The sequence below is a fragment of the Prionailurus viverrinus genome, chromosome D2, assembly GCF_022837055.1.
Source record: "Prionailurus viverrinus isolate Anna chromosome D2, UM_Priviv_1.0, whole genome shotgun sequence".
In the NCBI taxonomy this organism is placed as follows: Eukaryota; Metazoa; Chordata; class Mammalia; order Carnivora; family Felidae; genus Prionailurus; species Prionailurus viverrinus.
The window spans coordinates 79,698,060-79,770,148 of record NC_062571.1 but is presented as its reverse complement, the minus strand read 5'-3'; the positions used below and the strand labels follow the sequence as shown (position 1 = coordinate 79,770,148).

Sequence of the window (72,089 nt, the reverse complement as noted above, 5' to 3'; positions counted from 1 at the left end):
CCAAGCACCAATACCATTCTCACATGAAATGGCCATCCATTTTATTCTCACAAATACTAGGATCTGTATTTTACAGATAAGGAAACTGAGGCTCAGAAAGGTAGAGCCTTGCCCAGTGTCAAGGCTGCTGGGTGGAAGGCCAGGACTGGAACTTGGGTCTGGCTGACTCTAAGTCTGGGGCTCTCTCCACCACACCCATCCAGGATGCTCCTGGTCATGTCTGCCCAGGTGGTGGCTAGCAGCTGAGGTCATCGGACAGAAAACACTATCTCTGAGCCGTACTCACCCCACCCAGCCATCTCAACAGCTTCCCTGAACCAGGGAGAGTTTATTCCTCCAATGCCCAGATCCTCTTTCAACCTCGAAATGGCCCCACAGCATGAGCCCATGGAAAATTTAGAGCCTAGGAAAACACATCTGACTTGGACAGGATTCTTGGTTATGAGTTATGTGGGGGAAGGAGGAGGGCTTTGGAGCAGGAAAGGCCAGGGTTGACTCTTACCCGGCTGCGTAATCAGGAGCAGGGCCCCCGCCTTCTCTGACCCCCCAGATTCCTCCTCTGTAAAGTAGGAAATGACGAGAGATATAAATAGCAATAATTCCTCCCTGATCACTGTGCAGTGAAATGAGGTCATAGATATGAAACGGCTCTGTGAACAGTCAAACTCGGCCCCAGAGTCTCATCACCTCGTTCCACGTGGGGTCCGGAGTCCCACCCTGGTGCAGTCACTGCAATCCCATTCATAGGCCCATCCCAAGGCCAGGTTCACCCGCAGAGGAGTGCAAGCTCTCCCAACAATGGCACCACAGTCAACATGAGCTTAGTGTATGACCTTGCCGAGCCACATGCCCTCCATCTCTCTCTGTCCTCCCCTTTGCTGCTGGAAAGATGGGTGCAAAATGCAAACAGATGCGTCTCTCTCTCTCTCTCTCTCTCTCACACACACACACACACACACACACACACACTTTCCAAAACTTTAGTGCCCTCACACTGTTCTCAGGACCAAAACAAACTCTCAGCACTGCCCACCAGGCCCCAGGAGCATGTGCTCCTGCAGTCAGACACAACACACCCTGCTTCTTCCATGCATCGCCCCTTTGCCTAGTTACCCCCTCATTTTCCTGCAAATCTCGACTCAGGATGCCTTTGTGTCTTCACGGTAAGCCTTCCCCAAATATATGTGACACTAGGGACTTCGATTTCCCTGTTCCTGGTAGAGGAGTCATTTTAAGTCACTGCGATTCTCTCCTGTCTACCTACTTATGTTCTAGATAAGAAATTCCATACAGGCAGGAGACATGTCTATTTGGCTACCACGATGTAACCCTAGGGCTTAAGACAGTGACAGGCATGCAGGAAGTTCTCGAAATAAATGTCAAATCGGTTGGTGTATGGTTGGAAACCAATGTCCTTTCCCTGCCCTCTTTACCTGGATGCCTGGGCCTTTTAATTCAATTGAAAAATATTGATGAACCTAAACCCACCTCACATACCATACGCAAAATTAATCTGAAAAGAACCACAGACCTGAATGTACGAGCTGAAACTAAGATAAGTCTACAAGGAAGCATAAGAGAAAAATCTTCATGATCTCAAGGTAGGCGACTATTTATTAGGACATGGAAAGGATTAACTCTAAAGAATAAAATCATAAGTTGGACTTTCTCAAGACCAAAAACTTCTTCTCTTCAAAAGAAACCATTGTTTTTAATCAAATACCTTTAAGATTTTATTTTTAAGTAACATCTACATCAAATGTGAGGCTCAAACTTATAACCTCAAGATCGAGAGCCAGCCAGGTACCCCTAAAAGAAACCAATTTAGAAATGAAAAGATATCGAGGCACCTGGGTGGCTCAGTTGGTTAAGCGTCCAACTCTTGATTTCAGTTCAAGTCGTGATCTCACAGTTGGTGGGTTCGAGCCCCACATCAGGCTCTGCACTGACAGCACAGAGCCTGCTTGGGATCTATTTCTCTTCCTCTCTCTTTGTCCCTCCCCCACCAACACTCTCTCTCAAAATAAATAAATAAACATTTAAAAATAAATAAATAAAATAAAAATGAAAAGATAGGGTCACCTGCATGGCTCAGTCAGGCTTCCCACTCTTGATTTCAGCTCAGGTCATGATTTCACAGTTTATGGGGTCAAGCCCTGTGTCAGGCTCCACGCTGATAGCACAGACCCTGTATGGGATCCTCTCTCTCCCTCTTTCCCTGCCCCTCCCCCCCCCCCACCGCTTGCACATGCATGTGCCCACTCTCTCTAAATAAATAAACTAATTTTTTAAAAATAAAAATGAAAATGAAAAGATAAGCCACAGGTTGAGAGAAAATATTTTGATGCATAAATCTAACAAAGGTATTGTATCCAGAATACATAAAGAACTCTTATAACTCAGTAACAAGACAAATCAACCAGTAAATAAAATGGGCAAAAATCTTGAACAGGCACTTTGCAAAAGAAGATACATGAATGGCCAATAGGCACATGAAGAGATGTGCAAAACCATTAGTTGTCAGCAACATGCAAATTAAAACCACATAAGACACCACTTTTCACCACTAGATTGACTAAAACAAAAAACCTATAATATCAAGTGTTGACAAAGATGTGAAGCAACGGGAACATTCATCCACAGTTGGTGTGGCTCTAAAAATTTCAAAGTGACAGGGGCGCCTGGGTGGCTCCGTGGGTTAGGTGTCCGGCTTTGGCTCAGGTCACGATGTCACAGTTTGTGAGTTCGAGCCCTGCATCGGGCTCTGGGATGACAGCTCGGAGTCTGGAGCCTGCTTCAGATTCTGTGTCTCCCTCTCTCTCTGCCCTTCCCCCGCTCACGCTGTCTCTCTCTCTCTCTGTCTCAAAAATAAATAAACATTATAAAAATTTTTTAATTTCAAAATGACACAATCACTTTAGAAAACCAGTTGGCAGCATTTTTTACAGTTAATCCTACACTTATGTCCCAGGCGTTTACCCAAGAGGAAGTAAAATATACGTCCACACGAAGACTTGTGTAAGAACATTTGTAGCTACTTTATTCATAAAAACAAAAACCGGAAATAACCAAAAGAACAATAATCAACAAAAGAACTGATTAACTGTAGTATATCTATATGATGGAAACTATTCCACAATAAAACTATCTGAAGTGCTGAGCAAAAACGTAAATAAATCTCCAAAACATTCTACTGCACGAAAGAAGTTGGACACGAAAGAGTACAAAATACAGTAAAACCTTGGATGGCAAGTAACTTGTTCTGCGTGTGTTCTGCAAGACGAGCAAACATTTCTAAATACATTTTAACTGGATAAATGAGCGACATCTTGCAATACGAGTAGTACGTGACCCTGACTGTCACATGATCACAACTAAGGCAATGGTTCTTGAAATTTGCTTTGACAGACAAGTGCTTTGGATCACAAGCGTGTCTCCAGAATGAATTATGCTCACAAGCCAAGGTTTCGCTGTGTATGATTTCATTTGTATGACATTCACTGAAGAAGAGGCAAAACTAATCTCTGCTAATAGAAATCAGCTCAGTGGTTGAGTGGGACAGGAAGTGGGTGATGGAAATATTCACCAAGAGACTGGTTACATGACTGTATGTGTTCCTCCAAACCCATCAAAGTTTACATTTAAGATCTGGGCTCTTACTCTCTGTAGATTATGCCTCAATAAAGCCTTCACTCTGCCACAAGCCCTGCTCTGAGTCCTGGGGAAAGGAGGCGAGAGCGCTGGCCACTCTTTCACCTTCCACTGGCCAAACTTTCCCCAGACGAGAAAATGGACATTTTTTAAGGAACTGATGCATGCACGGGTTGTGTTTTTTATTTTTTATTTTTTTTATTTTTTTTATTTTTTTTTTTTCAACGTTTATTTATTTTTGGGACAGAGAGAGACAGAGCATGAACGGGGGAGGGGCAGAGAGAGAGGCAGACACAGAATCGGAAACAGGCTCCAGGCTCTGAGCCATCAGCCCAGAGCCCGACGCGGGGCTCGAACTCACGGACCGCGAGATCGTGACCTGGTTGAAGTCGGACGCTTAACCGACTGCGCCACCCAGGCGCCCCGGGTTGTGTTTTTTAAAGAGTACATGACTAAGCTGTCTCCTGCCTCCTGTCTCCTCCCCTCCTATCCATTTTCCACGAGAAAACTGGATGATCTTTTGAAATCACCACCCTACACATGTCCCTACCTGCCTAAAAAAATCTCCTCAACCCTCACTCCCATAAGAACTAGGTTTATGTGGCTGTATTAGTTTCCTGGGACTGTGGTAACAAATTACTACAAACTGGATGGCTTACCACAGAAATTTCTTCTGTCACAGTTCTGGAAGGCAGAAGTCCCAAATCGAGGTGTCAGCAGAGCCAGGCTCTCTCTGAAGGCTCTACGGAAGGACCCTCCCTTGCCTCTTCCAGCTTCCGGTGGTTCCGTGTTCCTTGGCTTTTGGTTGCATTGCTCTGATCTTGGCTTGTCTTCACACAGCCCCTCGTCTTCTCCATGTGTCTCTTTCATAGACAGGCACCATTGCATTTGAGGCTCATGCGGAGAATTCAGAATGATGGCCTCTTGATTCTTAACTTAATTACATCTACAAAGACCTATCTTCCTACTCAGGTCACGTTCACAGGTTCCAAGGATTAGGACACGGCCATGTCTTTGGGGGACGCAGAGGGCACCATTCAACACTACGCTGGCCCACAGCCACTGTTTTAGCACCCCGACTTTCTTTTAGTTTATACTGAAATGTAAGACGTGTCCTACAGGAGCACATTGCAAGTCTTCAACATTTTCACCGAGAGAGTGCACCCGGCACCCAGCACCCAGATTGAGACATAGAACTTTACCAGCCCCCAGAAGCCCCCTTGTGCCCCCTTCCCAAAGGGATGTCCCCTCCTGACTTCTAAGAGCACAGACTAGTTTTTGCCCACTCTTGTCTTTTATAGAAATAAAATGGTACCCTATGCTATCTTTGGAGTCGGGCTTCATCTTGCAATTCATCCCCAGTGCTGCATGTGGCTGTAGACTATGCATTCCCGTTGCATACAGTATTCCACCATCGGGAAAACCACAACATATTTATCCATTCTCCAGGAAATGGGCATTGGGGGGCAGTCTGGTCTGGGGGTATTTTGAAGAAGGCTGCTTTGAACACCCACCCTCCTATACTCTCCTTGGTGCACGTGTGCACACAGTGCCATTCGGGGCATGACCGGGAGTGGGCTTGCTGGGCACAGAGCGTGTTCAGCTTTAGAAAATGTAGCTGAACCACGTCCCCAAGTGGTGATATCAGCTACGCTTGCACCAGCGGCCCCTGAGGATTTCTCCCACCCACACCAGCACTTGGGATTGCCCACCTTTCACATTTCAACCCTGCTGGAGGGCCTCGTAAATCTTGCTTTCTTCCTCTTGTTTTGTCATTCTTTTTAGGGTATCTTTTGATAACATTAGGTTTGCTGTGGACTGAATGTTTTTGTCCCCCCCCCCCCCGCCCCCACCCTCCCAGATTCACACGTTGAAGCCCCGGACCGGATGTGATGTATCTGGAAGCTGGGCCTTTGGGAGGTAATCAGCTCACGAGGGTGGAGCTCTCATGAGTGGGTTTAGGGCCCCTGTAAAGAGAGACACGGGAGAGAGAGCTTCACTCCCTGCCATGTGAGGACACAGTGAGAAGGCAGCTGTCTGTGAAGGGGATGCAGGCTCTCGCCAGACGCCTGACCTGCCAGCACCTTGCTTTAGACTTCCACCTTCCAGAACTGTGAGAAACAAATGTCTGTTTACGGGGCCCAGTCCGTGGTGTTTGTTATAGCAGCCAAGCTGACCGAGATCACGTCTTTGCCTTAAAATTTTCCATGGGTCAATTTCTCCCTTTTGATCGGTGATGCTTTTTTGTCCTGTTAGGGAGTCTTTGCCTGCCCCCAAGACGCCTGCCTCCTGCTCAGTCCTGTGGCTGCCCTCCATGCCCCCCCCCCCCAGTGCTCCAGGACCTCAGAACTTTTCCATGGATGCCTCAAGCTTTTCATGGCTCTGTGCCTTAGCTTTAAATGCTCACTCATGCCTTCTCTGATGGGAAAACCCCCCTTTTGGCCCTTTAAGACCAGTTGAGATGTAACCTCTCTGGGGCTGCCTTCGCTCACCCGGTCCATTCATCGTCCCGCACCAGCCACTGTCCGAGCAGCGACCTGATCCTCTCTGGGCCCTGACCCTCCAGGCTTCCCGCTCTCTGTGGTATATAATCTGTCCTTTGCACATCTGCCCCTTGTACTCCAGCCACCACTCTTCAAATGCAGTGACCAAGCCTGACTTCTCCCGTGTGTCCACGTCCCGCATAAATCCTGGAATGTCAGAGTGGTCACTGGATTTGCTGAAACGAAACACACAAATATCACGTATCGCTTTGGGTGTTATTTCATTAGAACCGTTAGGGAGTCTAGCCTCGTCGTTAAGATTTTCAGGAGCTCTGAGCCTGTTTCCCAACCTGTAAAATGGTTAATAATAGAACCTGTCCTCATGGGACTGTTGTCAGAACACCGTAAGAGAAGAGCTGTAAAATGCTCAGCCCTGTACCAAACACATAGTACGCAGTCAGTAAAAACTGTGATTATCCAACCCCCCCCCCAAAAAAAAAGCAGATCATAGACCCATGATCGGTCCCTGGATACCAAGGATGCCAAGACAGAGTTAAGCAGGAGGAAACATTTGCACATCTTCACATAAAGCGCCTTGAAGATGAGCAGAATGATCCCGCCCCCCCCGCTTCCCGCTGGTTCTGGACAAACAAAGGGGCTGGAACAACGAGGAAAGCTACAATTTTCACACCTGTATCAGGCACATCACCTATGGAGGTCCCAGGAAAGCAAATTGGGTTTATGTTGCAAATAGGAAATGATGACACTAATTATGTTACATTGTGCTGGCCCGAGATGCTTCCCTGAGCACTTCGCCTTCCATTATCTTGTTTGATCACACTATGAAAGAGAAGAGACTTCCATCTCAGGTGTGCAGAGCTGTATTCTAGATTTGAGACCACCTCTGCTCCCCATCGTGGTCTTTCTGTTTGTTTTCGGGATTGGGAGAGACTCACTCATGAGGCGTTACTTATTTCAAGTGAAACCTTCCCAGGATGCAGCGGGTCTGGGGCCCAGAGCCCCAGACTGGGAGAGCAGGGTCACTAGGAAGTCACCGTGTCCTTGTGCTCTCTGGAGCTGGGACAGGGTTGTGATGTCAGAAGGCATTCCCTCCTTCCACAGAGCTGGTTGGGTCCCACTAACAGTGGGCTCCCGTCATTCAAACTGGTTGCACCTCTCTGAGTTGCAAGGGGGGGCCTCACTATTATGAGTAGAGTCCCTGAATTATACCCGGACGAGCGACTGGGGTCTAACTGCACCTTGGACATGACACAAGTCATCCTAACCTGACACAGACCATTTCCCTGCCAAGTATATAGGATGTTCTGCCAGAGCCAGTTGGCAGTGGGGGAGTCGCCTCCTTCAAAACACCCAAACAGGATGTTCCCGCCATCCTGGGTTTCATTTTGGTGTTTGAAGGGAGTTCCCCTCTTCATTTAGAGGGAGATTTCCTTAAAAACTTTTTTTTTTCCTTCAATGTGTGTCCTTTTTTCCATTACAACTGGAGAGAAGGGTCATGAGCTTTTCCCTGATGAAGGTATAAATATTAGATTCCAGAGGTGGAATCGTTCGCCTCCTCCTTTGCAGAATCCCCTCGGGTAAATTCTCACCCAGAGCTGCAGTGACCTTACTCTCTTATGTGCTTGTTTGCAAAAAAGCTCCCGAGGAGTAGTGCAGACCTTCTCATTTCAGATGCTGCTACTCTTCTTAGGGTGAACTTGACCAACCACATCTCAAGCCTGCTCAGCGGGGCACTCTGCAGCTACCTCTCTCTCAATTTCCCGTTTTTGTGGACAATCCAGGAAATTTAGACCTTTTCCGATTTGGGAGAACAAAACATGTACCAATATATGAAGCACTTTTCTAGGGGACCACCACCTCCCCACACTTCATCTCTCAAGAAGTGCACTGTATTTTTCATTCAAGAGATTTTTGAATGATAGGCTTTCCCAATCTCTCTCTCTCTCTCTCTCTTTTCTCTCTCTCCTCTCTCTCTCTTTCTCTCTTTCTCTCTTCTCTCTCTCTCTCTCTCTCTCTCTCTCTCTCCCTTTCATTTCCAACTGTCCACATGGCCTCTGAGAACAGCTCTTCCGGAAACGTCTCCAGCAGGGCCCTCCTGGAGACTGCTTGTTCCTATTACCTTTACCATGCTAAATGGTGCTTTTTCATTTTGTTCATTTATAGGGCTACTCTTTTATCTGAGGCATGTTTATTAACTGGTAGCTGTTAATTATATAAGAAGATAATTTCATGTAAATGTTGGATTTAAAAGCAGCCTATCTAGCATGCTTACTGTTTAACAAGAAAGCTTTGGGATTTGTTTTTTGTTGTTCCTGTGTGAGTAAAGCAATTAATTGATTCAGTTGATTGAATGAAAAATGCATCGTAATTGCTTTACCCCATCAAGCAGCTACTAGAACGATTTAATGCTGGCAGAGGGACAACGGCCTCCATGATACACCATCTCTGCTTACTGTCCTAATGAGCCACAGGAGTTGGGGCCCTTGGTTAACAAAAGGACACTCAGATGGGGTCCGGGTGGTCCTTTCTCTGACAGCAGAGGGAACAGCCCCAGTGACTTGCATTATTTGGGACCAAAAGAAAAGAAAGAAGAGAAAAATCCACTTTTGTCTCAATTAATCCGGGCAGTTGCCTCCCCTCCCCTTTGGTTCTGGGTGGCTGGCTTTGTGGGGTCTAGAGCACAGGGACTAGAGTGTGTTCCAGCCTCTGGCTTTGTGTCTGCATGGAACTGTGTTCCTTTCGGGAAGACGTGAGGATCTTCCCACGGGAGAAGGATGTGGGTGGCTCCCAGGTATGCCTTCTACGAGGTTTTCAAGCAGGGGCTTAAGAAAGATTAAGGGTGAGGACGAGGATCTTGACAGACCCATCTATTCCATCCAAGGACCACATATCTGATTCGCCCCCAAGCTCCCTGTGCCCAGCATGGGCGCCTGGCTCATCACATAGGCTCTGGTCGAAATGGAGTGAACAAAACCCACCGACACAGACCCTCTGGTGCTCTCAGCGCGGATTAAGCTCAGGACAAACCACGAGTACAGCCGATCCGAGCCCTGCGTCCAGGACCATTGAAATTGAACCCCCACCCTCCATACATGGCTTCTGGCATTGAGAACCAGCCCTAATAGGTTCTCCCAATAGAAAGGAAACTCCGTATTGGGCACCTACCACAATGTGCTTGATCTGAATTGTCTCGTAGGCGTGGATTTGTATTTGACAATAAACTCACAAGGAAGATTTTATCATTGGCATTTGTGGAAGGAGAAACTGAGGCACAGAGAAATGGCCGGCTTGCCAATGAACACATTGGTGGGGAGTGATAGAGCTGAAGTGTGAGCCCAACTCTCCTGCTCCAAAGGCCAAGTCCTTTCCATATGAAGGACCAGTAGAGCATCAGACACATGGAGAGGAAAGTGCTCCTTCGTTATTCGCTCTCACTGTCTCATTAGTTCTCAATTGTTGTCTTTGTAGTTCCACGGCGCTAACTGCCTCCATCTGACCAAAGGAGCCTACGGTTTCATCTAAGATGTGCGTACCCAGCCACAAGTTGCTGATACTCCGCGTACGGCTGCAGATTTCCAGGTGGACCCCAGTGTTTGCCTTTGTCTCCTTTGCCTTTTTTGTAATGGGTGTTCAAGCCGGCTGACTCAAACCCACTCCTACGTGCAGTGAGAGAATGATATTGGGGCCACCACACTGGGACTTCTTCCACTATAATGGCCTTCGGGCCTCTGTCTTTAGGCTTAGAAAGCCTAATGAAACATTCAAATCACAGTTGTGGATGAACCCATGGACTAAACACACACACACACACACACACACACACACAACCCGTAAGGATGAACTTGAAGAAAACTGACCCCCAAATTAAAACAGAAGAGAAAACGCATGTGCTGTGCACTGTGGAGCTTCCCACATTGAGCAGTGACATGCCATCATAAAAGGCGACACCCGCTGATGGCTCACGGGCAGGAGGACCAAGACCCAGAGCCATCCCCTTGCTTTGCTATAACTTGTTCCACACCAAACGATGGCGACAACAACAATGCGCCAAAATTGACTTTGGGTAAATTAATACGGACCAGCCTTGAATTTTTTTTTTTTTCCTCAGCTGCCAACATGAATTATTTAGTGTTTCTAAAATTAGGGGGCATTTCTAACGCCTGTGGTAATGACCTTCCAGATGAACATCCATCACCGTTGAAGACATTTGGCCAACCGGGTGCCATTATAGTGACCATACGTCACCTAGGCCCAGCTCTCCTGGGCCCGCTGTGCTGCTTGTTAGGATGACATGGGCCCTGGTATAGACCCTGCTACTCCTGGCCGCGTGCATGTCCCAGCCAGTGCTTCCTGTCATTGCCAGAGACACGCACGACTCTTGTTGTGAGGCAGGGGCCTGGCAGGCAGGCCCCTCCTTGTCAAGTCCGGATGCCTCTATTTTCCACAAGAGAGAAGGTGGAAGGGGATGGAAGAGCTCTGAGCAGGGCCCCCATTTCCAGGTCAGCCAGTAACTGTGTCACTTCAATGACGGAGGCCCAGCCACCGATGACTTGAGCCACATTACGATCAGCCAATGTTAATGAATTTTAAAAGCCTTTCGCGAATAAACATTTGGGGGATGCTATGTTCTCTATTCCCCTCTTGAAGACTCACACTTCCCCTTAGCACTGTAAAGGCTCTGAGAAGTCCTGCAGTAAAGAAACTCGTTCAACAACTTACTCAATCCACCTTTTCCCACTTCCATCACTGCCAAATATTTCTCAAGAACCCTCTCGTAAGTCCCATTAAGCTGCCACCTCCCAATGACCACAACTTGGGAAATGCTAAACAGGATGGCAGCTTTGGTCCTTTCCCACACCGATGCTCTCGACTCTTTGGAGCCCTGTCATGTGTCTCTTCCGACAGCGTCCTGCGACATCGCTCAACTAAAAGGACTTGCTGTTTTGGGAGATTTGCCTCCTAGTTTTACTTAGAACTCCTTTGTTCTCAAGTGAGGGCAACCTTCCTCTGACCACCATGCAAATAGAAGGAATTTATTGAGGGACAGGAATACTGGGTTGAGGTGGCCCAAAATCCAAGGTGAGCTAAAGAATCGGTACCTCGAGGATTGGAATCTGCAACCCAGTTGTGTGGGGGTGAACAAATGGGGCCGAAAGGAGGGACCTTCTTGACTTCTGGGTACATGGCCGCCGGGAGCCCCAGCTGAGCCAGCCCCACGTAAAGAGAGAGATTCTTCTTTCCATCGTCTCTATAGCAGCCTTGGGACAGGACCCTGGAGCCCCCAGCTTGAGCCCCCACACGTCCACTACAGGATTCATCACACGTGTCAGGCGGGTACGCTACTACCACTCGCGGGTCACACACTCGCCCCCGCATCAGGAGGTCACACGCTTGCCCCCCGTGGCCGGGGGGGGGTGGGCGCAGGTGCACTGAGGCTCGAAACCCCACGGCAGCTGCACGGAGCAGAGAAGCGGTCCCCAAAGGAAAAGAGACCACTCCCACCTCCCCCAAAGCAACGGGGAGACGCCAGGCATGCACCACCAGTGACCTCCCCTCTCAAGCAGGAAACATCCAGCAATGAAGCCCTTGCGATGGCTTACCACCTCCACCTGTCTCAGCCTTTCTTCAAGCTAGATGGCAAGAGTCTTAAATTGGAACGAATGAGCCTCTGTAATGGATCCTGTCCTTAAAAGGCTACAAACATCTGTTGGTTTGCTTCCAGATATAGTACACTCCCGTGTGAAAGGGAAAACGAGAATGGGGGACCGATTAACTAGGACACCAGATCGGGAGCCACCAGTCTACCCTAAGGGGTCCTTCTTCGGACGCTTCCATTGGTGAGTGTTTCTGTCTCGGACCCAGGAGGATTTACGATCAAATTAGCCATTCAGTGACACAGCACGGGACCCTGGAAATCATCGGGGCTGTTTGTGTCAGTGCAGAAGGTGGTTCAATACTCAATTATTGCTTTTCCTGGGGTTTTGTCCATATCATGCCAAAACAGCTAGTTTAAAAGTGAAAAATCAGGCTCATCAAGCAAAAGCACCGTCTCCCGAGTGCCAGTCTGCTATGATCGAGGGTTTTCAACCAGCGCCGGGCTGCTTCGGCCTCGTGGTATGAAGAGCTACCGAGCTTGTAAAGGAAAGATGAGGATATTCGGGTGGAAAAGTCTGGACTACCATTAATGTGGTAAACGAGGGGGAAAGAATCTATGCGTGCTTAATTTCTCATTATTCCTTACAAAAGCCTTGGTGTCGCCCATCAGCCTGGTAGGTTATTTGCCTCCCACAGGGCTTGGGAGGCAATCCACCTTGCCAAGAGTGGAGTTATTAACGGGGCCAGGTGTTGCTGGAAGGCAGGGACACGCATCCACCGCACCCCTGCACAGACAGGGTGTGCGCACTGAGGGACGGCATGCTTTATGGGTATTTGCAGATGGACGTTCGTAACAACATGACACCCGCAGGGCTCGGGCACAGGGACACGGGGAGAAGTGACGTTTGGGCTGAGGCTTGAAGGATTCTGAGGATTATCCACGAGCAGGGGGCTGGGGTCAGAGGAGAGAGGAACAGCATAGGGGAGCCTGCAGGAACCTGACCATCAGTAAGGAGTCATGACCATGGGAATCCAGACTGCTCCCCACACGGGGCCTGGGCCAGCGAGGGCCTTGTCCTGGCCACCGCCGAGGGAGCGGACAGGGCAGGTACAGTTGCAAGAGTGACGCCTGTGACGAAGACGGAGGCACGCACAGCTCGGCACTGACCCTTGTCCCCCGTCCCCCGTGAGCTGACCGCCTTCTCCAATTCTTTCTGCGTCACCTTGAAGGCAGGTCTGGCCTCTTCAGACTCTTGTCCCACTCAAGGGGGAAGAGAGACACCGGACTTGCGGTGACTGTGGCCAGTTTGTGTCCATGTCCCTTTTATTCAAAAAATTAATGATCTGCTACCCTATGACCCAGCAATAGCACTGTTAGGAATTTACCCAAGGGATTCAGGAGTACTGATGCATAGGGGCACTTGTACCCCAATGTTTAGAGCAGCACTCTCAACAATAGCCAAATGATGGAAAGAGCCTAAATGTCCATCAACTGATGAATGGATAAAGACATTGTGGTTTATATACACAATGGAGTACTACATGGCAATGAGAAAGAACGAAATATGGCCCTTTGTAGCAACGTGGATGGAACTGGAGAGTGTGATGCTAAGTGAAATAAGCCATACAGGGAAAGACAGATACCACATGGTTTCACTCTTATGTGGATGCTGAGAAACTTAACAGAAGACCATGGGGGAGGGGAAGGAAAAAAAAAAAGTTAGAGAGGGAGGGAGCCAAAACATAAGAGACTCTTAAAAACTGAGAACAAACTGAGGGTTGATGGGGGATTAGAAGGGGGTAAGGTGGGTGATGGGCATTGAGGAGGGCACCTTTTGGGATGAGCACTGGGTGTTGTATGGAAACCAATCTGACAATAAATTTCATATATTGAAAAAAAAAAAGAGCGAAAGCAAATTTGTAATCACATGTGTGTTCTCAGCTTATATTTGTTTTTCTCCAAAATAAAAATCCCTCAGAGATTGATCAAAAAAAAAAAATTAATGATCTGTACTCAAGTTGGTGAGATGGGACACAGCAGTTACACTTTCAAAAACTATGTGCAGGGGCACCCAGGTGGCTCAGCGGGTTAAACGGCTCTCCCGGTTTGTGAGTTCGAGCCCCAGCTCGGGCTCTCTGCTGTCAGCACAGAGCCCGCTTCAGATCCTCTGTTCTCCTCTCGCTCTGCACAGCAACCCCCCCCCACCATTCTCAAAAATAAATAAGCATTAAAAAAAATTTCTTTAACTATGTGCATAACAAGACCTTCTATGCTTTTGATCAGGGTGGGATAATCCATCTGCCCAAACTGAACTAATATATATTTCAGCTCCCAACTTTTTTGTAAGTAACGATTTCCATTAATGCATATTCCTTTATTGCCAGGAAATGTGGGCTGGCCACCGGGGATTGAGAGACTACTGGAGATGTCTGGAATTGTTCCCATCCCCTCTTCCTCTCCCAGCTCGGTTCAGCCTCCCTGGTTCTCTGTATATCTGAGACCCGCAGGCCAGGAGCCGCTGTCTTAGGCCCGGGTGGTGCTCGGGACGGGCAGGGTGACCACGAATACCCCGCACCAGCACTCACACGTAAAGTGCCTTGCTTGCCCCTTGCCTGCCTCCTTGACCTCCTGGGAACCCCTCAGGGACGGGAACTCTCACAGAGGAGCTGGTATTCAGTAGGCGCTCAAAAAATACGTTTGTGAAGAGAATGAGCTGGGAAGCGCTCCCCGAAAGTGGGGGCCAAGCTGGACCTGTTGTTTGGGCCTCACCCCCTACATACCCGATACACCCGCACGGGCCTCACTGCATCATGGGGCTGAACCCTTGTTGCGGGGTGAAGGCTCCCAATGTCTGACTTTCAAGTAAGACCCAGGCAGGATGACTTTACGTCCCCTCTTGCTAGAAAGATGCCACATGACTCAGAGATGGTCTCTGGCTTTGTGGCCTGGTGTCCGTGCAGCAACGGCCGCTCCTCGCTGGGCAGCCAATAATAGTCCGTTAGAAATCACCACCAAGGTCAGTATCGGGTCGCGGGGAAAACCACCTTGTCCCTCCACCAAAATGGTGCCATCGCTCATGACAGTCACAGAGGGAATCTAATTTTAGAAAATGGATCTTCTAAAGCCATTAATTAGAGAGCATCAGGCACTGTAATTACCCAGGTCAGGATTTTCACAACTCAGGCCTAACTAACTATATTATTAAATAACGAGCATACAGTTGGGATGTTCTATTTTGCATGTTTAGAAGAGGCATGTGTCAGAAGCCCTAGAATGTTAGTTCCATGTTCTACCGCTCAGGCGGTAAAAGGGATATCGCTGCGTCACCGGCTGGCACTTGTTTGTTTTTGTGTCCCCAGCCCAATTACCCTTTAATTAAAAACTTCCCTAAGAAATGGAGCTGCCATGTCACTGGAGAGGTTCCCAGAGACACCAGGGGATATGACTGTGACTGTGTAGAGACAGGGTTCAGAGAGGGGCTGGCTCCCCGTGGCTCCCCGCGTAGGGCTTGTCCTGGGCAGAACAGGCCTAAGAAGGCATGGATAAGCAGCAGATGTCAAGTATATTCTGGAAGGCACAAGTGGCTCGTTTGGGAAGCTTTGGAAAAGGCCAGTTCATTCTGAAACCTGGACCCAGAATGAAAGAAGAGGATGGTTCCACAAGGATCTGGCAGAAGACAGGGGGAAAAATCGCCAGGCTTTGGCTTAATTCCTCAAATGGGCCGTAATCCTTCCTGCCTCGGTGCATCCCCACTCATTCTGGTCCCTGTCCTTGGAACGCTCTCCCCCTGTGGCCGCCTTTACCGGCTCACCCTTCGTTGGCTGCTTCTCCTTCAGATCCCACCTCAAACCTCACCTCCTCGGGGAAGCCTGCCCAGATGCCCCCTGCACCTGCCGAGTGCAGCTCCTGATCCACTCTTGTGGCATCTGTGCTCCTTGCCCTCATGACTAGGTGCAGAAAGGTGTTTGGTTGTGTGACTCGTGTTTAATCGATGGCTGCCTCCCCTGTGGCAAGCAAGCACGATGTGGGGGTGATTCATTCCATTTCCACCCCTTGCTGTGCCCCAGGGCCCGGCACATGCCTCACACACAGCGGGCACTCAATATTTGCTGAACAAATACAATAGAGACACTGAGGGAGAGGCTCAGCAGGCTAGGCTGGATGGGCCGGTTTCATTGTGACCAATGATCTCTCCTGCTCTGCCGTGCACTTTATGATATTCCTGCCCTTTCGTCAAGTAGCTGCACACCCTAAGTGGCCGAGCGTGTGACGAGCCGAGGCCAATGTAGAGAGAGGAGCGTGGGAAGGGAAGGGGAGAATGCCAGGTCCCAGTTCCCCAATCCCAGCAAGCACCGCGGGGACGACCAAAGGCAGCTTCGGTCAGAGAAGAGGCACCACCCGAGGCCTCCTACGCCCATTCGTGAGTTCGGTACACTCTCACCCAGCATACTCTGCATGGCAGGCATCATGGGTACAGCAGGAAGCCGAACCGGAAGCCCCGCCCTCATGGGACGTGCTAGCGAGGAGAGTCGGCCAAGGACCATGTAAGCAGGTAGAACGTACAGGAAGCCAGATGGTGATCGCCTCATGGAGGATAAAGAAAGATGGACAGGAGGGTTGCTGTTGCGGGCAAGTGATCAGAAAAGCCTCTCAGATCAATTGACAATTGAAGCGTTGCAGCCACGGGCAGCAGAAAGCCCAAGGGTAGTGGCTTCTTCCTCACCCAACTTACTCAGCGGCATTTAAAGAACAGAGAGTAGTGACCACCGGGCACCCAAGATCCTTCTGGAATATTTGTGGCTTGTATTCACAGCCGGTTCATTAGGCGAGGCCAAGGGGGTGGACCACTGGGATGGGCCTAGAGTTCGGAGGACACGCTCACGTGGAGTTGATCTGCTCTGGCAGCTTCGGGGTATTGCCAGCTGGATGCCCCGTGGGGCCTTTAGAAGGTGAGTAGGGGAGGGGATGGGAGGCACAGTGACCCAGTGTCTGCTTCCAGAGCTTTCCCCAAATGCGTCACTGAGGATTTTCAGAGGATGCTTCCAGTCCCAGCAAGAGTGTTGCTAAAAGGCTCTTAGGCAGAGGGGAAAGATGAACAGCAAATATTTCCGAAACATCCAGAACTACAAATGGATGACGGTCCGAACTAAGCCAGCCGTGGGCCGCACATACACGGAGGGAACTGCTGACTCACTCCCTGAGCCTCCCTCCCATCTCCATCCATCAGCCTTCCGGCTTCCTGAGCTTCCTAACTGGGAGCCCAGGAAGGAGCCTTTACTCAGTGGAACTGTATGATCTGAGCCTCGATGACTGGTCCTGCTATAACGCATCACACCAGCAGGGCCGCCAATCGGAAATGGTCACTTCTGCTGTGTTTTTGAGATCTGTGAACGTTAAATTCACCGAGTTCATGTTTGAATATGGCTCCTCCCGCCAGTCCTGATCTTACCTTTATGATAAGCCGCTGGCGGCTCTAGCCTAGAGCCTGGGGTCTCTGCTGCCCCTCCCCTCCCCGTCTCCCCGGAAGGCGGGGTGACCCGCTTTCCGACCAGGAAGCGGATGCAGACACTATAATGCAGCAGGTTCCCCTGGTTCCCAGGATCATGGCCTCCCGTGGCCCCTGCCTGGACTCCCCTTTCTGGCATCAGGGCATCCCGATGAGACACCTGCGAGCTGAGGGTCACGGGCATACCGCAAGAAGGAGGCCAAACGTCTCACTCACTAGAGCTATAGCCTCTGTGCTCAGGAACTCATCAACCTGTCAGCCTTGCCCTTGCCTGGCTCCCTGCCCCACACCCACTGCCCACTTTGTCCCGAAAACTCTTCCTGACTCTTGCACTGTGGCAGACCCAAAGCTGTGTGTGCAAAAGCATATGTCACTTGTGTTCTCATCCACATCATCTGCCAACACCTCGAACCTTCCATGGCAGCCCTCTCTGCCTTCCCACTTTCTCGATGCTCTTCCATCCTCCACACTAAACACAGCTGTTACCAAGGAGTAAAGCAAACAAACAACAACAACAGCAAACCAAGCAGTAAAAACAACCAGAGCAAAACCCCAACGTCCAAAGCAACATATTATCCATGCTTCTTTTTTTTAATGTTTATTTAAATAGAGAGAGAGAGAGCATGTGGAGCCGGGGGGAGGGGGGGGGGGAGAAGCAAAGAGAGGGAGAGAATCCCAAGCAGGCTCCATGCTGTCTGCACAGAGCCCAATGCAAGGCTCGATCTCACGAACCATGAGATCATGACCTAAGCTGAGATCAGGAGTCAGACACTTAACCGACTGAGCCACCCAGGCGCCCCTCCATGCTTCTTTTTTTTTTTTTTTTTTTTCAACGTTTATTTATTTTTGGGATAGAGAGAGACAGAGCATGAACGGGGGAGGGGCAGAGACAGAGGGAGACACAGAATCGGAAACAGGCTCCAGGCTCTGAGCCATCAGCCCAGAGCCTGACGCGGGGCTCGAACTCACAGAGCGCGAGATCGTGACCTGGCTGAAGTCGGACGCTTAACCGACTGCGCCACCCAGGCGCCCCTCCATGCTTCTTTTTAATACATCTACTTCCAAAAGATGTTAAGGTTCGCACATTCATTTCATTTCCCGTTGACTTCCTGGGACATTGTAACACGTAGGCTTCCACCCTGTAAAGCACATGTTTACATTAAATGGTATTGAGGAGAAGACCAGTTACGAGAGGTCCTCAAAGTCCATTCGCATTGCTGATTGGTTTACCATAATTTTGCAAAATTGTAATCTTTTCGAATAAAGACATTGGGTGCCCACAGAAGCCAGATTGCCACAATTACCAGCAACATGCAGACTTGTCCAGAGACTGGCAGTCTCAGCGGTGTTGACAAACTATGGCTCTAGACTTACCGCCCTTGCCTTGCGACGCCTGGAGCATGGGGTATGAGCCTGAGTGGTGATGGCAGCGGAAGGCGTGGGTAAACCTCAGATTATCTGAAGCGATCTCCGACTCACACTTCGGCCGAGCGTTAAAACACCTCTTTTCTTTTGTACCTTAGACACAGATAGAAACAAATCTTTCCAAACCAGGAGCTCAGCTGATAAAGGAAAGCCTGGATTCTCGTCACCTGTCGGTGACGGCTGGTGGGGGGGGTCACGTGCGGCAGTCTTGGCACTTAGGAAGTGCTCGACCGGTTGCGGCTGAAATGATGATGGCTGAGATAAGGACAATTCTGACGCCAACAGAAGTAATCCAGGCGCTAATCCTCAGGAGGGGAGGGGCTGTTGACACATCCACGTGGGTGACGGGGGAGAGGGTGAAGCATGGTTCCCTTGGCATTGCTCCCCTGCCCGCAACAGGCTGGCTGCGCTGGGCACAGGAAGCGCCACGGGATCCGCGCCGAAGGGCGACTAGCAGTTACACCTACTGGCCCAGCTTCTACTGAAACTTGGAAGCAGGAAGTGATGGGACTTCAGAGAGGTGCCATTTCCCACCACTGCAGCAAACGGGAAAGGGGACTCGTGTGTGCATGGGGACATATGACCTAACCCTTTGCCCTTCCAAAGAGCCTCACTCGAGACCTCCCCCCACCCTCAGCAAGGCACATTACTGTCACCAATCCCCAAGAGGTGAAGGGATTTGGCTGAAGTGACAGAGCACGTAGGAGGGCTGGGATTCAAACTCAGAGTCCTGGGTTTCTTTTGCCAGGCAGCATAGAAATAGGTTGCCTTTAAAAATAAAACTTTTTTGGGGCGCCTGGGTGGCGCAGTCGGTTAAGCGTCCGGCTTCAGCCAGGTCACGATCTCGCGGTCCGTGAGTTCAAGCCCCGCGTCAGGCTCTGGGCTGATGGCTCAGAGCCTGGAGCGTGTTTCCGATTCTGTGTCTCCCTCTCTCTCTGCCCCTCCCCCGTTCATGCTCTGTCTCTCTCTGTCCCAAAAATAAAAATAAAAAACGTTGAAAAAAAAATAATTAAAAAAAAAACTTTTTTAATGTTTATTTATTTTTGAGAGAGACAGAGAGAGAGAGAGAGAGAGACAGTGCAAACTGGGGTGGGGGGGGGGGGAGGCAGAGAAAGAGGGAGACACAGAATCTGAATCAGGCTCCAGGCTCTGTGCTGTCGGCACGGAGCCCAACATGGGCCTTGAACTCACGAGCTGTGAGACCATGACCTGAGCCAAAGTCAGACACACCCAACCGGCTGAGCCACCCAGGCGGCCCCCTTTCTTTTTAAAATTTTTTTTTTAACGTTTATTTATTTTTAAGAGAAAGAGAGACAGAGTGTGAGCAGGGGAGGGGCGGAGGGAGAAGGAGAAATAGGTTGCCTCTAAAATTGGGTTTTCTTGCTATTTGATGAATGTTTTTTTATAGAAGGAGGATCAGATTGACTCAGTTCAAGCGGTGGGAATAATGACAGAGTCATCTTGTGGCCATTCGCAAAGCAGCTGGATGCCCACCTGCCTCTGGCAGCCAGTTAGGGGTGCGTGCCCAGGAAAACCAGAGAGCGGGAGCCAGAATTCCAAGGAGCAAAGTGGAGACAGTGAAGGCTGGGGAGAGGAGAGGCCTGCCGGAGTGGAGAGCTTCAGCAACGACCCAAGTACTCGTTTGCTCAGAGGGAGTGAATGGAAAGATCTGGGAAGCCTTTTACATAAGCGGTATTCATCAGACGCCTCCCCGGGCCCAGAGGTGCAGAGGGTACTGGGGTCACCGGTGTACCACTGTTACAAACGACGGATGTGATCAGAACAAAGGTGTGGCACAGAAGAGACCCAAAGGATGGGTGTGGAAGAGATGATAGCCATAGGACCACAACTACTACTAACAAAAGTTAAATTAAAAAAAAAAAAAAACAGACCGATACTTACATCTACAAGGTGTGTGTTATGATTGTGCCCGTTTTACAGATTAGGAAAAGTCTGCCTGAGGTCCCAAAGCTGAGATCTGGGGGAGCCAGGATTGAAATCCATGCAGTTTGGCTCAAGGATCCAGCCTTACCTCTACTGTGAGCCCAATCCCAACCATGGCCTAGAAAATGTCTGAGAACATAGAGAACAGGGACCCTCTCCACAGTCTCTCTGTTCCTAATGACCCCATATCCCCAACCTAGAGGTTACTTGAAGCTCCGAGCCTTAAAGGGCCTTGAGCCTTGGGCCCAACCCTCCCTCGGATGACCTGGGAGGTCCGCCATTTCTGACAGCAACACAGGGCTTCCCCCCCGACTCTCCATCAGCCTTTCCCACCCGGAAAGGGAGAGAAGGGCCCGCCCCCCGCCCCCCGCCCCCCAGAGTGTTGTCAGCCCTGACTTAGCCTCCTCAGATCTCCCTGAGAGGCAGGCAAAGCACCCCTTCTTCCGGTTTCTCCCTTCCGGGGCCCCCCTGCCAGCTCCCCCAAGTCATGCCATCCATCTCAGCTGGGTGTCTCCAACGGAGCAGAGCACAGCTTGCCTGTAGCCGCTGATGCCCACATGTTATTCTTTGCCTTTATCTTGTTAGCATAATGTGCAGCTTCATTAACCAGCCAGATGAATCATTTAGTAATTGGAGCTAATGAATTTAATTTTCGCCTTTCTATTTTTTATACTAAAACAAAGTCATAATTTGCCGATAGGTCAAGGAAGGCTCCGAGTTGCTGTTTTGAGTCCGTGTTAGGCCAAGAGTACAAAATGGCAGACGGCAATGGAGTAAACCCTCCCACGGATCCCGCCGCTGTTTTTTTAGAGTTTCTCGGGCACTGGACCCAACTGGATCGGTTTCCCAGTTCTGCAGAGAAGGCAACCAAAGGCCGCAACGACAACTTGCTTTGCTTTTTACTATGAGATATCACCGTGACGGTAGCATAGGTGAGTATGAAGAACCAGACTAGCCAACAATGTGTAATATTACCAAGGGAACTTCCGGGATCCTGCACGAAGGGCTGCAAACAGAGAATCAATCTGGCTTAGATTTTTCCCCCAAGAACTCCTCCCGCCTCCCGCAGTCAAGTGACCTGGGGTGGTAACATACATCCCCACCCCCCCACCCTTGTCACTACCCGGTTACTGAAAAACCTGAAGCCCAGTGACGCCGCAGGACTTGAAACATCAACACCGGAAGGAAGGCTAATTAGAGGGGCTCCCGCCCGCCGCACCGCATAGCTGAAATGCACCGTTGAAGGCTCCTTGTGACTTGACTACCTGGTGCCTCATCCCTGATTAACAGAGCCTGGCTGCAAACTAAAATGCAGTTAATTTATTGTAAGTTTTATTAGGCATATAAAAGGGAAGCAGGAATGAGTAGCCTTTCGTTGCTGGAGATACATTTCATCCCTGACTCAGAGCAGATTCCTCGTAGATTAAGCTTGTTAATTTCCCTACCGCCAACATTCTTCTCTGCATTGCTCAAGCAAAAGCCACAGGTTCTTGTCTGAAATGGATGGGATGAAAGGGGCCAGCCCCCCCCCCCACCAACAACAGTTACATTAACCACTTTGTCCTTTTAATTCATCTAATTACATGCAAGGAGAAAGCTGCTGCCTTAGAGGCTCCACTTCTCCCAGAGCCCAACGCTGCTGGGCCATTGCTTTGGGGGTTTTTTTGTTGTTGTCTTATTAGGGGTGCTTTTGTTCAGAGAGATGGTTAAAGCCATTTTCAGCAGCCAGCGAGATGAAGCAGTTTCAATAAGGATACAATGTACTTGTTTAAATTACCTTTCAAAATGCCCAAAACCATTAAGGGGGAGGCGCTGCAAATAAAGTTGGATTTTTGTTATAATGTTTTACCCTAATAACAGCTTTTATTTTATTATAATCCATTAGTTGACAATATTATTCTATAGATTATTAGGCAGCAATTTTGTTATTTTATCACACTTTCGGTGCTCACTCACCGGGCCAGGATCCACAAATCTCAGTATAATGTGCTTTCAATTTTGTTAAAATCTCTATTTAACTGGTTTGGCTGCGGAACATCTTGGCAAATGTGTTTTTAATTTCGTTCTAATTAACTTGACAGTTGACAGAACTCGGCGGTGGCGTGATAGTGTCCCCTTTTTTCCAGGGTCCCTGCAGCTCCATTCCTGGGGTCCGTTTTCTTCTCGCTCTGGTCCTAACAAGCAAGATGTCTGAGGGAACACCAAGGAATGGGGTATTTCGTCTCCGTCAAAAGTGCATGTAATTTTTAAAAAACCAATTAAAAAAAAATCTGCCTTTCCTCTTTATCTGTAAAAAGAAGGTCATTGGTTCTGTGGGGTTTCAAAAACGGCTTGTTTCTATAGATGTGTGTCCTAAAAGGTGAAATGAAGGCAAAGCAAGACCAGAGGGGGGTTTTTGTTGCCCATACGGGCTCTTTCCCAGACAGGTGCTACTCTCGTGCACGTAGTGGAGAAAAACCCGAAACGCTCTGCTTTTGGGGGATCTGCCCTGGGAAGAGCAGCTTTAAGAGAACTTACCCTTGTTCTCTAAACGATTCTAAATTCTCTCTCTCTCTTCTCTGGGGAAGTTGGCTCTGGCAACCACTCTTGAGGTGTCATCTGCTTCCTTGCTTCTAGAATCCTGCAAACATCTCAGAACAGGCTTCTCCCCAACCCCGAGAGTGTCAGCAGGGTTGGTCCTAGACCACAAGGCAACTAATTTTTGTTGTTGTTGTTGTTAACTGTCCTGATGTGAAGGTAAAGCAAATCTCTGTAAAAGGAATCCAATCTTGCCGACGCCTTTCCTTAGACAAAGACATGGGCATCCAGGAGTCTGCATGGAAACCTTTGATGATTTGAAGCCAGGTTATTGAGTGAATTGGGCACCAGCATCTCCTACCAGCTATCTTCCTTATTCTCTCTCTCTCCTTACCTTGCTCGGCCGACACAAATTTTGCCCGTAACTGGAAATTCCCTGATCCCACATTTGTACTCCTCGTTATGCTTCTGTTCAATTATTAAGAATGTCAGTCCTACCAGGACCCTCGGAGATGAATCACTACAACATCCTCCTCACATTAATGACAAAAACTCATGGCCCGGGGGACGTGGGACCTGCCAAGATACCAGCCAGCAAGAAGCAGACCGAGACCACACAAAGGTCTTCTGACTCCCAGCCCATCCTCTTTCTTGAAAATTTCCTTAAAGAAGATTCTAGGGTCTCAAAAAAAAAAAAAAATATCTGAATCATCTTTTCTAGTGTTTAAACCTGAATTTTGAGTTTTCATTTTTATTCAAAACAAGAATATTGTTACACAATTGTAAACAATGGCATAAGCCATTAGACGAAAACAAAGCATTTGGTGTGTGTATTTTCAAATAGTACTATGCTGGGGCGCCTGGGTGGCTCAGTAGTTTAAGCATCCGACTTTGGCTCAGGTCATTATCTCACCGTTTGTAAGTTCGAGCCCTGCATCAGGTTCTAGGCTGACAGCTCAAAGCCTGGAACCTGCTTTGGATTCTGTGTCTCCTTGTCTCTCTGCCTCTCTCTCTCTCTCTCTCTCTCTCTCTCTCTTTCAAAAATAAATAAACATTAACAAAGTTAAAATGGCACTATGCTTCAAGCAAACAAAACATAAATGCCCAGACCAGTGACTTTGAAGCAGAAGCAATTTTCTCCCCCAGAGGACATTTGCAAGGTTGGGGGACATTTTTGGTTGTCACAACTGGGAATGTCCTACTGGCGTCCAGGGGGTTGAGGCCAGGGTTGCTGCTAAACAGCCTACAGTACACAGCGCAGCACCTGTCCCCTGCCGCCACCACCAGCAGGACAAAGAACGATCCAGCCCAAAATGTCAGTCATGCTGAAGGGGACAAGCCCTGCCCTCCACCTTACCCTCAGAGAGTTTATATCTTACTCGCGGAGAAGAGAGACCAGCTACCTTGCAAGGGACAATGGGCTGGGCCAAGTCACCGCTGCCCCAGGGTTCATGATGAAGGCAAGACTTGAACCAACGTTACACTGACATCCTTTATTCGCGTTCATCCTCCCTGGAAAGCAATCTGCTTTTTACCCACATTCCCCACCTCAGCCACATAACTTTAGTAATTGCCCTGATTCCTCTGGCCTGTTTCTTCTATTCAATGGAGTCCAATAGGGCGGTAGTGACATAAGCCACATGGAACACCTATAACACAGTAGGCAACGGATGAATCCGAGCATCGCGGCCCTGATCAGGAGGATGTCCCCAGTGCTCTGGCCAGGGTGGGGAGGGTGTAAGTCTCGTGCTCCGGCAGGTTTCTATCACAACAGCAAGAATGTGTCCACTCAGACTTTGGGAACGTCATCCAGTCGCCCCCGTATGGGAAGAAGCTCACAGACCCAGGAGAATTCGGTGGGGAGAGGCGGAGAGGGAGCATGAGAAGACAGACCAAGGAAAAGAAGATGTGCTTTGTCAGGATGGGTGTCCCGCCTCCCTGTTCCTCCTACTCCCCAACCCAAAGTGGCACCAATGGGGGACTCAGGTAAGAACCAGCTGAGGGGTGGCAGGGAGCCCGGGCATCGACTGTGCTCAAACAAGGTGGTACTTCATGCTTCCTTCCAAGCCCCGCACGGGGAACCCTGTCGTTAGATACAGAAAACCACAGACAATACCTGAAACCCTACTTCTCCCAATCAGAATCTGAACCTGCCACCATTAAAGATCTGTGGAGCTCCTGAAATGCTCAACAATACTCCAATACTCTTCCCTTTCATTTTCTTTGCATGACATCTACGTATTCACTGCAGGGTAGGGGGGTGTGAGCAGGAATAATTTCAGAGAGATGCTTCATTTAAAAAAACAAACAAACAAACAAACTCATTCTCAAATTAATACCAAAGAGAAGTAAAATGTTTTTCCAATACTTCATCCCCAAAACTGCTCTCTGGTTTGTGAACATCCGTCAATAACATACATTTCCGGGGCTCCAAATGGCCTAGATTTTAACATCCAGCTTAGTTAAACCACTAGAGTTTAACTACCGTGCTGCATCTTATGGAAACAGCACTAGAATGAAAAAGGGCATTTGAATTCTTCGCCCAAGGCAATGCGTTTCTTGTGGATGGTCACACTGGCATGGGTGGTTCTCGTCGCCGCGTGGCCTCACAAGGTACGGCCTTTCCCCACTGACGTCATTTTTTTTTAAAAAATTTTTTTTTCAACGTTTATTTATTTTTGGGACAGAGAGAGACAGACAGAGCATGAACGGGGGAGGGGCAGAGAGAGAGGGAGACACAGAATCGGAAACAGGCTCCAGGCTCTGAGCCATCAGCCCAGAGCCTGACGCGGGGCTCGAACTCACAGACCGCGACATAGTGACCTGGCTGAAGTCGGACGCTTAACCGACTGCGCCACCCAGGCACCCCCTGACGTCATTTTTGATAGCTTCTCCACCGGGCCTCCATTTTCCCAGGCCAGAATTAAGTTTTGCCGGGGACATTGTCGCAGGGCCGGCGTTTGACCGTCGAGCACCATGTGTGGCCATGAGAAAGGAAAGAAAAATCAATAGGGTTTCATTAAAACAGCAGGCAATCAGGGCCCAGCCCTGGCTTAATTACAGTTTCAGTAGCATTTGCTTTAATTGGAAAGAATAAAAGAAGTGAAGTGGAGTGCATGAAGAAATTAGCATATCTGTCACTGTTGTCACATTGGATCGTGGCCTTAAAACACTGCTGGCTCTTTCCTATCTCTGAAGCTGCACCGAACCCTGAAACAAAAATCGGCAATGGCAATTAGCAAATGCTCAGCCTCTACCTTTGTGAAACTCTAATTAAAGTCTTTTATAATCTTTGGGAGGCATTTCTTAAAACCTGCTAGATATGCTGGGTACACTTTGCAACATGCCTGTTAATTATGCCAGCGTGGTGATGCGGCCGGGAGAATCGCAGTCCTCTGGGGCTGTATATTTAAGGCGGTTCTGAGCCGGCTTCCGCGGCCCAGAAAACTTGCAGAGAGCCTCGTTCTTGCTTAGATGGTGGGTCCCAAAGGCAGCTTCTGGAGTTCTGTTTGCTTGCTGGACTTCCCAACAGTTGCAGACACAGTAAACGTCAGAGCTGTGAGATCCTTAGGCTCCAAAGAGTTCAAACCTGCCCATGCCCCCATTTTGCAGATACAGAAACTGAGGTCCAAGATTCCCAGGCTACAATAGGGTAGAGAGAGGACTTCTTATCAGGCCTGTTTTTGTTTTTGCTTTGCAAATTCTAGTCTCCTATCTACTCTCTCACAATATTTCATTGGATGAAGTTTCCCATTGAAAGAAAATATTTTCTTCCGTATCATGGAACACAGATCGTATTTTCCCATGTCCCAACCAGCGTGTTGTCTTTAAGACAAAGAGGCTCCTCCTTTGGAATGGTTAATGGGTTATAATCAGTCTGTGATTCCGAGTTTGGTTAGGATGTGGCCAAGGAAAGGCTTCCAAGATCACAGCCACTGGAGAAGGCACGGAGACTGTAGAAGCAGAGCTGGCCTTCCCACTGGCTTGGATTCTGGAAAGACATGTCAAACGCCTAACAATCTCACAAATCACACAGAGATCACAGAGGTGGCTAATAAGAGCTTCCATTTTGTGACAGCCCATTTCGTGCTGAGTGGTCCCATGGAGGTTCTGTTGTCCCCACTCTGAGGATAAGACTGAGGCACAAAGAGGTAAAGTTTATTTCTTACTGGCCAAGTAAGCCACAAGCCGGGCTTTAAACTCAAATTCATTTCCAAGGGGCTTCTCCACCAGCTACATGGCCCTCCCAAGGCAAAAGACCAATTCTGGGGTTGAAGTGAGGCCTGCAGGTCTACGAGCTCACGCTCTTGTGGCGAACGCCTGGCCCGCAGAGGCCGCACAGCCTTGCTGGTGAGGCCCCGGGCCCAGGAGGGGTCCTTCCGAAAACGTACCCAGACCAGGTGCTTCCTCCCACACCAGTAAGGGCGGGCACTGCTCTTTGGTCACAAACCCCAGAACAGCAGCTCATTGTACCAGTGAAAAGACAGTGCCGTGTGGCCGGGGCGCGGGGCCGCCTCCGAGGTCAGAGGGAAGTGGCGGGGGGACAGTAGGGAGACCTCCATGCAGAAAATTACAGGGAGGAAACAATTCTTTGTCCCTTCACAAAGTGGCCATTGGGAAGCGCGTGACTGGCTTCTCACCAGAGCGTGGCAGGGTCCTGTCCGGGGTCAGTCCTCAGAGGCACGGCAGTGTCTTCCAGAGCACTGGGCGTGAGCTGAGCCAGAAAGCACTTAAACTCCAGCTGGTGCAAGCTGCCTCTGCTCTAGCCTCCATTTCCTCATCTGTGGAATATACCTGTCCCCCTCCATGAGCTCATGGACCCCCATCCCCTCAGTGACCAGGCCTCAGACCAAGGGAGGCCCTAAAGAGGACAGGAACAAAGCCACCGCAAGCCACGGCTGACCAGTAGAGAATGCCCGTGGGCAGGGGGGCGCGGAAGCACTCAGAAATGGGGACCAGGCTGGCAGAGGCAAATGTCCCCTCTCCCCGAGGGCCCATCCAGAGCCAAGAGTGGGCACGTGGACAGTCATCCCGGCCAAAACGGTGGCTTGCAGAGTGAATGGAGCCAACGCGCTTCACGCCCCTGCTCTACGGCAGGCATTGTGCTGACTCCCTACGGGTCAACTTCCAAGTCCCCACCCCCACCCTGCGCTGTGTTAGGAGGCGGGCACCAGGGTCAGCCTCCCTCCACAGAGGAGGCTGTGGAAGGTGAAGGTGAGCGAGTCCCCCAGGTGCCATGGTTGGTAAGTGGCTGAGCTGAACGCAGGCGGGCGAGTGGGCCCGGACCCGACTCTCAATCCCAACTCCTCGGTGTCCACACCACAGCCTCTCCCCGCCCAGCCGTGTGGCTCTGGCTTTCAGCCGGTTGGTGTAGGAACCGGCTGACACCTTGATGGGAAATGTGAAAGGTCAAAGGGCCTTAAGGCGGGGGCCCCACACTGTCGGAACTGCCCGTGACGTCGCCTGCCCTTTGCCCCTGTGCTCCCCTCTATGTTGTTTCCTTTGTTTTTCCTAAGAGACCGTAGGCACGGATGCCAGGCTCTGGAAAGGCAGCAGAGCTCGGCGATTAAGCCCAGCCTTTGGATCCAGTCCACAGCCTGGATTCAAATCTGAATCCTACAGCTTCACAGGATGGCAGGCAAGTGACTTCACCCTGGTGTCCCAGGGGTTCCTCAGCAGTAAGGCGGAGACAGCAGTACTCAGTTTCCCTGGCGGTCTGCGGAATTCAGTGAGGGGGACGCGTGGGCAGGGCTCGCGATGGGGCCGCTGAGACTCAGACCCCTGTCTTTCTTAGCACGGGGTGCCCCGGGTTGCACCAACAGTGCCTGGCAGAGGGCTCCCACGGGCGACAAAAGAAACATCGCGCTCCCCATCAGGGGTGGCACGAGTGTCACAGCCCTGCCACTCCACGACCTGGGCTAGCCCCTTCCTCCCTGGGCCATCTGGACGTCAGCTTCCCGTCTTTAAAACACGGAAGCGGAGCTGATCAATGCCACGGTCCCTCCCACATCGCGACTCACTCAGGGGATGGGAGAATCACGGGCCACACGAACCCACGGTGAGGAAGGGTCCCCTCCGTGTTGGGCTGCTTGTCGCCTTGTTCACACCCTGCTCCTAAAGCACTGATGGACTCACCTCGGAGGGCTGCCTGGTGGCCTTTCCAGCCAGAGGTGGAGGGTCTTTGAGAGGAGACTCATCTTGGCGCAAGTGAAATGCAGCCGCCACCATTAACTGGGACAAACACCCCCGTGCGTGGCTCGGCCGAGGCGCACATTCACAGGGCTGGTAATTAGAGGGGAACTATCCTTCAGGCAGCTTAGCTGCAGAAAACCATTTTCATTGAAAATATACATTTTGTAATTGTAAATGGAAAGATTACCTGTAATAGCGGTAACAGACCCATTTCCTAATAAGATGAACACCATAGCTGATGAGTGAAGCATCTGTATATAGCTACATACACCATTTCTGTGCTGCAGGCTGCCAATTTGTTTCAGCAGCGAAAAGCGTGATTTAGTGTTTGTAGCATTACCATCTGTTGTCGTTATTACAGAAATTATATATAAACCAGTTAGTAAACACTTTGCCGAGTTGTCTGTTGTTTTGATAATCACCCATAATAACATCTAGCATCAATATGGTCTTTAAACCCGATTTGGGAGTTAATGGAATAAGAGGAGGCAGTCTGTATATGCACCGGGGTAATGTCATTAGGAATGTTTGTGAAGAACAAATTAAATCAGTTGTAAATTGTGCTCTCAAGTCAGCCAGAAAACCAGTCTTGTTCAGGAGAAGGGATTTATATTTTAACCTCGTGCAGAAAATGCACTTACGCAGATTAAAATAAAATAGGGACTTTGCCGATGGATGGAAATAGTAATTGCCAGCGCCTTAATGGCTTCCTGTTGGCTGTGTCATGCAGTGGGCACAGCTATTTTAAAAGTTAACCGGCACTCGGGGTCATACTTTGACTGATTCAGTCATTAAACTAGGCTAGGCATGTCACTAAATGGCTGATTATTCAAATGATGAGCCTGCTCCATGGGTCCCCGGTGTCGTCTTTCGAACATGGGGATTTTCAGGGAAAGTTCTCATAAAATCAACACGAGATAGACTCAAGTACAAGTCAATGGTAGCACTAGGCTGGGGCCTGGCCCAGGTGGGGCGGCAGAGGGACGCCGCCTGCTTTCTCAGGCAGGTGGGGGCGGGCGGACAGCCACAGCGGCTCAACTTGGTTGTTGGACGCTCCCGGGTTCCTGGGGAAGACTCTTAGTTGTGGATGCGTCCAAAGGAGGGCCATATGTAGACAAAGAAATGCCGGGGGGTCTGGGACTCCACTGGCAGACCATTATCAATGTTCTAGTTCACCAGCTTACACACCAGGAGGCAGTGGGAGGGGTGGGAGTGGGGGGGGATCACAGGTCAGCCCCCCAGAGCCTCTGCTCTTTCTGGGTCCACAGTACTTCTTCTTACTGAGCACGTTCAAGACCTTTCTCTTGTACATCCTCATAATATCCCCGGAAAACATTTTACTAATACCCCCATCTTATAGGTAAGAAGATTGAGGCTTAGCGGGAGTCAGGTTTTCCAAGTGAGATCACATAGCTGGCAAGGGGCCCATTTGGGATCAGAACACTGGTGTCAGTGAGGCTGGAATTATTTCCATGGCACTGAGCTGTTGAGCTGGTGGGACCCAAAGTGGACATTTTCCTAGGCACTTCGAAGTCCAGAATATCCCCGTATGGGGTTGGGGGCAGTGGTGGCAGGAAAGATGGCAAGACCAGCCCTAGAGTCCAGTCTGGTGACTGGGGAGCCAGTCTGACTGGCAGCTGCAGAATATGGCTTCATGGCGAGCTGGGGAAGGGACAGGAGGAAGTCCTCTGTCGAGTGCCAGCCCCAGCACAGAGACGGACAGGAGTTGGAGATAGTAGCCCAGGCCATAGGAAGGGCTCAGCCATCCAAAGGACTGGCCAGATGCCAAGGCTCTGGCCACATCTGGCTAGGAGCACAGAGCGTAATGCAGTGTTTTTTGAAGAGCAGACACCCTTGGGGTGCCTGGTGGTTCAGTTGGTGAAGCGTCCGACTTTGGCTCAGGTCCTGAACTTGAGGTTCCCGAGTTCAAGCCCCACGTCAGGCTCTGCACTGACACCTCGGAGCCTGCTTGGCATTCTCTCCCTCCCTCTCTCTCTGGCCCTCTCTCTCACTGCCTCTCTCTCTCTCTCTCTCTCTCCCTCAAAAATAGACATTTAAAAACAGAGCAGACACCCTTAAGATAACCAACCACCCTTAAGATGATTTTCAACGGTCCACATTAGAAACTCATTTTTACTCTGTAAAAAATGGTTATTAGCGCGTCCGACTTCAGCCAGGTCACGATCTCGCGGTCCGTGAGTTCGAGCCCCGCGTCAGGCTCTGGGCTGATGGCTCAGAGCCTGGAGCCTGTTTCCGATTCTGTGTCTCCCTCTCTCTCTGCCCCTCCCCCGTTCATGCTCTGTCTCTCTCTGTCCCAAAAATAAATAAACGTTGAAAAAAAAATGGTTATTAGCTAAAATACAAACAGCACATCCATACTACAGAATAAATTTGGTTCTAAAGAAAATTTCTTAAAAAGGAACCTAAGGACAAACACCGAGACTATTTTAAAAATATTACGTAGGCAGTCGTACAGATGATATATAGACATGGCAACAGCCATAAGGAGAATGATTCAGGTTTGGCCTCTGGAGTCAGGAAGACCTGGATTCAAAGTCCCGAGTGGTCTGGGGTCAGTGTTAGCCCCTCCCACTTTATTTCATGGTGTATAACACAGGGCCGATGGGGACAGTAACAGCCATCAGAATAGCCATCACACAAACAAAAGGGCCCAGTCCTTTCTTCCAAGGAGTGCCCCAGAGATGTCAGCTCCCCACTCAATGTCCTGCGTTAGGGGACATTTGCTCAACAGTTGCTGAATCCGAACACACCGAGAGGCAAAGCCCACGGGGCCACCCTCCTGTGGCCAATAAGAGAAGTGCTCACCCCAAGGGGATCAGACACGGCCCCTGGATGCTCTGGCCCAAGCCTGGGTGTTTTAGGTTTTTGTTTGTCGTAACAAATGCGATAAATAAATCACAACCAGACTCCGAGGGGAGACTCCATCACTGCCGTCTTCAAGTTCTAGACAAAGAAGCTGAGGCTACCCGCTGGCCCACAGTCGCACAGACAGCTAAGACCTTTCCAGAGCCGGAACAGCCAAGCGGTCTGACCCCAGGTGAAGCACCACCATGGAGAGGCAAACTATGACCCGAGGGCCAGATCCCGCCGGCTGTCTCTTTTGTAATGGCTGATTGGGTACGAATAGTTTTGACATATGTGAATAAATAGTTGGGGAAGAATTCGAAGGAGGATATTTTGTGACATGTAAAAATGATACGAAATTCAAATTTCCATGTCCATAAATAAAGTTTTATTGGCACCCAGCCACGCTCCCTCACTTAGGTATGGTCTCTGTCTGCTTTGGGGCTAAAACGGCAGAGCAGAGTGGCGACGGAGGCCACACGACTCGCAAAGCTTGAAATATCTCCCACCTGGCCCTTTACAGAGAAAGTGTGCCGACACCACCCTCCGGCCCCCGCCTCCCCACTGCGCTCTACCCCCTTAGCAGTGCTGCAAACTAAGTGAAGGGAGAAAGGAAGGGCTTTTGTCTCCAGAGCATCATCGCGGGACAATGAACGATGGGGGGACTAACAGGGGTGGAGGAAGAGAGCAAGAGAGGAAAGAAGAACCATCCATGTTGACGAACCGGGCAAGGTGGCTGTGGGCATGCGGCTCCTCCAACCGCGATCACGAAGGTAAAAGGAAGAAGAAGTTCTCAGCCTCAGAAATAAATCTCACTCCCCCGCAGCTGGGCTCAGGGCGATAATGACCGGGGTGGAAATCCACACCCAAGGGACACCAGGAAGGAGAATCGCTGAGACCAGGGCACCATAGAAATACTCTAGGTGCTTGAATATTTTTCATAAATTCGTGTAATTATTTTAATTAAAAATCTTTAAAATATTAATGGGGGAGGGGGATCCAAAGCAGAGTTAATTAGAGCAGCTCCACTCACCGCATGTACTTAAGACTCCGTCAGCTTTTCCATTAGGAGCTGCTGCTTTTCAGGGGGGTTATAATTCAACCGAAGAAATTGGCCACAGGCTGAAGCTTGACGTGCAAGTTTGCAGGGTGGGAATTAATTGTTTAATTGATTTGAATATTCAAGGCCTGTATGTGGAGAGGGGGAAAAAAATCGTATGTTGTCATCCCGGCGAGGGTCAGCCTGCAGACAGCTGCCTTTTTTTGTAGCTCGCCGGTTATCACGACCCCTATTAAAACCCCACCAGCCATCATTACAGTTCAAAAATATATACCTATGTGCGCTTTGCACCGAAAGGCTCTAAGTACCTTACTTAGCTCTTAAATTCATACCTAAGTTTCCCCTCGAATGAGCTTCATTAATCTGGAAAGGAGAGGCTTTTGCCTGTTCAGGTGAATGTGTTTTAAAATAAGCCTTTTCATTTTTGGTAGCTTCAATATACAACCAGCGGCAATCGCAGGCTTCCCTTCCCTTGGCTGAAATCCGATCATTAAACCAACTTCACTATTAGGGGGAATATCTGGCTGGAAAATGCATTTTATCCCTGAAGAATATGCCATATTAGTGAGAAAATTACTCTAAATGGGAACAAAGCTGACAACTGCTGCTTGCAGACTAATGGCCTAGTGTATATATTGTACCCAAAAAGTATGTCATCACCCAGCTGTTGAGCAAATCACCGGCGTGAGATTCTGGTTGGCAGAAATGGGACATTAGAGCTGTCGGAAAGGTTTTAGGGATTTGGGTGGGTGTCTCCCTCCTCCTTCTGCTTAAAACCAACAGACTCAGTATCACCAGCCTAACCCTAAATCCAGGGGAACCCGATGCCGAGAGGCCGTCGCCGTGACCTCCAGCAGGTAGCCACGGCATCCTGTTCTTCCTTCTGCTGGGATTATTCAGCAGCCATTTAACGCAGAACTGCATCCTGTGAACAGCAGAGCATTGTTCGCCTCAACCTATTTAGGGACTTGGAGGAAGCCTTGGAGCCCCACAGACAACCCGGGACGGGGCCCCGGCCCTTGTTTAAGACAGAAAAACTGTATCACGGCAGTGCACCGTAAATGCAATGAATGGCGAGGAGGAAGGACGGAGGACCAGGACCCTAAGAAGTCTACAAGATCAAAATATGAACGCTGTCGTCAGAAAAAAAAAAAAAAAATGTTTGTTTCATTTTCAATCCTGATACTATCTTCCTCAGGAGAACAGATTCGAATTTAGGGCCATGTTGCTGTTCCTATTAAAAAGGAAAGTGGTATCACTTTTAATAAAGTCCAGGAACACTCATTAGGGGAATGCATTTTCTATCTGCCTACATACAAAGTGGAAGTCATGTTGGTGACTCAGAACAGTCACACGGAGGCGCCCGGTGCTCCGCGTCTCTTGAGGGAGGGTCTGCAAAGGGTGAGGATTTCAGTCATCTGTGGCATTCAAGAAACAAAACAAATGGACAAAGGGAAAAGAGAGACAAACCAAAAAAACCCGACTCTTAACTACAGAGAACCGATGGTTACCGTAGGGAAGGTGGGGGGGGGGGGGGGGGGGGGGCGGTGACATAGATAAAGGAGATTAAGAGCACACTTATCAAGATGAGCACCGAGGAATGTATAGAATTGTTGAATCGCTACACTGTATACCTGAAACTAATATAACAATGTGTGCTAACTATACTGGAATCAAGATTATAAAAAAGCAAAAAAGAACATTCATGGCCCAGAATTGGGATTGGTCATGCCCATGAACCACAGGATAGTTTTTTTCTTAATGTTTATTTATTTTTGAGACAGAGACAGAGCGCAAGTGGGGGAGGGGCCGAGAGAGAGGGAGACCCAGAATCCAAAGCCGGCTCCAGGCTCCGAGCTGTCCGCACAGAGCCGGACGCGGGGCTCGAACCCACGAACTGTGAGATCATGACCTGAGCCGAAGTCGGACGCTTAACCTACTGAGCACCCAGGCGCCCCCTAGGATAGTTTCTTATAGCCTGAAATACCACGCTTTATCTAAAAATGCAGACAAGTGAACTGGGACCAAAGCCTGGGCGCCAAGAATTGCCACCCTGCATAGTACAGAGGAGTATAGCTACTACCCAAAGTACTCATTGTGGCCCCTCAAACAGGAGCAAATGGAACCTCCAAGAAAGTACCATTTCTGTTCTTCCTTCTACCTATATGCAGCCCTGGGTACCAGAAACAAGCATTCTGCCTAAATCTGCCCTGAAAATATAGTTATATATCAGACTCTTCAAGTTCAAACCTCACACCCTTTTCAGTCACGTAAAGGACATATCCATCCTGTTGGAAGAGCTGAACTCTCACATGTCTTAAAAAACCCTTAGGGGGAGCCTGGGTGGCGCAGTCGGTTAAGCGTCCGACTTCAGCCAGGTCACGATCTCGCGGTCCGGGAGTTCGAGCCCCGCGTCGGGCTCTGGGCTGATGGCTCAGAGCCTGGAGCCTGTTTCCGATTCTGTGTCTCCCTCTCTCTCTGCCCCTCCCCCGTTCATGCTCTGTCTCTCTCTGTCCCAAAAATACATAAACGTTGAAAAAAAAAAAAGAAAAGAAAAGAAACCCTTAGATAAGAACCATATTTGTGATCACGTGGTACTCAAGCAAACAGCAAATTTGTGGTAATTACTCAACTCCTACTTACTGAGCTACAACTATGAGCCAGACACTGTTCTAGGCATAGCAAAGGCTCAAAAAGCATTTAGAAGAGGAAGATCCTACAGGAGAAGATAATTAGTAATGCAAAGTCATATTTCATATGATGTTCAGGCTGGAAGAAAGCATGGCAGTCATGTGGCCCAATGTGCCCATTTTACAGATGAGGAATTTGATCTAAACTGAAACAGCTCGCCTGGCTTGTGGCTGAATCAGAGTCACAACTGTTTCATCCCTCATATATTTATTATAGAAAACGAATATAATTATTACTGTGGGTCATGCACTGCATTCGGTTTCCATATAGTCTTTGAAACAACCCTACAAGGTAGGGGGTATTCTTCTCCCAATTTACAGGTGAAGAAACAGGCTCAGACGGTTGTCATTTGTCCAAGAGCACAGAGCCCCCCGGATTCCAACTCAGCCCCGTCTGTTTCCAGAGCTGTATTTCTCATCCATTAGGCTCTGCAGAATAAAAGCATGTGTGTTCCATGCCCCCTATCTGCTTGGGAAATGCCAGTTCATCCTTCAAGACCACTGAACTCAGGTGCCTGGGTGACTCAGTCGGTTAAGCGTCCGACTTCGACTCAGGTCATGATCTCACAGTTCGCAGGTTCGTGGCCACGGTCGGTACACACATCTACCATACAACCAGACTTTAACACTGTCGGGATGGCTCTTCCCTAGCTCATCACTTGAGCACCTGATGCGTCTGGCTCTGACCTTGAGTGGCATTTCCAAGTGCCCCTTTGTTATCCTGACTCCAGTGAGTTCCCAGGAAGTGTCGGGGAGGGAGGGGGGAGAGCTTCACAAGCAGGAAATAGGATCCTTCCACTTAATGAAACCCAACCTGTAACAAAAGCAATTTAATGCCATAACTTTGATCTGTGGAATGATTAAAAAGACAGAATTTTAGAAAAATAAGTGATTCTTGATTTTTGAGAAAACTAAATGCTATTGTTCTCAGTAGCAATAAATCATCTCCCAAAAATTCCAGCAGATTTTGAGTAAATACTGGCATGCGTACTTTCATCAATGATGGGAACATCGAAAGCTCCTCAGAATATAAAATCCTAATACTGTCTCACCAGTTTGTTCAAATATTGAAATACAATAAAGATTTGTATAAACTACCAGAAGTATAACTGATTCCTTTTTTTTTTTTTTTTTTTTTTTTTGATAATTCAGAGCACGGTTCCAAACTTATTCCTCCAGTTCACCACTGCTAACCCCGCAAAATCCTAGACATGGAATTTTTGTTAAAGCTCTTGTTCACTGAATGCCTACTCATGCGAGCCTTGGTTTTCTTCATTTAATGAACACTGACGTGATCACCCAAAGGCCTGAGAAGAGCCTGGGTTCGAGCCAAATAACCTGTCCAGGTATACACAGCCTGACGGTGGTGGTCTCAGGATCCTAATCCAGGTCTCTCTATGCACCTTCAAATCCAGCTCTGTCTCCTTAGAATATGCTAGACTTTGGGGTGAACCCTTACGTATCCTGACATATCCTGGGATACTAATTTTTTTCTACGGGGGCGGGGGGGGGGAGTGTTGTTTTGTTTTCATAAATTTTCATCAGCTTGCTTGCCTGTCTCTTTTGCTCGTTACTTCTTGTGCTCGCTTCTCCCGTCTTTCTTCGGGTACCAAAGAATTTTCTGGCTTTTGAGACGCTGGGTGAACAGACTAAGGCCACAGCCGAGACATGAAATGTGGTAAAACCAATGGCAGCTCCGTGTGCTCATGGTGAACTTCCTAAGATTTCACTTTTCTACCAAATAACTGAGACAAACCCACCCCTCCTGACCTGGCAAGCCCACCGAGGACCCACAGTGTTGGCGTGACAAGAAACGAACTGCACACACATGAGGGAAAAGGGTCCGCCACAGCAGGAATTTTTTAAAAATGCAAATTGGAAAAACTGAAAATACAACCTTTTGCCTGTCGGATGAGCTTTTAAAATCTCACACCAGGGGCGCCTGGGTGGCGCAGTCGGTTAAGCGTCCGACTTCAGCCAGGTCACGATCTCGCGGTCCGGGAGTTCGAGCCCCTCGTCGGGCTCTGGGCTGATGGCTCAGAGCCTAGAGCCTGTTTCCGATTCTGTGTCTCCCTCTCTCTCTGCCTCTCCCCCGTTCATGCTCTGTCTCTGTCCGAAAAATAAATAAATGTTGAAAAAAAAAAATTTTAAATCTCACACCAGAAAGTACTACATGCTGAGGAGGATGCGATAAACCTTGATACTTTGCTTGTGGAAAATAAAACACGTCTTTTAGAAAACAATTTAGTGATATGTATAGGAGCCTTAAAAACGCTCACCCCTTGAATTAATAATGCTTTCGGGGTCTCTAACCCAACCAAATAATTTAAAATTTAAAAACTATTTACCACATTGTCTAGTGAGATAGTATTTATAGCAACATATGTACACGAAACATCAAATAACCTCAAACCACAAGAATACAGAATGGTTAAGTAATGTGTGATATATAAACATTAAAACCAGAATACGGTTAAATACTAGGCAACTATGAAAATAGTTACTGGGGGCACCTGGGTGGCTCAGTCAGTTGAGCCAATGGCTCTTGATTTGAGCTCAAGTCACGAACTCACAGGTACTTGAGTCCGAGCCTGTATCGGGCGCCATCAGCTCAGAGCCTGCTTGAGATTCTCCCTCTCTCTCTGCCTCTCCCCTGTTCACACTCTCTCTCTCTCGAAAGAAAGAAATAAACTTAAAAAAAAAAAAAAGTTATTGTAAAATTGTGTGATGCAATTTTAAAATGTTTTATACGCTTATTTATTTTTGACAGTGAGAGAGAGCACAAGCAGGGAAGGAGCAGAGACAGAGGGAGACACGGAATCCGAAGCAGGCTCCAGGCTCCGAGCTGTCAGCACAGAGCCCGACGCGGGGCTCGAACTCATGAACCGTGAGCTCATGACCCGAGCCGAAGTCGGACGCTCAACCCACTGAGCCACCCAGGTACCCCTGTGTGATTCAATTTTTAAATTACAGGTATTTATTATAAATACACACCTATAAGAGAAAAAAGTAAAAAGAAATACATTAAAATCCTAATAGTGACATTCCATAAGAAATTGTATTTTCACTTCTTATACTGCTATTTCCTTCTTCTACCTTTTTATATTTTTTCTAATAAAGAAATAAGTCTTTAGTACTATGTTTACAAAGCACTGATGACAACATAGCCATAGGTGGTACGTTATTATGTGGTGGGGAAGAAAACAGAAGGATAAAAAGAACATGAATTCGATTTTGGCGTTCAAAAAAAGAAAGACATCAAAATATTACAGTGGAGGGTATAATGAGTAATTCTACTTTGTTTTTCCATATTTTCAAATTTTTATACAAGTTTTCATAATTATTTTTAAAATCTTTACTGCTTGGAAAAGTGGCTTTATTGATCACTGTCGGCCATAAAACGGAAACTCAAACTGTCAGATGCCCGTCCCTGAGGAGGGCTCTGATGTGGTGCCTTCTCCCTTTGTTTAAAAACAAGACAAATCAGGGGCGCCTGAGTGGCTCAGTCCATTAAGCGCCTGGCTCTTGATTTCGGCTCAGGTCCTGGTCTCGCAGTTGGTGAGTTCGAGCCCCACGTCAGGCTCCACGCTGACAGTGCAGAGGCTGCTTGGGATTGTGTGTCTCCCTCTCTCTCTGCCCCTCCCCTACTCTCTCTCTCTCTCTCTCTCTCTCTCGCTCTCTCAAAATAAACATTTAAAAAATCTAAGAGAAACCAACCAAATGGTGTTTAGGAACGTTATCGAAGTGTTAGAGATACGCCGTCACAAACTGAGCCTTTGTCCTTGACTTAATCAGAAAATTGGAGAGCTGAATGGAAAGGGAGTAGCTTTTAGCCAGGTGCCCTGTGTCTGGGACCCTCTCAACTCCACTCTCATGCTGACACCCCTGCAGGAGACCCTGGCAGGGCCACCAGGCTGGGGTCACTGTGGCGTGTGCCCATCGGCCACCACGCTGACTGGCCCTGTGCATGAGAGCTGAGCCCACAGGGCATCAAATCCCCTCTCCTCTCTTCAGGAGACACAGGATTTCCATCCCAAAGGTTCACCTTCCCAAAGGAAGATGCCATGAAGCTGTGGTCCGTGTGACCAAGGTCTCCCGCCTGGGACAGTGTGGGCATTTCAGTGCTGGGCACGCTCTTCATGGATGGGGATTCACACAGGGAGGGAAGAAAGGTGGTAACCTTAGCAGGAAAAGACAAATGAACATACAGGGGGACAAAATAAACAACATAAAGCAAAAACATTAAGGAAAGAAAAAAATTCCCTATTTCTCAGGGCGCCTGGGTGGCTCAGTCGGTTAAGCGTCCGACTTCGGCTCAGGTCATGATCTCACGGTCCGTGAGTTCGAGCCCCGTGTCGGGCTCTGTGCTATCAGTTCAGAGCCTGGAACCTGCTTCGGATTCTGTGTCTCCCTCTCTTTCTGCCCCTTCCCCACTCGTGCTCAGTCTCTCTCTCTCTCAAAAATAAATTTAAAAAATTTAAATTAAAAAAATTACCCATTTCTCACTTTAGCAGGAAAATGAATCGTGTCTCTACTCGGCCCCAAATCCATCCTTCTCCCCACCTGGGTCCCTCGGCCAGCAAACTGAATTGCTGAACTCCGGACCTGAAGGCAACCTTATTGACTGGAGTTTATGCTGAGGAGCTATATCCAGAGGTCATTATGACATCACTGTGTCTAAGGCTGCCCAGCTTTATCTTGCTTAAAAAAATTCTTCTGATTGCAGCAGATCAAAGCCCATCTCTGAATCAAGGCTGTGGCATATCTTGAGTGGCGGAAAGTGTGAACACTGAGGCTCCACTCGACACCCCCTATCACGCGCGCGCGCACACACACACACACACACACACACACACACAGTCTGATGACCGGGAGTTGTTACCTGGGCTCTCGAAACTTCAAAATTGTCATTTACAAAGGGGGTCCCTCCCTCCAGGGACTAGCTTGAGAACTGGAGGCTCTCAGGCCACATAGAGCACGCAGCAGGAGGGCGCCTGGCAGGTGGGCAGCCCTCAACAACCACTGGCTGGTATGAAGGAATCCCAGTTCCAGAGAGCTGCATTAGGGCATCCAAGAGAAGGTGGTCACTAGCCCACAGGCTCATCGTCACACTCTTGAAGGCCTGATTTCTCAGCACCTTAGGCAAGAGGCCAGGACAAACCAGCAGCCAAATAACTTAGCACCCAAACCAGAAACAGGAGGAAGAGTGCAACAGCACTGTTAACGCAAGGCAGAGACAACCAGATTAAAACGGGACCATCCCAGACAGACAGACAGTGCGTTCACCCTGACAACAGCAGTTCCTGCGTGCCGGAGAATGTTCTGGAAATGCTGCACTTAAAATGGCTTTTAAGTTTCGCACTGAGGGATTGAGAGTTAACCACTTACCCTCCCTCTCAGAGCAAGAGCCCAGGTGACGTGGGATACAGAAGACACAGGGGTGTCTTCATGTGTTCATTGAGGTATAATTTACATATAATGAAATCACCTACGTGAAGGGTACTGTTACAAGAGTTTTGAAACGTGTGCACACCCAAATGACCAGCATGAAGATCAAAATGTGGGACATTTTCATCACTCCAAAAAGTTGCCTCATGTCACTTCGTGGTCGGTCCCCACACCCAGTCCCAGCCCTAGGCAACAACCACTGGGCTGCCTGTCACTATATTGTGAATAGGCTGTCTGCCTATTACAGAAGTTTATATAAATGGAATCATACATCACGTTCTCTTTTGTGTCTGGTTGGTTTTGCTCAGAATCATCCGTGTTGCTTGGATCCATAGGTCATTTCTTTTTACGGCTGGAAGTATTCCTTTGTGTGGCTACAGCGCAATTGGTGTGTCTATTCATCTTTGATGGATATTTGAGGCTATTATGAATAAAGCTTCCATTAATCTTCTTGTACGTGTCTTCTCGCATACAGAAATGTTGTCGTTTCTTGTGCGTAAGTACCTAAGAGTGGAATTTGGGACCATATGACAACATACGTTTAATTGGTGAAGGAACTTTCAACATGGTTTATAAGGTGACTCTTCCATTGTTTGCTCCCACCAGGAATGTGTGAGAGTTCCAGCTGCTTCCACATGCTTACCACTACTGTCATTGTCAGTCTTTTTAATTTTAGCCACTCTAGTGAATGAGTAGGGTGTCTCATGATTTCAATTTGCATTTTCCTGGTGGCTATTGATGTTGAGCTTCTTACGTACTTATTGGCCATCCATAAATCTTCCTTTGTCAAATGTCTTTTCAAATATTTAAAAAATTACGTTGTTTGTCTTCTCATTATTGAGCTAGAAGAGTTCTTTGTATATTTTAAGTACAAGGTCTTTTTCAAATATATATATTGCAAATATTTTCCGTCTGGGACTTGTCTATTCATTTTCTTAATGGTGTCTTTCAAAGAACACAAGTTTTAAATGTTAATGAGGTTCAATGTATCATTTCTTTTGTTTATAGTTTGTGTGGTTTTTTGTGGTCTACAAAGCTTTGCCTATTTCCAAATCACAAAGATCTTCTCATATTTTTTTTCCTAGAAGTTTTAGAGTTTTAGCCCTTACATTTAGGTCCATAATTCTTCTTGAGTTAATATTTGTTCTGATAGGAGTCAGGATCAAAGGTCATTTTTTTTCCCCACAAGGATATCAAGTTTTCCAACACCACTTGTTGAAAAAGCCTTTCTTTACCCCACCGAATTATTTTGGCATCCTTGTCAAATATGAGTTGTCCATAGATATGTGGGTATATTTCTGGACTCTTTATTCTGTTCCACTGAACTATATTTCTACACTTAGAAAAATAGCATAGTTTCTTGTTAACTATAGGCTTATAGTAAGTTTTAAAATGAAATAACATAAGTTCTCCAAGTTTGGGGGTTTTCCCTGATTATTTTTAGCTTGTCAATTTCAACAACAACAAAAAAGCCTAAGATATTTGACCATGATTCCACTGAATCAACAGATTTATTTATTTGGGGAAAATTGATACTGTAATTCAATTTTGAGTTTTCCTATCCATGAGTATGGTATACCTCTTCATTTATTTAGTTTTTTTTTTTTTTAATTTTTTTTAATGTTTAATTTTGAGAAAGAGAGTGCGAGCGAGGGAGAGACAGAGAGAGAGGGAGACAAGAGAATCTGAAGCAGGCTCCGGGCTCTGTGCTGACAGTACAGAGCCCGACGCGGGGCTCGAACCCACGAACCACAAGATAAGATCATGACCTGGGCAGAAGTCAGATGCTTAACCAACTGAGCCACCCAGGCGCCCCCATTTATTTAGTTTCTTTAATTTCTCAGTAATGTTCTGAGGTTGTCAGTAAATAGGTCTTATATGTATTTCATATTTGTCCATAAGTATTTAGTGTTTTTATGCCATGAAAAGGGTATTTTTATTTAATTTTTCAAATGTTCATTGTTAGTGTGTAAAAATTCTATTGATTTTTTTTAACAATGACCTGTGTCTACACTTTACTATTAGTTTTAGTAGACTTTTTTATCCATTTGTTAGGATTTTCTGCATAATAATCACATTGATGAAGATGGTTTTACTTCTTCCTTTACACTCTGATGCTTTTTATTTCTTTTTCTTGTCTTCTTGTACTAAGATCTCCAATTACAATGTTGAATAGGAGTGGTGAGAGCAAACATCCCTGTTTTTCCTAATCTTACCAGAAAAGGATCCAGTCTTTTACCATTATGTATGATATTCAGTGTAGGTTTGTCATAAATACCTTTTAACAAATTGAAGACATTTTCTTCTGTTCCTAGTTAGCTTTGAGGGTTTTTTTTTTTAATCATACATGGGTGTTGCCTTCTTTTCGAATATTTTTTCAACATATAGCGAAATAATCATATGGTTTTTCTACTTTATTCTGCCAAAATGGTGATTTACATTGATTGGTTTTTATTTTTTATTTTTGTCTCCAAGTTTTTATTTAAATTCCAGTTGGTTAACATACAGCATAATATTGGTCTCAGGTGTAGAATTTAGTGATTCATCACTTCCATACAACAGCAGTCCTCATCACAAGTGCTCTTCTTAATACCCTATCATCTATTTAATCCATCCCCCCCCCCACCTCTCTTCCAGTAACTATCAGTTTGTTCTCTACAGTTAAGAGTCTGTTTCTTGGTTTGTCTCTCTTCCCCCTGCCACTCCATGTTTGTTTTGTTTCTTAAATTCTGCACATGAGTGAAATCATATGGTATGTGTCTTTCTCTGACTGACTTATTTCTCTTAGTATGATACTCTCTAGCTCCACCCATGTCATTGCCAATGGCAAGATTTCATTTGGAGAGACCCACCCCTAGAAGACCAGCTCAAGCCCTTGGCCACACCATGTACACTGGTTGATTTTTAATTTTAAACTAGCCTTATATTCCTGATATAAACCCCATTTGATCATGATGTATTATCCTTTTTTTGTATTGCTGAATTCATTTTGCTGATATTTTGTAAGTATTTTTGCATCTATATTTATGAAATTTATTGAAATATAGTTTTGGTTTGTTTCTTTGTACTGTCTTTTTCTGGTTTTGAATTAGGGTAACACCGACCTGATGAGGGGTCAGTTTGGATAGTTGAGAGTGGTAAGGGCAGAAATAAGTTCAGGAAAAGAAGATGAGATGAGCATATTTGTGAAATGAGACAACCAACTGAATGGCCACATATGAATAAAAATTTTACTGGTTTGGGGCACCTGGGTGGCTCAGTCAGTTAAATGCCTGACTGGCTCAGGTGATGATCTCACAGTTTGTGAATTTGAGCCCCCCATCACGCTCTGTGCTAGTCTGCTTTGGATTCTGTGTCTCCCTCTCTCTCTGACCCTCTCCTGCTCATGTACTGTCTCTTAGAATAAACATTAGGAAAAAAAAAAACCTTTCCTGGTTTTAATTACAAGTTTGAGTTCAAAAATCAGATTGTTTTTCCTTAAAAACAAACAAACCAAACTACATCCAGAAAAAGAGAGGCAATAATTCCCCCCTCCTCTCAGACAGTGGAGTCTCTCCAAGGTCCAGAGTTCTGTACAACGCATTGTAAGACAAATCGAATTGAATGCCAACATACCACAATCAGGATGATAAGCTGTCTTGAAATTATGGAAGGATTCAAAATGTTTCCCACGGTGAAGGGCAAGAGAGAGGGGAAGAAGGACACACTGGCTGTCTTCAGGAAAAGGACAGACTGGCTGTCTTCAGGTTTGTGAAGGGCTGTCACAAGGGAAAGGAATTAAACTTGTTTCCTATGGCGCTAGAGGGTAGACCAAGGGACAATGGATGGATATTGGGTTTCAGCTCACCATAATGATTTGTAACAACTACAGCAACCTCAAAATTCAGTTTTAGACATAGTAAGTTTCCCTCCACTGCCTGTGATCAGGGAGAGGTTGTACAGTCACCGAGAAAAGGGTGGGCAAAGATACTGTACAGGGGATTTGAATCTGCTTTTGCTAAATCCTTCACATGGTGCCCCTGCCCTGCTCCACTGTGCCTGCCAATTGCCCCTCGAACAAAAGCTTTTCTGTGTAGCTTCTACACTGTTTTCCAAAGAAAGAAATGGCCAAAATCCTTGTGGCTGTGGTTGCCAACACCAAGGCTACTGCTTGATAAATCTGGGGTAAATTTTTTAAAAAGGAAAAATTTAATATTTTCTTAATAAAACCAAATTTCCTCAATTAAAGGATTCTCCTTTATTCCAAGAATATACCCTTACTACTTTTTTGTATTACAATGTTTTTTTTTCTTTTATGGAAAGGTGGTGATAGTGGATGATCTTGTTTTTATGTCTTCACCCAGCAAAATTAAAAATTGGCAACTCTGTCTCAAAACTTCTCTCTCTCTCTCTCTTTTTACAGTGATCGCTTTGTGAATTGCAAAAGTCTATAGCAGCCCACCCAGCCCAGTCACCATAACGACCTTGTCCTTGGATCAACCATATTTATCCAGGCTAGATTTTCTTAAAGTGTGCTCTGTGGGGCGATAGAGGAGTTAGGGCAGTTTATGTCTAGGTTTTAGCATGTCTGTGAAATACTTAAAACTGGAAATAGTTTACATAGTTTTTATCAGGACCTCATGGATGACCACTCTCTGATTTAGTCCAAGGATACTAAAGTTAGCTTTTGAAAATGGATGGTTGAGTGACTGGGCCATAAAGGACCTCTACCCTAGCCCTACAATTTCATGCCTCTGTTTTCAAGACCCCATGCACGGAAGGTTCTCTGGGCACGGATAATCGTCTAAGCTCACTTACAGGGCCCTTCACAGCCAGAAAACATTCATGAAGTCACCGAGAAGACAAAGGTATAGAAAAAATTCATGCCAGATCCCCCTAACATCACCATTTTACTTTCTACTATCCCTGAACACTCTAAACTCCAATGAAATCTCTTAAGTTTCTAAAGCAAATGAGCTCATTTCAAAATAGAAGTTCTTGAAGGCTTCACTTATTAGGTCACAATTATTCTTACTCTACACAAATATTAAAAGATGATGTCATCAGCATGCAAATATTTGAGTTGCCAACTCATGGTCTGCTTAAATTTTTCTTCTATGGAATACACTCAGACCCAGTTTGAAAATAGGCTTTCAGCCCCTGCAGTATAGACAAATACAGCCAGTCGTGGGGAAGAAGCTTTCACGATGAAAATGCGCTAGATATCCTGGCCGGTTGTACTCTGAGACTACAGAGCAGTCCAGAAGCTATACAATGTGGCTTTTGTTCAAGTGGCAATTAGCAGAAATTATAGAACAGGGCAGTGTCATTGTGCAAAGGATTCAGCCAAAGTAGACACAGACCAGTTTTCATTAGACTAGCCAAAAGCTGGAGAACCCTCTTTTAAAAAATTAAACAAGCTCTCAGCCTATTTGCTCCAGTTATAACGATGCTGAGAAGTGTGCTTCCTCTCGCTTACAGATAGTACCTGGAGGACACTCTGGGGGGGAGCTCTCTAAGTGTTGGGTCTTTGATTGACAAATGTATTCAAGGGGAAATTGCTGGTGTGATTTTATTCATTATTAGGGAAATGAAGGAGCTGAATTGTGCTGTCTTGTAGCTCCTGTGCCAGTTATAATGGTATCTCTGGTTATTTTTTTTTTAAATCAGACATTAGAATATGAGGATCCATTTTGGTTCCTATGTGGTAGGAGGGAGAGAGTCTGCAGGAGGAGATCAGAGTAATTAAAGGATAAGGAAGGGGTTTTGTGCATGGCAAGCCACAGGATCTCTGACTTGACAGGTAGCTCAAGGCTCATCTGGTCTACCAGTTGGCCTTACTTCAGCCTTTCTCATGGTCATTAAGAAAGAAGTCAGTTCCTTCTTCCGAGAAGCATCCCTTCGTGCCCTTGCAGAGAATGACTGTGCCCAACCGCCCCCAGTCTGTTTTGACATGTTTCTGGACTCCCAGACCCTTCACTGTCCCCTTCATTTTCTCCTGGATGCTCCTTTCTCTCATCCCAAGATAAGGAAACTTAACCTTGAAAAAGGAAAATCCAGAAGCCTCTGATAACCACTGTGAAGGTTTTCAAGATTCAACACTAGGAGACTGTTCTGGACTCTTCCAACTTCACAAAGGAGATTCAGCAAGACATTGTGGTAAACAATTCTCGCTGTGTCTTATAATAAGCTCTCAGTTCCATAGGACTTCAGGAGAGGTAGCTTCTTCCTAGTTGTCTCACGTGCTAGGTAGTGTTTGTGAGGCATTGCCAAAAGCCCACAAACCCAGGGGTTGAGAGCCTGGGCATAAGAGCCAGCTGTGCCCACACTTTCCTGAGTGACTTTAGGGATGGCATCCTGTGCCCCTGAGCCAGTCCCATTTCTGGGGTCCCGGAGGAGCTAGACTCCTGGGGTTCCCAATGGATCAGGACAACAGCAGAATATTGTTAACAGGGCTCAAGAACCCCTACACTATGGAGTCTTATCAAGAGATGAAATGAAAGAATAGCTATGTGCTCAGGAAAAACTTGGTGTTCAAAGGGCATTCTTGGACTGGAAATGGACCCACAGGACAAGATGTCTCTCAAGGTCCTGAAGCTCCTTGCAGCTTAAATACTCCATACAAAGGGAAGTCCTAATGTGATGAAATGATTTCTCCAGGTCTACTCTGCCTCTAGATGAGAATCTGGAGAACTCACTACATGGTTGAAACCTTCCCACTTTGGCATGATGGTTTCTTTTTTAAAAACAAAATTTTAAAAATACGTAAATAAAATTTAAAAATTAAAAGTCAAATGTAAAATCTTAACCCATAAAGGTATGTTATCATGGTGATTTTTACAAAGTGTGCCCAGGGGAAGTCCTACATATCTTATCAGATCGAGTTCCTTTTGTCTCAACTTTTAAATTCTTTTTAATTTTTTAAAAATTTTAAAAAATTTTTAATTTTTTTGCAAGCTATTTATTTTTTTAATATGAAATTTATTGTCAAATTGGTTTCCATACAACACCCAGGGCTCATCCCAACAGGTGCCCTCCTCAATGCCCATCACCCACTTTCCCCTCCCTCCCACCCCCCATCAATCCTCAGTGTATTCTTAGTTTTTAAGAGTCTCTTATGGTTTGCCTCCCTCCCTCTCTAACTTTTTTGTTTTTTCCCCTTCCCCTCCCCCATGGTCTTCTGTTAAGTTTCTCAGGATCCACATAAGAGTGAAAACATATGGTATCTGTCTTTCTCTGCCTGACTTATTTCACTTAGCATAACATTCCAGTTCCATCCGCGTTGCTACAAAAGGCCAGATTTCATTCTTTCTCATTGCCACGTAGTATTCCATTGTATATATAAACCACAACTTCTTTATCCATTCATCAGTTGATGGACATTTAGGCTCTTTCCCTAATTTGGTTATTGTTGAAGGTGCTGCTATAAACATTGGGGTACAAGTGCCCTATGCATCAGCACTCCTGTATCCCTTGGGTAAATTCCTACCAGTGCTATTGCTGGGTCATAGGGTAGATCTATTTTTATTTTTTATTTTATTCTTTTAAATATGAAATTTATTGTCAAATTGCTTTCCATACAACACCCAGGGTTCATCCCAACAGGTGCCCTCCTCAATACCCATCACCCACCCTCTCCTCCCTCCCACCTCCCTCCCTCCCATCAACCCTCAGTTTGTTCTCAGTTTTTAAGAGTCTCTTATGGTTTGGTCCCCTCTCTCTATAACCTCTTTTTTTTTTTCCTTCCCCTCCCCCATAGTCTTCTATTAAGTTTCTCAGGATCCACCTAAGAATGAAAACATATGGTATCTGTCTTTCTCTGTATGACTTATTTCACTTAGCATAACACTCTCCAGTTCCATCCACGTTGCTGCAAAAGAACCTCCACACTGTTTTCCAGAGCGGCTGTACCAGTTTGCATTCCCACCAACAGTGCAAGAGGGTTCCCGTTTCTCCACATTTTCTCCAGCATCTATGGTCTCCTGATTTGTTCATTTTAGCCACTCTGACCGGCATAAGGTCTTATCTCAGTGTGGTTTTGATTTGTATTTCCCTGATGAGGAGTGACATTGAGCATCTTTTCATGTGTCTGTTGGCCATCTGGATGTCTTCTTTAGAGAAGTGTCTATTCATGTCTTCTAACCATTTCTTCACTGGATTGTTTGTTTCTCGGATGTGGAGTTTGGTGAGTTCTTTATAGATTTTGGATACTAACCCTTTATCTGATATGTCGTTTGCAAATATCTTCTCCCATTCCGACGGTTGCCTTTAAGTTTTGTTGATTGTTTCCTTCACTGTGCAGAAGCTTTTTATTTTGATGAGGTCCCAATAGTTCATTTTTGCTTTTGTTTCCCTGGTCTCTGGAGACGTGTTGAGTAAGAAGTTGCTGCGGCCAAGATCAAAGAGATTTTTGCCTGCATTCTCCTCAAGGAGTTTGATGGCTTCCTGTCTTACATTGAGGTCTTTCATCCATTTTGAGTTTATTTTTGCATCTGGTATAAGAAAGTGGTCCAGGTTCTTTCTTCTGCATGTCGCTGTCCAGTTTTCCCAGCACCACTTGCCGAAGAGACTGTCTTTATTTCCATTGGATATTCTTTCCTGCTTTGTCAAAGATTAGTTGGCCGTATGTTTGTGGGTCCATTTCTGGGTTCACTATTCCGTTCCATTGATCTGAGTGTCTGTTTTTGTACCATGTCTCAACTTTTTTAGATGGTTTATTACAATGGCAAAGTCTTAAAACCAAACCAAATTAACTACTTACATAGCTGTGTGACCTCAAGCAAGTTACTTGAGCCTCTGAGCCTTAATTTTCCCCACCTGTAAGATGAGTGTAAGAGTCTGGGCTTCACAGAAGTGTGGTAAAAATTAAATGAGATACCCCTTGTGAAGTGTTTAACAGGCCTTCCTCCCATATCAGGCATGATTGCTTTGGCATAAATTTGATCATTTTTACTAAACCAAATTTTACACTTTGGGTCTTCAGCTTACATGGCAATGGAGTCTTCTGGAAGAGGTTCGAACCTGATAGAGGAATCCAACCTCATTCTCATAGTTCAAAGTGAGGAATTACACTCTCACAATGGCACAACTATGCCCCCAGGAAAAACTTCCAACTCACTCTCACAATGGCACAACTATGCCCCCAGGAAAAACTTCCAACTCAGAACTCTCCTGTCAAACTTTCAAGCACCGCTTTTTATCCTCTAGTGAGACACCTTTCCCCTCATCTCGTCTCAGCTGGGAGCTCATTCTGGGTGAAGTCCTACCTCCTTCATCATCTGTTCCGTGGAGCCTGGCCCCTAGCAGCTGTAGAAGTAAATCAGTCTTGCCTTCCCTGGTCACCCAAGGTCAACTCCCCTTAAGGAGAAAAAGGGAAACAGGGATTATGTGACATGGGTTGGAGATTGTACCCACTTTAGGCCAGGCTCTTCCCTTCGTCAGCCCCTGATTATCTTCATGTACCTGAGAGCATATCTAGTAAGAACATCCCAGGCAAGGGAATCAACTCGTGCAAAGGCCCTGCCTCGAAGAGGAAGGTGATGCCTTCCATCACTAGAGAGTCTAAGGGTCCAACGTGAGATCTGAACTCAAGGTTCTGGTCTCATGCTCTCTCTTCTTGAGTTTTACTGCCTCCTCAGAATGGAAAAGTTGGCTTGTTTTGCACCACCCAAGTCCTCAGGAATGAGGCAACCCATCCCTGAAGTGATGCACTGTTTCAAAACATTAAGCATGCATGCAAATAAATGCAAATGCATTACACATTACAAAGAGCCAAGATACGCACAGCAGGGAAGTCTTCCTAGCATGGCGTATCTCTGTTGTGATTCACAAGGATGGTTATATTTAATTACAGCTTTCTACCTTAAATCAGAGAGTCCACTGCCTGGAAGTGTTTGCCGGGACTACTTCAAGAAATTCAATCTATGTGTGAAACACAAATAGGCTTTCACCTCCTGGAGCCGGTAATCGAGGCTAATGCTCTTGACTTCACAGCTCTTCATTTCTATGGACCTGGGAATAAAAGTGTCAACATTCGAAATACCATTTGAATTTTTTGCCTTTTCGTGTCCAGGTGAAAGATACATTTGGGAGGAGGTTTCCGAGCCAGAGTCTTGGGTTCTAACACCAGCTGTGCTGCCGGCAGGCAGGAGACCTAGAAAGCCACTTAACCTCTCTCTCTCTCTCTCTCTCTCTCTCTCTCTCTCTCTGAGCTTCTTCGTCTCTAAAATAAGGATAATAGACATTTTATTTCTCTTCTCCAGCCTTGGAAGATGAAGCCTTCTTCCTCCTGCCTGGTCCCCCAGTCCAACTCCCCTCTGCACAAGAAGAGAGAAAGAAATAAGGCTAATGCTGCGTGGATCACGGTGCGGTGGTGGCCATAGTGGGGACCAAAGACAAAGCGTGCAGAGTCGGTCTAGAACGGCACCCGGAGACAAAGGAAGCATTGGGCACAAGAAAGTCTTTGCTGTCACCAGCTCTGTGGCTGTTAATCATGCGTGTGGCCCCTGGCCTCAGCCTTGCTTTGCCTCCGCAGGTTTGTACACCAGGATGCATTTGCATAGCTGCCCGCGAGCTGCAGCATCAGTCCCAGGCATTCTCCAGCTGGAGAAAATTCTTGCCTTTGGTGCAGAGTCGTGGTAATGATTCAGACACTACTCTACCCTAAACAGATTGCAAATGGTCCCTCAATGGAAAAGAGGATACACCATAAAATGTAATGTTTCCTTAAGGGTTTGGGGATTTTCTTTCTTATAGTCAATCATGTTTTTAAGCATTTAGGAAACAAATAGAACGCATCTTTTTTTTTTTTTTTTAATCATGACCAAGTAAGTTCCCCTCCAGATGGAAAACTTCTAGGTTTTTAAATTAAGACCATCATATCTGCCTATTTTTCAATGTTTCATTGGGTTTTAGGGCTGCAAAGGGCCTTGTGAACCACCCCCACGTAATATCTTGACTCAGATCCAAAGAGCAGGACTCCGAAGGAGGACCTGACCTATTTAAGGTCACACAGCAGGTCAGGGACAAAGGTGAGATGATCCACAGGTTTCCAGATCCACAACCTACCCTGCCTCATTTCTTACTGTGCTGCCAGGAAAAGTGCCATGGAATTGAGAATGAAATTAGGTTTCTTTCTGAATGCTAGGTTACCACCTATAATTGGTGAGCTGGAGTTTTAGTATATTTGCAATGGTCTGACTCAGTGGGTGACCTATGTGTCAGGTTGAAATTCATTCAGGGAGAGGTGCTGGTGAATCCCAAAGCCCTCTGTCCCCTGAAACAGGAGTCCCAAGACGCCGGCATGACCCCAATCCGAGCAGAGAGACCAAACATTTGAAGCAATGTAGAGCGTTGTCTGATGCAGAAAGTCGGGCGTGGACTATACTTACACTAAAAAAATATTTGTTGCTTACTGGAAATTCAAATTTAACTGGGCATCCTATATTTTATCTGGTAAATCCAACCAAATGGACAGGGTTTAAAGACACAATATTCAAATATCAGTCTCAATGGAAAGCCACAAAGCTCCAGCCACAGGTATCATCTCCTAACCAAACTGTTCCTCATGTAGGCAACTCCATGTAATGTGTTTCCGGGTGATTCTTGACAGAAACTAAATTAATTAATTAATTAGTTAATTAAATTATTTAATTAAGGCTACAGAGTCTCCAAAGTGACAGAAAGAGTCCAGCTAATATAAAACATAAGAATCCATTAAGGAACTTAAATTTCAGATTTCTCTCTCAAGACCACGGACAATCATTTCTAGATCATGTACCACATGTAAAACAATCTCTCCAGGCACCCACGTGGCTCAGTCAGTTGAGTGTCCGAGTCTTAATTTTGGCTGGCATCTTGATCTCAGGGTCATGGGATCAAGCCCCACATCAGGTTCTGTGCTGAGCATGAAGCCTGCTTAAGATTCTCTCTCCCTCTCTCTCTGCTCCTACCTCACTCACGCATGCTCTCTTGCTCTCTAAAAAAATTAAAAAAATAAAAATCTCTGCTCTTCCTTTTCTCTCTTCAGCCTCACGAAGGACATGTCTACACTTGCTCTCCATATTTCTTCATTTCCCATTCAATCCTCAAAATGCTGCAATCTCATTTCTACCCTTATCATACAACTGAAACCCTTCTTTCTAAGGTATACAATGACGTGTATAACAGGTCACAGTAGATACTCATCAGCTGTAGTATTCATGGTCGATAAAGTCACCGTGAACATTGAATTAACAAATACTAAACCACTGCCCCATGGGAAATAGAGTTGCGTCCCTAATAGCCTCTGGGCACATTTTCTCTCTTTCTTTTTTTAATGTTTATTCGTTTAGAGAGAAAGAGAGAGAGCACATGCTTGCGTGCATGTTAGTGGTGGAGGGGCAGAGAGGGAGAGAGAAAATCCCAAGCAATCTCCACACTCAGCATGGAGCCCAACACAGGGCTCGATCTCACAATCCTGGGATCATGACCTGATCATGAAATCAAGAGTCAGACACTTAACTGACTGAGCTACCCAGGCGCCCCTGGGCACAGTTTCAAAAATCAGTAAATAGACAACTTTATTTTATGTGTGTTTCTGTTTAAAGACATTTTATTTATTTATTTTTTAATGTTTAGTTTTGAGAGAGAGAGCGTAAGCGGGGGGGGGGGGGGGGGGACGGGCAGAGAGAGAGAGGGACAGAGGATCCGAAGCCAGCTCCACACTGACAGCAGAGAGCCCGACACGGGACTTGAACCCACAAACCACAAGACCACAACCCAGGCCAAAGTCAGACGCTCAACCAACTGAGCCACTAAGGCGCCCCCAAAAGACATATTATTTAATATACATTGTTTATTCATTAACTCCAAACTCACGGCCAACAGCACTGTAACTGACGCCTGAATGAAACTTACCTAATGTAAGGCACATGACAGCCTTCTTACTCTTGGGGGTGCTACACAGCACTTCCCTACATCTGGGTGCTGTTTTAAGATCACCAACAAAAAGCACCAAAATGTGAAAAACATGGTGGCACTAAAGAGACTACAAAGGACACATGTTACAAACGACCATCCCCTCTGCCAAGCCCAGCGGCCGTCGTGCGAGTAGCACCAGCATTCCACATCCCCAACACCAGCTTCTCCAGCCACAGAGCTCCCAGTCCACCCCAGCAGATCCCAGAACCCAGGCCACTGGCCCTGTGACTTCCCCTACATCACCCCTGTTAGCCAAAACAAAGGAAAGACATGGATGAAGCTCAAGGAAAGAGACACAGGCAATCACGAGTAAGAATGTCAGTGCCTGGGGCGCTTGGGTGGCTCCATCGGTTGAGCGTCCGACTTTGGCTCAGGTCATGATCTCACAGCTCGTGAGATCGAGCCCTGTGTCGGGCTCTGTGCTGACCGCTCAGAGCCTGGAGCCTGCTTGGGATTCTGTGTGTGTGTCTCTCTCTCTGTCCCTAACCCTTGTGGTTGGTATGGACAAAGGAAAACTTACATACTCTGTCCAAGGTCACACGTGATAGTTGAGTATCAGACCGGATTCCACGTTATGGTCGTCTGATTCCTAAGCCTTTCTCCAGATCAGAGCTTGGCCAGCTGTGACAGGTGGCCCAAACCCACGCCCGCTCATCTGTGTATTGTCTATGACTGCTTCTGAGCTACAACGGCAGAGCTGAGTAGATGCAACGGAGAATGTACGGCCTGCAAAATTTAAAATATTTACCGTCTGGCTCTTTGCAGAAAAAGCTTGCCAATCCCTGCTTTGGATCACTGTGGGACACTGCCTCTTGGCGATGAAAGCATACGGAAAGGACACTGGGGGGAATTCAACACGCCACAACTAATCCCCAGGTAGGTATCAGTCTCCGCGTTTACAAATGAGGAATCTGAACAACCGTCGTGGTCATGTAAGTACCTGCCAAGGTCCTTACCTTACCTGCCATTTCTGAGTGACAGAGCCAGGATTTGCAATCACCTGGAATTGCTCCAGAGCTAACCCTCAGGCCACCAAGACCTAGAGATGAGACCAGCGTGGGTTGGGGGCCTCAAGACTGCCACTTCTCCTCTATCTTAATGCATTCAAGACAGATCTACAACGCAGGGCAGAGAGACAAATCTCTGCCTTGTACATTAATTGTTCATAAAAGAACACCACAATTCACAAATGCTGATTTTGATTAAAATAATCAAGATGATTTCCTACTTCCAAAATACTGACAAAATAGCTTTTTTATCTATGTAGACAAAAAACTAACCGAGGATTATTTAAATCAAGATTATGTACAACACGCATCCCAATTACTACACGATTACCTAGCTAAAAAGTGGATATTAGTGAATGCTGTCTTCTGCTGGCAGTCAAATCCAAATTAATAGCATTCTAGGCTGATCTGGATCACAGATAAAATTAAATTAATGTGACTCCAAGCCAGCCCTATTTATAAGCAAAGCCCAACTACAAAAGGAAAAGAAACATTTTAAGATGCAAAAATATGCCTCTGAACACAAGCCAAACATGGGTTTTTAATTAAAGCACCAAGATTTTTTTTTTTTTTTTTTCCTACCGATTGTTCCTTTTGGATATTAGTTAGCTGTGTCAGGGCCAGCCTGGAAACTGGGGCCGGGATTCTGAGGAAAGCTGAAGGTCAAAAAGCAATAGGGATTGATTTTCCTGGAGTTCAACCAGAAGAGCCAGAGGAGATGGGAGTTTGAGCTCCCACCTTCCAAAGACCCCCCCTGTGAACCATGATGAAAGAACTCCAAGGGGAAGAGAGAAAGAATGGGAGACTTTTATTTGGGGGCAAGTGACCTGACTTCTAGGCTTGTCTTCTTTCTCCAGGACCCACCACATCCTGGAGTGAGCAGGAGACAGAAATGATGTCCTGGCCCTACAGTCCTCTGATGCAGAAAGACTCACGGCTCACAGGCCCTCGGAGCACTCTGCACTCTACAGCTTGTAAGGACACTGGCATGGACTTCTTGTCACCAGGCTAATGGTTGACAGGAGGCGGGGATGTAGGTGGCAGCAGGACCACAGGTGGCAGTGGGACCATGCTCTGTGGTCGCCCTGGAGGTTCCAGTCCGTGACTTGGCACAGTGGCATCCCTTGGTTGACAGGGTTACGACCTGGAGCGCCACCTAAGATGACAGAGCAGGACCCAGCACTGCATTTGTTGACAACCAGATTTGCGCCCTGGTCTCGGTTTCCACCTCTGTAAAATGGAAACGCCTGTCTCACAACATGGTGGCCTGGGGGACAGGGTCCAGCAGGGCGCAGTCTCTAGATCCACGGTAGTTCAACACCAAACACATTCTCAGAATGTCGGTATTGGAAGAGCCTTTTGAAGCCCACCCCCCACCTCTGTTCTGGTCAAGGAAACCGGCTCAGGAACTCACCCAAAGCCACCCTGAAACCTTGGGCAGAATGAGAACAGAACCCAGAACGGCCGACTCCCAGCCACTGCTCATTTCAGCCCGTCTTACCTCCTTCACCTCCCTCTCCTCGACGCCCATCGATTCCTGCCGTCACTCCATGTCTAGACGGGCCTGTAGGGCTTCTTGATCCATTATAATTATGGCTGCCCTGCGGGCCACACGAACCCCTGTTCCGCCTTCAAGAGCTTAACAAATATTTACTGAGCACCCTTGGGCCCCCAGAGATTTGCACTGGAAAAGACGAAAAACAAAACCAGAACTAATTCAACCAAGAAAACAACTCCCAACCTGACTGTGACCACTGTGCATGAAGAGACACATCATGAGCCCCATTTTTTTAAATTTTCTTAATGTTTTTGTTTCAGAGAGAGAGAGAGAGAGAGTGCGCGCGCACAAGCGGGGGAGGGGCAAAGAGAGAGGGAGACAAAGAATCTGAAGCAGCTCCAGGTTCCGAGTTATCAGCACAGAGCCCGACGTGGGGCTTGAACCTACAAACCGCGAGATCATGACCTGAGCCAGTGTCAAAGGCTTAACCGACTGACCCACCCAGGCGCCCGAGCCCCATTTTTAGATGAAGAAAGTGAGATTTAGAGAGAGTCCATCTCCCTCTGGCTTCTCTCTGGCTGTGTCACTCGCCACTGCTGTGTCTCTGGACGGCAAAACCCACCCACACCCTCTCTCCAGGGGCAGGAAGCGTTCTTATCTCTGTTTCTTGGTATCCCAGACTGCCCGGCATGGTGGCAGGATACACAGGGGAAGCCCTACTTGGCTCCTAGCGCCCCAAGGCCCTGTGGCCCCGAGCAGCGAAGGCGCTTCATTACCCACCGGTTCACACGCACTCCCAGGACAGGTCTGCAAACCTCTCTTGAGGACCACACTGAGCTATCAGTTCTTTAAGAATGTCTGGTAAGTTTCTTGACCCAGGTCTTGGGGAAGAATAATTCCAGGGCATTGCTTTCAGGATCCTTGGGAAGAGATCCTTCCTGAGGACCCCTCAGCCCAGCCCTAGGCATCTCCCCAGCCTGCGTCAAGCCTGCTTCATTCTTCCTTGAGCATCTGTAATTCCTAAACTGAGCCCTGAAGGCGGCAAAGAGATCTCTGTCTTCCCAGCTCTGCAGCCTGTGTCTACCCCCTTGGATGGGCCTTCTCCCTGACCCAGAGAGACTGAGGGCAGCTAGCATATGTGGAGCACATCTGGCAGCTGGTACGTTCTTCTCTGCAAGGCACTGCTATACGGCAGTGCCCCCGGCCCGAAACGGAAACGTTCTTTTCAGCTCTCGTTCCTGACATCTCTTTGGCAGGCGGAGCTGGCTTCATTGTGTGCAAGGGATCACGCCTTCCGCGTGATCTGGAAAAAAGCCATAACCTCTGAGGCTCAGTTTCTGCATCTGTAAGATGGAGACAATAATCCCACCCCACACGCCCCCCAGGACTGTTAGGGGGGTTGCAAGCAATTGTATGCATAAAGCAGCTCTAGGATGCGGTCATGATGATGCTGACGGTGGTGATGGTGACGATGACAATGGTGATGGTTTTGATACCATGTGCAATTATGGTTATGTCCAGATAGATACAAGGCCTAGGAAGGGGAGAGTCACAGGACTGATCCCTTGGACTAGGCATAGACCCCTGTGTTCCTGGGAGGAGGTCCTTGGAAAGCAAAGAAGGGGACTCTTGAAGCAGGAGCCATGAGCATTGAGTTACTTCATTTAAACTGGAAAAGTAACAAAACCTTGTTCTGAAGTCCCTGCCGGTACGGCAAGGCCTTTAACATGGCCACATCCCTCTCCACACCACAGGATTAGGCAAGGACCCAATATGTGCAGAATAAACGGACATTGTTTGTATCAATGGCAGAGCAAACCCTCAGTCTGCTCTGGAAGACATGCGAGGGTCAAGGTTGGCCTCTAGGGTTGAGGGTGAACCTCGTGGGATTATGAGGTTACAAGGAACTGCCCCTCAAGGTTTGCAATGCTCCCTGGACAATATCTGGGCCAATCTCAGGTCTGCCTTTTTTTTTTAATTTTTAAAATATTTATTTATTTTGGAGACAGACAGAGAGAGAGAGAGTGTGTGAGCAGGGGATGGTCAGAGAGAGAGACACACACACAGAATCCGAAACAGGCTCCAGGCTCCGAGCTGTCAGGACAGAGCCTGGCGCGGGGCTTGAACTCATGGACCACAAGATCATGACCTGAGCCAAAGTTGCACAATTAACTGACTGAACCACCCAGGCACCCCTCAGGTCTGACTTTTCCGTTCTAAGCAGAGATTCATGCAAGGTTCTGACTCAGAGGCATGTGCTCTCACGGGTCTTCTGAATGGTCTCTAACCTGAAGCCTTGGGTCATGCGTGCCGGGCTATGGAGGGCCAAGCCCATTCTCTGGTTGGAACTCAGCAGTCCGTATTTTTCAAGAGTTCTCCCTTACACCCTACGCCACCCCACCACACACTCACTAAAGATTGGAGAACACCATTCTGAACTATCAGCTGATGCCTAATCTAAGTATACTCCATACTCGGGCTGCCCTGAATCTCATCTGCTCTTTTATCATTCCGTAAAGTTGTCGACTTCCAAACATTTCCATGTGGTGTGGTTCCACTGCTTCCAGAAACACCGATTGCTTCTCCCACGAGGAAGCCTTCCTTGATAACCACCCCTATCCCTATCAATCCCTTTCCATGTGATTTCAAAGGGGCCTAAAAATTGATCAACTTAGATCGTAATTGCCTGTGGGGTTATAGATCCCCCTTCTAAAATGAGAGTCCCATGGGGAATGAAATCACTATTTTAGGTCCAAACACCTTGTATCACATCTGGTTTGTAGTAAGCAATCTATATGGACTGAGTACATGAGGAAATTTATCTTAATATTCCCCTAACAGCCAACACAGACCTTAAGGGCCCTCAGGCACTCCTCACTGCTTACAAAACATTGCCTGAACTCAACACTGGCTCCTAGCTTGACTGAGTGGTCCTGGCTGAGAATACACAGCCCTTTTCTCCACCCTGAGGACTTCTTCTGCTTCTTTTTTTTTTAAGTTTACTTATTTATTTTGAGAGAAAGAGAGAGAGAGAGAGAGAGAGAGAGAACAGGGGAAGGGCAGAGACAGAGGGAGAGACAGAGAATCCCAAGCAGGCTCCTCGTTGTCAGTGCACAGCCCCCCTCGGGCTTGATTTCATGAACTGTGAGATCATGACCTGAGCCAAAATCAAGAGTCAGACACTTAACTGACTGAGCCATCCAGGCGTCCCCACCCTGAGGTTATCTTAACCAAAGATAAACAGCATGTTCCTCTAAAAATAAACAGAAAGCCAGGAGACTTCTTGAAGTTACCTCCTGAACCTTGGTTGACTAAAGAATACAAGAGTTGAGATATTCTACAGGTAGGTGCTGACACTCATGAAAATTCTGGCCGATGTTCTTTTCCCCCCTAAGCCACATGGCTGTGGCAGCTCTACCTTCTAGGGCTACAGGTCTCTCCCAGGGACAGAGGTTATGCATGGCTACCCAAGGATGTGGGTGGGCATCTTTGGTGTTCTTCTTGGTGGATCTTTTGTCTAAAATGAGAGAACAGTGGGTGAGAAGGATCTCTTCCATTCCGGTCACCACAAGACAGCCCTCCAAGGCATGGCCTCACACCTCTACTCTTTCTAGACTGTAGACAGACTAAAGGTCTGGTCTTCCAATGTCCAGAGCAAGAGATTTTAATTTGCTAAGTGTAGCTTTCAAAGCACACAGTAAATTCTTTCTTTCAGTGCTTGGAAGAGTCAAAAGAGAAAAGCTCTTTGGTTTTGACAACCTCATTCCTTTAACTGGCAATCCTATTTTCAAACTTCCTAGCCAATCTATCTGGTATCAGATTCTCTCCACACCCATCAAAAAAAAAAAAAAAATGAACCTTAATGTTATATGATTTTTTTAAGGCATGAACAAAAGACAAACTGAATATAGAAATATATATTTATATACTAAACTAAAAAAGCTGTAAAACAAATAGAAATCCCTGAATGCCAAGCTAGCATGCAATCTTTTTCCAGTCTGACACCCAAAGACCAGGTTGGCCTTTGTGATTGATTAGGGGGGAGTTTGTAGTTGCTTTCGATTTGAGGGTTTTGCTTTTGCTCGCTTGCTTGCTTATTTGGGGGTTTCGTTTGTTTGCTCACTTGATTTTTGGTTTGCTTCTTTGTTGTTTTGCTTTTCATTTTTGCAATCATCTTTCTGGAAAAAAGTCTTCTTCTGCCATCTCCTGTGGCAGGATCAGGGGTGGCTTCTACGTCTTTTAGGGGAAAACATAACCAAAATGTAGCAATGAATGATTTAGACAAAGAAGGACCGTTCCCGCTTTTCAAGAATCTGTGGCTGGCCTAAACTTTTCAACAAGACATTACTGATTGAGGACTGAAGTCAATGTGCCCAAACTTCTCAGCCACTGGCCAAGCACATGAAAACGGGAGACATTTCACAGGTTTTCATGAGCCCTGCCTCTCACAACTGCCATCCACCAACAACTTTAAGAACAAACTTAACTTTTCTAAACAAAAATAATTTCATCATTTTGTGTGGCATTAACACCCTGCTACTTCGATATGTTGTCTATATTTTTCTTGTTGACATCCAACCAATTCAGAGCTAAAAATCCATCCTCCGGTTTTTCTGTGGGTCGTAAATCATAAAAAGGTTATATTTTATGAAAGCTGAAGCTGAGAAGTAAACAGCATATTTATATCCAAAGAGTTTCATCCATTAAGCAGCTGTGACAGGGCCCTGTGGGCCAGAATCTAGTTTTCTTACTTAAAAAGCTTAGTTCTTTTGTAGACTCCTGCAGGGACCTATAACAGTTGGAATTGGGTTTTTTATGCCTTTGAGGCCTCCGAATGAATGTTACACTTTTCCATTATTTTCTTTTTTCTTTTGAGAAAACTAGGCTACCTGCTTATTGCCTAAAACCCACACCCCATGACTGTACTGTCGTAAAATCTGTCTTCTGCCCTCTCCTCCCACATCGTACTGACATCCCCAAACTTTTTGTTTAGGGTCTGTGTCCAGCGAGGTTATGCTGCATTTATTGAGATGGGGGAGGGCTCCCTGTGATGATCTGGGCTGACGGATGGCACTCCTGAATAAAACTTCGGCCCAGGGGTCACCTGACAGCCTTGACCTCCCCTACCTTACAAAAAATAAAAATAAAAGAGCTTAAATCTTAATCTCTCCCTTGTTCTAGCTTGAGAATGCCTGAAAGTCTCCTGACTATTTCACAAGATGGTACATGGCGGAAATAAAAAGGCATAAGTTCGAATCTTGCATTTCACACTACTGCCCACTATTACAAGGTGAGTGTGCCTGCCCCTTGGGCTATTAAAAGATGACGCCCCCGCCCTGTCTGCAAATGGTGTCGCTTGTGGCCATGAATCTGGATCCAGGTCTACGCAGACACGGATGTAGATTTCACAGCGCTATTACATCAGGCAAGTAAGTATAGGTTCAGAGTCCGCCAAATGATCACCCTGAAACTGGCCCAATAATCACTAACAATTAAGAAAATGAAGTATCTGAGCCTCAGTCCCCTTTTTACCCACTTCGAACATATATTTGTTCTTTTGATGTCCTGTGTGAATAGGGGTGCTTTATCTGACTGCTGATGGGCTAAACAATGCTTCTGAGTCGTAATATAGAACTCAATTTGCTGGGCCTATCATCTGAAAGGGCCTGGACAATTTATCGAACACTGCAGATGAAAGAAAGAGAGGGGGGAAAAAATGTTAAAACTGACCACTTCTAAAATGAAGAAAATAGGGCAGCAAAGGGTATTGTAATATACTTTAATCTTCCTTAATGTAGAAAAATATGAAATGCCATTAAATCTTCCTTTGAAATGAATGTGGTCGCACGGCTTGAGCACCCAAATCTAGTTAATGAATCTATTGTTAAGGCAAATAAACAGGAAGGAAGCCGTGAAGGAGCGATCTGTGCATTACACGACTCGTTCAGAAGATGAAAGGCAGAAAAATTAAAGTTAAATTCACATAAATATTAGAGCAAAGGAAAATAGTTGCAGATGTAAAACAGGGGAGCCCGCACCTCCCTTTGGTTGGTGTTGGGAACAAGCAGACACTTCCCGCTCAAGAGCCAAGTCGGGGAAGATGAAAGTGTTTCAAGGGCCCCGATAATTAACATTTTAAAAGGTTTTTCTTAATAAAAAATGGTCTGACAATAATAGAATTTAATCATCTTATTTGAAAAATTAAACTGATTGCAAGCGTCCGTTTGTGTGCAAGTGGCGTTTACAGAATTTGGATGACCTTATCCAATCAGATCTCCACTTTAATCACTTTTAATGGAGCCGATATACAAAAAGAAAGCTGGATGCAATAGAGATTCAAAGGCCAGTGATTTGGGGGAGATTAGCAGTCCTCCACAAAGGCCCACGGCGACCTGCGCAACCTTTTCCTTTGTTGCCGCCGGAATGTTACCAATGGAACTCAAGCCATGTGGCCGAGGCTGCTGGGGAGATGGGCTTTTTCAGGGAGTCTCACGGGTGTCCCCACGCACCACCCATGTGGAAAAATGGCCCCGTGGGCATAGCATCATCTCTGTGAAATAAGAATACTCCCGTCAAACTAACATAGCGCAGGGAATTCATCTTGGCTAAACTTAACCTAAAAAGGATGCGAGGGCGTAATACCTATGAACTTTTAAAGCATCCTAAATGATCATTTATTCCAAGATCAGAGTATATGAAGTCCTGTCTACAGGCATTGTTTAATGTGATCTTCACATCAGAGCCCCTTTTTTGCAGGAATCAGGTACCCACTGTCTCCTTTCTCTGCTTTGGACATTGAGGGGGGAAAACAGAGACACCCCCTACCACCTGGCACTATATGTTTACGTAAACAGTGGAGATCAACTTATATCCCAGAGTCCCAACTCCATATTCTCAGACAGAACACAAGGCCCAGCTTGGCTCTAAGGTCCCCTGTGATCGGATCCGTGGCCAAGGAACAGATCACAGCATAAATAGGGCTGCAAGGACATATGGGAGATGGGGAGGGGCAATTCTCAGAGAAGCAGAGAACGGGCCTGGAAGACACCCCAAGACACCTTTTGCACAGACGCAGGACACAAAAATTAAGAGCATGAACGGGGAGGCCAGATTGCCTTAGTTGTGTGACCTTGGGCACAAGGTCCTGTGTGTCTCTGTTTCCTCACCTGTAAACTGGGGTAAAATTGCCTATCTCATAGGGAGGGTCAGTGCAAGAACTACATGAATTAATACAGGAGACACTCTGAGAACCACGTCTGACATGTAGTACTGGAAAGTATCCCCTAAACTGGTGACTATTATCACCACTGTGGTTGTTTGCCCCATGTTTTTCCAGGCGAGAAAATTGAACTTCAGAAAGGTTAAGTGCCTGGCTCACCATTGTAAGAAGTGGCCTCTGACCTCAACCTCCTTCAAGCTACTACTGGTCTGCTCATCCTCCAGCAGGCTTGGACTGACGTGGGCACGTCCCCTAGCAGTCTAATGTCTCACGCTATTCATTTGTGCGTCAACCAATGTTCTCTGGTGCCATCACAGCCATACCTTACCTTGCTTAGTGGAGCGGAGGCAGAAGGGAGGCCGTGGGATGGCGTCCCACCTGCAGGGGACTAGCCCGCTCATCAAAACCAAGGCCGTGAGGTGCACCAGACCCACCCGCCCAGAAAGCCCTTTGGCTCTGGTCACCCACCATAATGGACTTTCCAGAGTCTCTTCCAGCCTCACTCACTCCTCTGCCTGGGAGTTACGTAAGCACACTTCATTTCTCCGCCATAGTATGCTTTCAGCGATGTAAAGCCACTACACGAGTCCTGGCACTTAGCAGTCACTCAGTAAGGGGTAGCCATTACTATTCCAGAGGGAAACGCGGACAATGATCGAACACCTACAGGCTCCTACGGGCATACACAGGCCCTCCCTTGGAGCCAGCACTGAGGCTACCACAGCAAGCTTTGGCGTGCCCCAAGAAGAGCTTCTTGATGTCAAGATGACCAACAATTTTGCACTGGGCACTGGCCACCCCAACTGCACAACACAGCCTTGTTGTCCAGAAAGCCATGGACGAGGGCAGGCCACCCCAAGTTTTAAGTGTTGCTCGAGCCTGGGGCTCTTCTGAATACTCAGAGGGTCTTGAATACTTGAATCAAATTCATCTTTTACTGTACATATTCTTTTATCAGAGCCACACGCCTTTCAGAAATTGAGCACAGTGGAGATAGTCGAATGTATTAACAAATGTGGCAACTTGTTTCTGAGCACATCTCAGAATAAATATTCTCCTGTATTACTCTTTAATTGATGAGTATCCTCTAATTTTAAGGTAATCTATTTTTTTAATTACCATTTGCAAGAGGATTTACTCACTGCCATGAAAAAAAAAAACAGAATCTAACTTGAATTGGAGCTGAGGCTGTTAGAAGCTGTGAAGGTAACTCACAGGCCCAAATTCAAAACAGTTTTATGGTTCTTATTGATCAATTTTAAAATATTGTTCATTTGAACTTCCAAAATAAATTTATACTGCTAAAATGCCCTTTTTAGCTGCTACATATGTTAGGGCTCCAAATTATATTCGTAGAAAGACTAAAAGTCTCCTAACAAATCGCTAACAACAATAATTTTTTAGGGTAAGTGTGTGCCAAACAGAGCACAGAACATTTTTCAGGGGTTTTTTTTTGTTTGTTTTTACTATTTTTAGTAATTTTAATATTGGTTATCTGATGCTAACACTTAACTGAGCATTCTATATTTTACCTGACAAGCCTACCCACAATCCAAACCAACTGACTCACCACACTGGGGTACTTTTTGTTCTGGTTGCTTTGATTTGTTGGTCTGTGTTGTTAATGCTATTTGGGATTTTGTTTGTTTTTAACTGGCTTGCCTGCCAAATCTCTAAGACTGGGAAGTCCTCAATTTCCTCACATGAAGGAGACGAACCATAGTCATCACTCCCCCAACGTTGCCAATGGTGACAATATCACTAGATGACAAGAGGGAGGAATCCAAAAAGTGGAACCACTAAGCAGGTGAATCTCTGAACAAAGTCGGATGGAAAGAGCAATGGCTTTCTAGGGGGAAAGTCCTTTCCTTGGGACATGACAGTTTCCGTCCAAAGGACTACGCTATATATATATGTATATATATATACAGAAAATTAAATACTTACTATGGAAACAGCTCCATTAAATTAAAAAGAAAGCCATCAGCATTCCAGTAGAAAAATGACACCTCGTTCACTGCAACGTAGCGGGGTCCACGACCTACAGGCTGTGTCCCAGAGAGGACCCTCAACCTCTCCGAGCCTTGGTCCCCCTTATCCCAAGTGGACCACAGTGTCTATGAATGGGGTTAACACGAGGACTAAATGAATAACGCATCCCATAAACACTCAGTGCTGGCCCTGTTTCCTAATTTAATAAGGCTGTACTTAATCCTCTCAGAAGAAAAAATGCATGTAAGTAAGCAAAACACAAAGAGAAAAATTCGACTTTACTAGAAATAAAGTAAAAATACAATTACAATGACGCATCGTACTTTACTTACGAAATTAGCAAAGGGTTTTCAGGATTCTAATGACATTATTTAAAAGAGCAAAAAAATGTTCATAAATATTCAACAAATGAAGAATGGCTAAACCGTAAGAGAACGGTTAAACATGCAAAGAATGATTAAGCTACGGAATTTTTAAACAAAAGAGAATGGTTATTACATAAATTATGGAATTCCTTATGTTGTACATTCTATGAGGTCATGTTGAATGACGTATTGTGAGGTCGAAGAATATCTAATGACATGAAAAATGTCCGTACTGTATCACATAAAAACCAGTTTCAAAATGTTATTATGCACAGTACGATCGTATCTGGATTGGTGAATATGAACACAAGTACAAACAGAGACTGAAAGAAAGTACGTCAAATGTTAATGGGAATTATCTCCAGGTAAGGGAGTGGTTGTGGGTGACATTTATTTTTTTCTTTGTGCATGTTCTGTTTTCCACATTTTCTGCAATAATGACCCTATTATATGTTTGTAACAAAAATTTTTGGTTAAAAACATTCAATACTGAAATCCTGGGAAGTAAATATTGTTTAGGAGGAGATTATAGGATGTTCAGTGTATGTGTGTATAACAATCTCCTTCCCCCTCCTCCTCCTACCCCTGCCTTTCCTCCCCTCGTCCTCTTCTCTCTTTCTCTCCCTCCCTCTCAGGGGGAACGGGGGGGGCTCCAGTCTCTGCCAATACACCGTATTCAGTGAGGGCACACAAAAGTCTTGTGTGATGGGAGAGTGGTTATGAACTCTGGACTTTCTATTTTGAAACATCCCACAATGAACATCGCAGGGGCACCCTAACCATTAGAATTGCACCTTCAGCCCTTGCAGACAGCCACCTTCCATCCCAAGAACTGGGGGCTGCCCTTAGAAAAGGGGAACCCGGGGCGCCTGGGTGGCTCAGTCGGTTAAGCGTCCGACTTCGGCTCAGGTCATGATCTCACCGTCTGTGAGTTCGGGCCCCGCGTCGGGCGCTGTGCTGACAGCTCAGAGCCTGGAGCCTGCTTCGGATTCTGTCCCTTCTCCTGTCTCTGCCCCTCCCACGCTCATGCTCTCTCTCTCTCTCTCTCTCTCTCTCTCAATAATAAATAAACTTGAAAAAAAAATTGTTTTTAAAAAAAGAAAAGGGGAACCCATCCTAGTTTTAGAAACACCAACAAAGTTTCAAGTTGGACCCTTCCAGGCCATTTTCTCTAACCTTATACCAATCTCCAGTAACTATATTCTGCACTCATTTTCCAAAACAAAACGTGTCAAGCACCAAAACCCAGGATGTGATCATGGAGCCCTCCGTCAGAAGGGAATGCTAACACCAGCTTACAGTACCCCGAGGTGCAGTTAAGGTTGCTGTTTTAATGGAGATGCACGCATTGTACAATGAGTACCAGGGAAGAAGGGAAAGATGCCCAAGAGTCTGGGAAGGCTTCACAAGGGGGACGTCTGGGAACGACTGGAATTTGCCAAGCAGGGAAAAACATTTCAGACAAAAGGAACAGCAGTCTCAAAGCACCAAACCCCAAGGGTGTGGCAGATCTGACACCCTGTGGGTGTTTAATGTGGGGATGGGAGAGATTCGGTTGGGTCAGCCCATGCAGAGGCCTGAATGTTCTACAAGGAGCTCCCGCTTTATCCCAGCCGTGCTAGGGAGGACATCGTCCCAGAACCAGCTCTCCACATGAGCACTCCATCATCCCCTTCCCTGCCTCTTTGCCCTCAGGGGGAAATCTACCTCAAAGCCCCAGTTTCCAGATGGTCACTGCAAACGGGTTTGTCCAAACACCAGGCCATGAAGGCTTCTGAGTAACAGCCATCCTCCCACCCACCAGGAGAGCCATCCTTCCCAAACTCTGGTCCATAGGATGCTCCCCATCTTTTTAGACCCACCCGTGCCCCCATCCCCGGCCCCAGAGGAGATGCTTGTCTGGACAGTGGCCGAAGGTCACCTGCAGCCCGAGGTCTCTGGTGGACTGGGAGTGGCTGGGAGTGGCCTCTCACCACAATCCTGACATCAGGGGGCGGCTGGGGAGGCCTGTCCACCCACCGTCCTCACCCAGGACAAGGCGTGCCTTCGGCTAGGTACAGCAACCCCGAGACAGCAAAACAAAGCCCTACCATTAACTTCTCGCCGGCACCGGCCCTGCTTTCTTTAAATCCAATTGCAATCTTCGAAGCCCGACACCGCCTGAAACAAAAGCCTCACTGATGCCTGGAAGATGGCTTTGGTGAAAGTACAGCTCATTTCAGAAAATCAAAGCAAAGAAAAATATTGAATACAATTCAGAGGCATAATGCATTATTATGGGCTTTTATGGATTTTATGTATAATTTCATGTAAAGTTAAGAGGCTGAAGCGATCTCTTACATTCAGCCGTATTATCAGCCCAGCACCAAACAATGTTCCACATCTTATTATGTTCACAGTTGACACACTATTAGAGAAATGTGCAGCTGTCTTACTCTGCTATTCATTTCCTCATTACTATTTTATAAATATATGATTAACAGTTATTGCAGCTGCCTAATTCACATTTATTGCAAATGCAACCCCACAAATGAATGCTCAAAGCAAAGAGATGTGGTTTTAGAGTAATTTAAATTTTACAGTTCCATTTACCCTGCCTTTTAATTTACTGCATAATGACCCCATTAGAATAAAGCACATCTGGAGGTTCTTTGGGGAACATTTAATTTTCTGTGGCTTCAGTACTAACAGAACCTTCTACCATAAAGCCCACAGATGCCTTAAAGACTGTACAAATTTCCACATTTTATGCCAAGATGCCGGTTAATTGTACAGACGAGACAACTACAGCAGAGCGCGAGGAAACGCTTCCCAGCGCGGAAAAGTGAAGATACTGACCCAAGACTTACTCCGGGTGAAGTTTGAATATCCAAAACCTGAAAGCAGCTCACCTACTTTTTGATGTCCATTTAGCCCTGATCCTTTTCGGGAAAGAGGCCACCTCGGGCTGTGCATTCTCCGGGGGTCTCGCTTGCCTTTTACGTACAACCTTCTCCTGAACCCTGTATGGCCCTTACTGTGTACAAGGGAAAACAAGGCAGTTTGCAGAGCTCCGGAAACCACGAGAGGCAAGTGTGGTAGCTGGGCCTGGCTTCGCCCTCTCCGGCAAGGCTACAGATGCCTCCAGATTCCAGCGGGCCACGTCGACGGAATCATCTGGAGTATTCGAAATTGATTTGAATATTCAATACAGATCACCGCAGCAGAACTCATGGATGAGAAATAATGTGAATCCATTGCCATCGATTAGCTAATTTATGTTCTACAACTAATCGAAGCACAAATCTCATTAGCCACAGGTCAGTAAGGCTTGGAGAGAAAAAGACAATCATTTTGGTAGCCTAGTTGGCTGTAAAGACACAATTAGAAGCCCACCGGCTTTCCAGGCTTTCCTGCCCCTCCTCCCAGATCTCAAGCCGATCATGAAGGGATAGAAAGGGAGGGCTTCCCTGTGGTTTGGCCAGTCACTGCAAAAGAGATCTCCATATGCCACGATCTGAGCTGCTTCCTTTATCTAATGCAATAATAGCACACATGACTTTATTGCTTCCAACATACATACAGAAGGCCCATAAGCTATTTGGAGTCACCACACACACTAGGAGCACGATGTTCACTGTTACCTTTTCCATCTGTTAAGCACTGGGAAAATGTTAAGTATTTGGCGGCAGGGGTCAGGGGTGGCCAAGGCTTTCTGTATCCTGATGTTCCTTCCACACATTTAAAAATCTATCTTCGGAAAGCACGGAGAAGCCATGCGTTATCAAGTTAGGTTTTGCATTTAAAGTGTACCTGCCGTAAGCCAGAGATTGGCTTTGTTCCTTGAGCCCTGCTCAGATCAATTTGGGGCGGACATTTTTAACCAAACTTCAATACGGAAGACAGCAGGAAAAGGACGGAGGGAGGGGCCAGGATCCTGTGTTAACTTCACAGGAAGAAGCACAATCCCTGACGAGCGATCAGATTCAGATTTCTAGCAGTAAGCTCCCCCTGCTACTCTGTGCTGGTGATTTCATTAGGATGGCATTTCAGAAAGTCACACGGCTTCAGCAGTGTTGGCGTGAGCAGAAAACCAAGGCTCCCAGAAGACTAGCCTTCTGCTGGTCATGTGGGCCCTCTACCTCTTTTGTCACAAAAGACAGTAGATCATACTGGGACTTTGCTAAATGACCAGGAACAGAACCCACACTGAGCACCCCAAATTCCAAGTGTTCTCCCGGTCATTGCCATGTCACAACCGGGTCCGTAAGAGGCCTTGGTATCAGCCGGTCAGGGCATCGTTCAGGAGTGTGAACCCCTGTTCAGTTGAAACAATGGAGTAGTCACACTTCTTCACGTCCATTATAGCGAAGAGCAGGGGATCTTTAACACACCCAGAAGGAAAGATCACAGAGGGCTGGGAGCCCCGGAAACAGTCATATCATCACCCCCGACGGGGGCCTGATCCTCATTTCACAGGGCGAACAGCCTTCGCTCTAAAACTGCCCTAAAATTGAAAGAATGCTCTACCTTTTCATTGTTTTATTTGAGTGCACTGAAAAGTCTCTAGAACTGTGGATATTTCAAGAGGCTAACTAGCCCCCTCCCACTCACTGTCTTTGTCCTCAAAACCACTGGGTCCCCGGACCTATAGAACATAGAATGTTCCTGTCGTCCCTTCCTACGGCTCCACATCGCTATAGACAGGTCAACTCACTGACACTCTCCTATCGCAGCAGCTTTATTTTTTGTGCCGAGAAGTTCAATAACAGGAAACACTGTACCACACTAATACCACACACTAAGTGGGCAGAGAGATCCCAAGAGACCCTGGTTGGCACAACAGGTCCCCTCACCAGAAACTCCAGGCTCTGTTCTTTTCATACGTCAACATGCTGGAGGCGAACCTGCTTCCACATGTAGTTCCCCCGCCCCGCCTTTCCCAGGACATCACCAAAGCTGTTAGACCTTGGAAGGAAGCTGCAGTTCCTTTCGAGCTTGGCTCCCACGAGAGCTCCCCTCCTTTCATCCACCCGCACCAGTAGGGCCTCCTTGGTGACACCGCACAGGCACCCCTTCACTCCTCAGCTTCCAGGGAGCCAACCTGGGACCGTGGCTGCAGCCAGTCAAGTCCTAGCCACCCCCTCCCCCAGCAAAGATACTCCATTTGTATCTCTACCCCCTATTAGACACACGGAAGAACACACAAAACACGTATGTAAGTATGGAGCGTAATTATAACACGCATGTCATGAAACCAGCACTGGCCTGGAAGAACAGAACATTGCCTACAATAGTAATGTCACCTATTTGCTCGATCCTAACTCGCCCCCTTGCCTCTTCCAAAGAGATCTGAACTGGGGGGCCCGGGGGCCTCAGTGAAATGGTTGACTCATTGGTTTCAGCTCGGGTCACGATCTCACAGTTCATGAGACCAAGCCCCACATCGGGCTCCACACGGACAACACTGAGAGCCCACTTGGGATCCTCTCCCTCTCTCTACCCCCCTCCTGCTTGCACACATGTGCACACACGTGCACAGTTTTCTGCTCTCTCCCTCTCTCTCTCCCTCAAAATCAATTAACTAAACTTTTAAAAGGGAGAGCTCTGAATTGTGCGTTCACCATTTGACCCTCTAGACAATAAATCGTCTTTAGTGTTGATTGGCTTTTTAGTTTCATAAAAAATGGCA

At 46.9% G+C, this 72,089-nt stretch overlaps 1 long non-coding RNA gene across 1 annotated transcript; it reads left to right on the top strand.

The window, feature by feature from the left end:
- Window positions 1-16,023: 16,023 nt before the first annotated feature.
- LOC125148226 (uncharacterized) lies at window positions 16,024-22,881 on the top strand. Its single transcript, XR_007145459.1, has 4 exons — window positions 16,024-16,700; window positions 20,091-20,593; window positions 21,327-21,558; window positions 22,753-22,881. It is a non-coding gene; the product is annotated as an uncharacterized LOC125148226 (long non-coding RNA).
- The last annotated feature ends 49,208 nt before the right edge of the window (window positions 22,882-72,089 follow it).